Consider the following 72,089-nt stretch of genomic DNA (forward strand, 5'->3'; position numbering starts at 1 on the left):
GAGAGACATATGAAGTGAGGCAAATAAAAGGCGAATTAGAGACTGAAGCAGGTGGTGGCGGAGGCCTTGCTGAGGTAGATAAAGGTAGTCCTCAGCGGGCGGCACGCACCACTAAAGCCCCTTCTGTCAACAGTTGGCACCGCTCAGTGGGAAAAAAAACTCTGCAAGCTCTCCTCAATGTTGTAGGACTGCTGGATGAGAAAAGAGAGAGATAGAGCGAGAGGAAGAGAGGCAGGGAGGGAGAGAGAGGTTGGCGTCTGAGTGTGGGTGTGGATGGAACAAGCTGGCGAAAGAGTTGATCAACCTGCTTGCTTGCGTTTTTTTTTTTTGGAGGCTCCGGCTTTATTGCTGCGAAGCACTTGGAAGGAAATATAGCAAGCTGTGAATATCGAGTTTAATTGGTTGCTTGATTAATTAGTCACCGAAGGAAGGCGCGAGCACTGATAACAATTCCGCATAATGTGAAATCCTTGTAGTAAATTCACTCGAAGGTTTGAAATGCCCCCTGCCTGACTGAATAGATTTGCAAGCTTTCACATCACTTTTGGATAAGAAAGTGTTTGCTTCAGTAACCCACTCGCATGTTTTGGAAGCTTGAGCATGGGATTGAACTCTTTCTGTCACTAGTTCCCACAGTGAACAGTGAGTGTTTTTGGTAAATTACAGGGAATTTATTACGCAGTAATGATTGGAAATAACTAAGTGATATTCAAGTAAAATAGATGTAATAACTGGTTATGGCATTAGAATGGCTGGTAATTATACAAGTAAAAAAAGGTGCTTTTACCAGTTTGCATTAGACTCTTAGACTTTTTTGAAAACTTAGAAAGGTGCTGGAGGCAAATGATAAACTAGGTCAAAAGGAAATGAAAAGAAACACACTGTCTCCAGGTTTTCATTATTTATTTATATATTTTAGAAAAGACCAGCACTGACCATGTACAATATTCACAAAGGTATACAAACATACTCCACACCAACTCAACACAAATAACAGAAAACAACAAAAACCCCAGAATGGGCTTAGCCGGTAAAAAGCACTTTTAAAAAAAAAAACTTGTATATTACTCAGTAATTACCAGTCATTCTAACACTATAACTATTTATTACATATATTTTACTTGGATATTACTTAGTTATTTCCAGTAATTGATGGCCTGTAATTTAAAGGGTTACCAGAAACACTCACTGTTCACTATGGGAACTAGTTGTAATTAAACCCTGCAATCCCCAACTTTTTGCAGTTTACATCTAAAGAATGAAGCCAGGTGGGTGTAGCAGTAGCTGTAGCCTAGTGGTAGCTTTTAATTCCCTGGCTGATACCTGTCCCAGTTCATCCCTCCATAAAGAGGGCTGATGGCAGCCTCGTACAGGCAGGAGAAAGCATTCCCCAGCTGCTGAGGACTGAGGGAGTGTTCTTGTGCCACGGCAGAGCTGGACAAAATACCCAAGCATCTGCTCCTACCTGCCCAGCGGGCACTGCCAGATTAGGAAACCCGGAGAGGTCTCTGATTATCTGGACCCCCGTCTACAGCAGAGGCCCCGGCTGGCAGGGACCCACAAGGCAGTGTCGCCATCCTGAAATTGAATTGGGGAGGATTTAATGGGTTTAAAGGCTTTGGCTCTCGGTGTGATGGAATCAGATAGGGGTGAAAACGCCGGGAAGTCCTGACAGACAGAGAGCAAGACAGAGGAACGCAGAGAGAGAGAGAAAGAGTTGGACACAGTTAAGGCAGGCAGATGGAAAGTGGGCAATCTTCCCGATAAGGTAAAAGTCCTCCGAGGTTAGTGTCTCTGTTGGGTTCAGTTCTGATGTATCCGTCATGCCTCACATACACCAAAAACATGAAGCGGAATTCAATAAGATCCCTATCTTCCCCCAGTGTGTCATTGCTAGAGAGTTGTGTTATTATTGCCCTCAGGAGGAAATGATGTAAACAATGATTACATTCATGAACCATGGAAATAATGGAAGATAATGAAACATCTCCTGTACTGTTGATGGGGATACACAGTAGAAAGTAGAGCATGAAACTATTCATACTGTTTCTATTATCACTGATGCCGAGGCAATAAGAAGCTCCAGTGACTCTGAACACTGTTGACAGCAAATAAAAGTTACAATGCTGCTGAAAATTCTATTAACTTGGACATACATATAATGGAATCTCTGCAATCTTTAACGGTGCATTTCAACATTAGACCAACTAATATTAAGCACCGAATGATTTTCTCTTTTTCTCTAGTGCAACTCTGCGTCACTTATGTTCTCTCTTGAGCTGAATTTAATCGCCGCACAACATGAATAATTGCTGTCCTTGAATAAGCATTTTTGCTATTTTGCTTCTGACTCAGAGAAAACGAATAGGTAATCCGCATGAAAACCTGTGCCCCGCGGTGAAAAGGAAAATGAGTGATAGCTAATTTGCAAAACGGTGATGGCGCTTGTGTAACAAATTACCTCGAGGGCAAGAGTGATGGAGGCATTGTCTTCAAATTAAGGGAGAAAAAAAATAAATCCCGGAGTTTGAAATGTAATGGAAGGAAAACGCTGGTGGATGGCAGGTAGAGCCTCAGATGAGATGTGCTCTTCCGTTTCTCTCCTGATCCTCATGAGACAGAGGAATCAATCCGCACGGGGCAAACGTTCACGGAAAAAGTGTTGAGAAAGTTCAGTGTGACTCCATGACGCAGACTTCCGAGTGCGTTCGTATTTCAGATGGCGGCACTTGTCACTCGCTGTGGCCTGACCTGAAAAGGGAAGCGCCGTGTCAGCGGTACTGCGCCGCAGACGGACCGACTCGTGATCTGCTTTGACATCTACTGTACGTGTCTCTTTGATGTTGCTCTCTCTCCTCATTCCTCATTCCTCATTCCCCTCTCCAAAGAATCTGCAGGATGGAACCGAGAAAAAGCTCATCAAAAACACAAATGTCATGCTTTTGAGTCAGAATTCTACAACTGTGTGTATATTAGAGCGCACATCTGCGATTGCACAAACCCCGTTTTCACTCTGCACAGGGAACAATGGCCAACAATGTCTGTTCTTGTAGAGGAGTGTTTGTATATGTCCCAAAGTGTTGTCAAGCCGAGTCTATATATAGTTTGAGGAGGAAATGGAGGAGGACAAATGTACCCGATTGTGCTGTACAGTTGTTTCCGACGAAGTGCAGAGCTAAGAGATCAATGCATCCAGATAGCGATGCCAGCGATAAGAGGCTGCTGAAAGATGGATATGTGGGCAGAAACAAGAGCCATTCTGGAAATGGAAATGGAAGAGGGGCCCCGGGCTTTTAGTGGCTTTGGTTGCGGGCCATCGGACTGCCAGGTACAAAGTGACAGCACATCTACCTACTCTACCGTTCCCACTGTGCGGGCCCGTGGGCTCGTAATGACACCTTTCAGAATAGAGCTTCTCTCGCTCCCCCAACCCGAGGGTCGTGACCGCTCGCGTTGTCACGGTCGCCAAACAATCCCCCCCCCCCCCCCCCGAAATGTCAGTCCGCCGGGAGGGACTGCCCGCCTTCAGCTGCCCCTCCGAACCAGCTGGCCTGGGGCATGGCTCGAAGATATGGCTCAGAGGGAGAGACGGAGGGAGGGAGGGAGGAAGGAGGATGGAGGAAAAGACAGAGTATATCTTCATCAGTTCACTCTTACAGAAGAGAAATAAATGGGGTAAACTTCATAAAATTCGTTAGAACTTCATACAAAAAACTGAAATCCGACTTAAGACTTAATCTGCAGGCGGACACACACTGAAAAGGTTCTGAAGACGTCTCTCATCAGCATTCCAGGGACGAATGCCATGAAATGTAGGTGGAAACTCATTGTGATGACAGGAAGGAAGCGAGAGAAGAGGCAGCGAGACATGTAGAGGTATCTCGCCCAGAAAACAACAGATGTTCAGCTTACTTACGGCTCTCAGCGATTCAAATGAAGTGGGACTTAACCGAGCGTTCCAATTTTTTTTGCTTACTGGCAGAGGGGACGAGACAAAAACGGCGTAAACGTAAGGCGACGGCATCCAGTTGGAGAGTGTGGGAAATGAGTGTACTCGCACCGCCAGCCCCGCAGCTTAGAGGAGGAGAAGATCACGCTGCGTTGTTGGAGAAAACATCAAAGGCAAGCGGCTCAAATAGTTTCTGTGGCACACGGGGTGACCCAGCAGCACTCCGCTTCCTCCATATGCTCGCATGCAAACACATACGCACAAACTCACCCACACACATACACACTCCCGCGCTGCACGGGTCTACTCGTCCTCAAACACCCTCCTCCTCCTTTTCACTACTATCTCTTATTTGCTGTCTAAGAACTGGGATTTCATTTGCTTCTGAACCGTCCGAGTGGATGGGTCGCAGTCTCCCGGTTGGAAATCTGTCACGGTTGTCTTGACCCCTTGACCTCTAACCCCTTCGAAACCGGGTCACGCCGTCCCGCCGGCACCGCCACCCCCTTACAGTGCCTCTCAGTGTGGCATGTGTGGAAAAGCACAGCCGTGTGTCTGTTGCTAAAGTTAGAGTAGAAGAAGTCAAGCCACACAGGGGGGAGAGGAGACCACTCTGATGCTTTCACACTTCAAGAGTCTTGAGATTTTGTCATTAGCTTATTTGAGGTCATATAGTGACAGAACAGTGGTATGTCTAACCAATACGATCAAGTCATACATATGTTTATATTACATGAGGATCAAGGAATAAAAATGCAAATTCAGACTTTGGGAGGGATTAAATGTTTGATTGACAAGAACAGCTCACAATGTCATGTTGCATATGGATGTGAGCTCAGATGCCCTTGTGTTAAAATGATAAGAAATGAAAGGCTGAGAAATGTGAAAAGATGTCTTTCATTTTTTCATACATTTGAAGGCCAGTGCATCATCTTTGTGTTTCATTGATCAGAGAAACATAATACATAATGCATCAAATTCAAACCCTGTGTAAGAGTGTACTTGACACCAGTCTGATGCATGACTTCCCTGAAAAACTGCACGACCAAACCTGTCACACCGCTATTCGTCAGAACAAAAAATGTGTTTGTGTTTTAAGGCACGCAGAACTATTACAGAATAGCCATTACACAACCAACCAGAGAGCTGTTAAGACCGCTCTTCTCTCCTGTCACGTTGAGGGTTTTTTTTTTTCTCCAAATACTCTCCTTGAACTAACAAACTGAAGCGAGTTAAGAGAACAACCTTTTGTATGCTGGGGTAAATCCAGGACAGGATTTGCTTAGTGAGACCAATCATTTCGAGAGGCCCTTCAGACTCAAAGGAGACTGTCCAGGAACAAAAAAAACACAGACTGCAGCTGGTACTCCTCATTACAGCACTGTTAGGTGACCATTTATCTCAAAGTTTCCATGTTTGATGTCCTCTAAAATCAAGATTATAGTACATTAATACAGTATCTTAAGTGGCCTTATTGGACTATACTGAGTCTATATATACTATTTTCAACAGTGAGGTTAAACAAGATATTTTGACTTCCAAATGAACTGCCTGATCAAAACACACTCACCTCTTGGGGCGTACATAAAATATTACACATATTGCACACACACGCAAACTCACACACACAAAATAGAAAAAGCCATTACCATCAAGGCTGTTCTCTCAATGCCGTTTTAAATACAAAGTTGCAGAAACGATAAAAAACCAAAACATTGTTCCAATTAAAAACAGCCGCCGGCCAGTCTTCCTCTCTCTATCGGCTGACAATTCATTACAGAGAACAAAGCGCATGACAAACATGGAAAAAAAAAAAGAAATCATTTTGCTGCGATGATTCCCTTTGAAAATGCGGTGCGACTGTGCGCCGGACGGGACGGACAGCACGGTAACCTGCTGCTGCCAGTGTTCTGGGTCTAATAGTGTTTGACCAAAAGCAAGGGAGGCCTCTCCATGGAACCACCGATGGGAATTAATTAGCAGGGAGCGACGGTGCCGAGGAGCCGAGGCGCTGTATTCTCCTCCACTTTTTTTTTTTTTCCATCCTCTCACACAAGATACGGCTCTGCTGCCCGGCACAGCAGTCGCATTTTAAACTACTTTGTAGTTCCGGGCTGGCGGCAAAGTCCGAATCTAGGTGGTAAAGTTTGTGAATAAGCAAAAAGTAGTTTTATCACTTCATAAAGCATGTGGCCAACTGTTATCTGTTGCTCCAGAAGAGGCGATTGGAGAAAGTTTGTGTTTTTTTCTCTCTCCATTCACTGCCATTGTATTGAGGAACAGGTCTGAAAATCACACTTCTAGCACATAAATGCGAACAAAGCAGATTTTGACAATATATGAAAAAACTAGTCATTCTGCTGAATTGTTTTTAAGTGAATCGCTGTCTTTATGTTATTAAACCTTTCAGTTTTAACAGGTGTAACACCGAAATCTGGAGGAAACCGTATGCTGATGGATCGAAGAAAATAAGATGTTTATCGGTAATTGTAAATAGGCGAAAAAAGGTGGGAGACAGGACTTTGACAATGTATAAAACCGAGTCTCTCACTTTTTTTCCTTGATTGAAATGTTGATTTGTCACTATCCATCTTCCTCAACTGTAAACCACCAGTGAACCTGGTTTTTACTTGTGCTGTGGCGTGGATTGTTGACTTGTTCGCCCTCGACCTGCCACTGAGGACACACATCCTCTCCGACCGGCCAAACAAATGTTGAGTGTTTGTTCTCGCCCCGGGAGCAAACACGCACGCATTCGTCAGCGGCGTCAATCCGTCACTAAACTGTCACGGCACGACAGCTTTTAGCGGCACGGGCGGCCCGTTTGCCCCGGCCGGACTGTTTGTGATTCCATTTCGACCCGCGACTCACTCGTCGCCGATGTAGAAGACAAATGAAACTGGAGAGTTGTAAATAAACATATCCATTGTTCTGAAGCTTTGGTGAATAGCTATAATTAGCCAGGAGGAGGTGAACCAGAAGCCAGAGGAGGCCAATCAATGCTGATCCTTCTGGGCAGTGAGCAGGAGAGGCTTCCTCTAACTCTCCAATCCTTGGTTAATCAGGGAGAGTGCTCATGCCATTTCCAACTAGTAGAGTTGAAACTAATTCGAATATGTGTGTGCATGTGTGTGTGTGTGTGTGCGTGTGTGCATTTGCAGCCTGGCCTCCTGAAATTTCATGAAATAGGCACAATGTCTTGAAATGCAAATGCGCGCCCCGTGAACGACAACTGAGAAAAATACATTTCCCCACCATGAAAGGATTCTGTGGAGGAGACACAATAGAAACAGGCAGGAGTTTGACACTGAACAAGCCCAGTGGGGAAGTAAAGGTGTGGAGGTTGGGGTGGTGGATGGGTGTTTACACCTACCTGCCTTGAACTGTGGCGACCCGGGTTCATGTCCCAGCTCAGACAAAGATGTTTTATACTATGAGTGAAGTTTTACATTTTACGGAAAACCTTACCCTAACCATAACCAAATTGTTTTAGTTGCCTAAACCTAACCCTAACCTGAACCCTAACCAAAGCTGTCAAACATGCTTTAACATAACCTCACTTTTTCACATGACGAACACGAGAAAACTGCATGTCCAATTTGTGCTATTGCCACATAATCATACAATTCGTGTCCACAACACGTATTCTGCTTTTCCGACTTTGTGCTCATTTTTGCATGTGAGTGTTTTTGTGTCTATTTGAGTGTGTGAGTCAGGCAGTATTAGTCACTTCTAAAATGCCCCATGGTCTGGAATTGAACTCTCCCCATATGAGATTTAAAATATGGCCGATCTTTTACTGCATGCTTTTAGCTGCGGTCGTTTAATTTCTTTTGCCTCCATTAAAGATGATCAATACTTTATGGATTGCCATTTTGCTCCATTTCACGAGAGGTTCCCGCACATGAGGACATTTGGAACGCAGTCATCGCTGGGTGAATGTGTGCGTATCCCAAAATGAACGCGTTTAAACCATTTGCACATTCATCAGCAGCTCCGATTTTATTTCCAGAAATGCCCACAGGCCCACGGTCACAGTTTGCCTCCCCACGGTTACTGACAGACTGTGTTTTAAATGTTTCATAATGCGAATTACAGGGATTTTTGAATAACAGGGATATTATTTATAGGGCTAAGATGGAGATCAGTCCATATTGAAAGCCGCAGTGTGTACAGGTCTGGCTTTAAGCAGTGCCACTGGCACACAAGTATGACTCTTGATCTCAGCGTCAGCCCCAAGCTTAGTCTTAAGTAATATCTTTACTCCAAGATATGTTGCGATTCGTGGAATGCCGCTAAGCCCCTTTTTTTTCCCCAGCCTTTACAAAACAAACACATCTGCAAGTCTGGAGCTGAGACTGTGATCGGTCGAAAGGGCGCGCTCACATAAGAATATCCTCTTTCAGTGTCAAACACCATTACCGAAAATCCTCATTTGGTTGCGGCGTGCTTGATGCTTCCCAGAAGAAAGCGAGGCGGTAATGAAAAAAAAAAAGGGCTTCACCGAGTGATCGTGGAAAACGATATCTGCACGCCGCCGCTGAAAGTAAATCGACTGCCAGGCAGAAATCTGTTTGAACTTGGAATAAGCCAAGAGACAAAAGCTGCAGAGAGATCAAGCATATAAATCAAAGTTGTGGCACTTCAAACATCCGCCTGCACGGACAAGTGAATCATAAACGGTGGCACTTAATGACTTGCTTTGCTCACATTTGATATTTGGCTGCTGTTGTGTTTTTTTTTTTTTTTGGCAAAGAGACAAAAACCCTATCGATCTTCAGTATGTGACAATACCATCCTCTCATCTCTCTGCTCCGAGGATAGGAATAATATTTTATTCATGCTGGGCTGTGAATATAAAATGCATTCTTATGTAGTTAAAAATGATATTCAGGAGATCACGGGTCACTGTTGCATCAGAGCCTCTCGCTGTGCCTTGTTCAATATATCACCCCATCATCGTTTCTCCAAATGCTAAATTTAGCCCAGAGCTCAAAGGTTTCTCTAGGCATCCGCCATTGAGAGGAATAAGGAGGCTTTTTTTTTTTTTTTTTTTTGTCGATAGAGAGCTTGTCACAAAGCATCATCAAAGGATGTGCACTTCCTTCTGTGACTTTGAAATCTCTCCAGGTCTTATTAGCGGGGCATGAGCAGATAAGACTCCATAGTGTCTTCTCTGGCAATTCTTCTCAACTACAGCTCCCTGAAAAACTTAACAGCTTTTTTTGACTTTCAAATGACTCTGCTGTGCTGCTCTTCTCTCACCCTCTCTCTTCCCACTTTGGAAACCTTGCCAGCGAGTGCGAGAAAGCGAAAGAGAGATACGTAAGGGAACACTCGCGACAGTTATAAATCAAAGTTAAGCCCCGGGTGGTGAATGGTAATCACGTCGAAACAAAGCGGGGGTCAGACGTCGGCGGGTACGGTGACACCGGATCGATAGGGCGCCTCCTCGTTATCGGCCTTTAGAGAGACAAGAGAGAAAGAAGATAAGGAAATGGTGGCAGGGAGACACAGCGGCAAAGAAGAAGAAAAGGGGAGAAGAGTGAAAGCGTGGAATTAAAGCTGAGTAGACGGGAGGAGGAGAGAGCAGTGCAGTGCAGGAGACCGAGCAGTTGCCCAGAGAGAGAGAGGGAGAGAGAGAGAAAGAGAGAGAGAGAGAGAGTGGGAGAGCAGTGAGTTCAGACCTCAGTTTCCTGACAACGGTAATTACTTCCCTGGCTTAACTCATGGCCTGAATCTCCTTCACAGCCAACTAATACTCACCACTTGGGTACGGTACTGTATGTTCCTGCGATGGCAGATTGCCTGTAAAGAGTTTGCGCTTTACTCTTCCTCGATCCTGGGGCTAACCGGGGGAGTCGGGGGGTGGGTGGGTGGGTGGTGGGGGGCACACTTCTTAAAGACGACCGGACAGCAAATTTAATCCCCAGAGGGTGAGAGAAGCTTAGGATGAAACTGCCATATCTCACCCTCCAATGAGAGAGGATTTTGAGCCCGTGTGGCCCCCGGTGTCTTCTCGGCCAATCGCGGCCCCGAGGCGGAGGATCAAATTCACACGGGAGAGAGAGAGAGAGAGAGCAGCCGTGGGGAAACGGTGCACGATAACGGGCGCAGTGTGAAAGAGTGGCTCTTCGTGGGCCTTTGTGGGGTTTTTTATGTGTTATTTAGATACTTCCTAGCCTTCTCATGATGAAAATGGATCATGATCAAGATGAAATGGAATGTGTAGTTTGGTTTGAATGGTAATGGCTAGATGAATGGGAGTTATGGACAAGTGCAACACAGATGTCTCATTTAAAATAAATAAATAAATCTTTTTATGAAATCATGACCTAAATATCTTTCTGAAGCTGTTTTAATATGACTTTTTACTGTGCCATCTTATCATATTGTGCACATTTTGTGCTCACTTGAGTCGATGTTGAACTTGGCCACTTACATTAAATCCTTGCTGGGCATGGATGCGTAATGACTTTCATCTGTTATGCATTAGCAGTGGCTAGGTTTTGCTGATGCTTGCGAGACAATTGCCAATGAACTAAATCAGATATCCCCGTTTCACTGGGTTCTTAGAAGGCTCTGAGGCCAAATGGCCATCTCAATATCCTGTGAAAAAAAAATCACTAACAGAAATGATCTTTTCCTTGGTCCCTGCACTGCCTGCAGTCCCTGGATCTACCCCGCTCATTTGCACCAACAAGTCATGCAAGTTGTAAACACAAATGGTATAAGGTCAGCTGAGCTTGTTGAGCTGTGGTAGACAAACAAGCTGTTTCAAGCAGTAATAACATTGCACTACTGTGATTCCACATGCCACCACATGCATCATAGCAAAACAAACTGTGTAGCACATACAGTATGTTCCCTTGGATCGTAATCCTTTGTTTGTATCTTTTGTTGTTGTTTGTATCCTTTGTTGGCATCCTTTGGGTTTTAAAGTGTAGAACCCCCCCAGCGCGCGCACACACACACACACACACACACACACACACACACACACCCACACACAGTACTTAGAGCAGCAGGAGCCCTCGTCAACTCCAGGGTGAGCTTCAGCTGTACATCTTCTGTTTGCTCTCAGCGCGCTCTAGTGTCCACAGCACAGCACAGCAAGCATTACTGAGATACAGTCTAAGGATGTAAAATAATGATTTTATTGATCATTATTGTTTATGATCATTGTATATTATTGTATATTGTCCCAATGCCCTGAGTTCTCACCCATGCTGCAACCTACTGCATGCCATGTTGCCTACCTACACTCTCAGAAAAAAATGGTATTTGTACCTTTTGTTACTGGGGTTGTACCTTTAAGTGGGGCACTAAAGTCTGGTAAACTCATATATATCATACTTACTGTAAGTCTCAATTCTCTCTCTCAGATCAGACCAGGTTGTTTGTAATACTAATGATAAGATAACACAAACACAAACAAAGCAAAGTTCATTATAATCATCTTTTGAGGCTGCTCTGTTCTTTACGGCTGGACACAGGAGGACTTTGTTCTTGTCTGGTGGTATCTGGGTCACTTCCCTGAGTGGAGAGCTGCTATCTCTGTTGATTTCCACCAGTGCAAACTTTAAGGAAGAATATAGTTTCCAGTTTGCACATTTTTCAATGGTTCAATGGTTCAATGGTTCAATGGTTCCCGTCTTGGAGCAAGACATCCTGTGTTGTGCAGAGACAAGTGAAATGTCTTTCAACCTGCAGAAAGAAGAAATCTTTTTTTCTGAAGATTGAAAAGCTTGAAATGTCTGAGAACAGAGGTAAAAAAAAAAATGTCTTAAAAATCATCTTAGCTTGACATACTGTACTTTGCAGTGCTGTCTTGCCATAGTTAGGGAAAGTGGATGACCCAGTGCAGCAGGTAGGCTTTGGGTTGAAGATGAACACCGGAGGCCTTATTAGTAGGCAGATGACCCAGTTTGCACTGGCCTCAATAGACCTTCCACCTGTTTCCACTCACACAACCTCTCTATCCACCGCTGTCCCCTCCTTTTTTCTGTTTGTCTATTCGATACTTTCTTTCTTTTCCTCCCACTCGCCTCTCTGTCTCTCCATAGCTGTCCCAGAAACCCACAGACAGTGATGGGTAGCTGTGCATACTTCACACAGTGATGTCAAAGGTACACTTTACAGCTAACTGTCAAACTCTTACTTCTCAGCTCCCATGCTACAGGTGGGAGTCAGTGTATGTGTGCTGGGTTTGGAAACCTTCAGTGGATGCCAGTTTGCCGCTATATTTCCAGCCGTACCGGGCCAAACTCATACAGTTCAGCTCCATTTAGAGGAAAATTAGTAGTTTCGTTCTGCCTCTGCCAGGTCAAGTTAGGTAACCGTTTGCCCTTTATTCTTTAATGTTCACACCAGGCATGTTTGGATTGGCTTGTTTGAACTCTGGAGCGTTTACTTATTTAGTTTGATTTGTTTGATCGGGTAAGATGATGGCATTTGAACTCGGGTGACACCAAATAACCGCACTGAGATGCCTGAAAATGCAGGTCTCTTCTGAGTGAACTGCAGTGCAGTTTGTTAGGAGTGAGAACATAATCTGAACCAAATATAGAAAACGACCCCAAAATGACTGGTTTTATGGGTAGAAGGAGAAGGAGAAGGAGGTTTGTCATCTGATAGCCAGCAGTTCCTTAGGCTTGGAAAGACTAACATAACAAAACGAACCAAGGGCAAACCGCAGTCTGGACTGATGCTCATATTCAGCTATTTTTTCAGGTGTTCTTAAGTGGTATGAACACCAGAGAAGGTGAAATACAGCAAAGGGATTGGAATCAGATTTGTTTTGACTCCCCGCTGCCAAAATCTCTAACCTCAAGTGATAACAAGTTACCGAAACTCCATCCAATAAACGAGCTACTTGTAAGTCCATGTGGCTTTTGTTTACAAGCCCTGGTTCACTTATAATTTGGCAGTGTGAACCTAAACAAACCCAACACAAAAGTGCAACAAAGTAACATTTTCCACTATGCTTCAGACCAAAGAAAACAAACTGTAGGTGTGATCGCACCTTTAATGCTTGTAGTGCCAACACATATTGACCCATGTAAATCCTATTCACACTGACCACTCTGGCAGACTGTAGCTCTGCACAGTTCCTGTAACTGAAGTGAGCAGAGGAAGCAAGAGGCCAGAACACTGAAGCCCACAGTCCAGCTTGGTGTGGCAGAGTAAAACAGCTTCAATATGTCTCCTGCCAGGGAAGTGTTACCACCAGAAGGTGTTATTTACCATGCAGCTGGGCACTGCAGCCCACGCAGGGCCAACTCTGCAGATGTGTTCTGCAAAACACTGCCAGTCATTCAATACCCTGCCATTGTGATAATATGGGACATGGGGAGAGGTGTGATTATCGCACACTGAGGGCATAGCGTGCCTGCAAGACCGAGGCTTTCAGAAGAATGACGCTCACACCAAGGGAGAGATCCTATTACTGCATTTTTTGTAATCAAAATTGCCTGGATATTGAATACTACTGTAGCTGCTTCCATTGTTTGGATGCATGGGAGAACCTACAATACTCACACAAGGAATAAAACATGTAAAAAAGCTCAGAATCAATTCTAATTAACGTAATTAATAAAACTTGAGTGACTGATTGATGGGATTTATTTTGAGATTTAGAAATGCATGAAACATACAGACATTGTGTAGTGGTTCAGTCCACACATGCCTCTGCTGGCTAATGGAAAAATCCCATCACCACAATATTGTCCTCAGTATTTTTCCTATGTTTTCCAATGCCTTCATCCTGTGTTAGTTAAGCTTCAATAACAATACACTAGAGACAGTGTATTTTTACCACTCACCTTAAAACATGATTGAAATTGCAGTCATAAACAATCTGTATTAGACCATGTTGCATTCATTCATTATTCATTTTTTTTTTCAGAATTATGAATAATTTTGTAATGATAAATAATCAACAGCACTTTCTGCAACTCAATTCCCCTGAAACATCATCACTCGGCGTTCTGCAAAATTGCACATGAGAACAAAACGGTCATGTGCCTCCTGGCTGACTAAACTTATCTCTGTAATTTGGACTGATTTTAGGAATGTGCCACTGATAGCAATGTGCTTCCACTATCCTAGTTTTACTGACCTAGTTTAGACAGCTGTGGGAGTCAGTGTGTAAAAGGCAATTCTGCTCAATTTAATAATTCATACATACTATCTGCATCATTTAGCTCAGCCCAGTGTATATTTCTCAACACTAAACAAGCTACCAGAAAATCAAGACTCTAATCTGATTGCTAAAGGACAATACATAGGAATCTGATTTTATGAATTCATGGAATGTTTGCCTTAACTTTTACAGCTATTAATACTATTAATTCTTAATTACAATGTGTGTCATGGGAGACAGTAATGAATGTTCAATAATACAGAGTGAACTGCCTTAAAGCATAGGAATATTAAATACTGAAATTCAGTTGTATTCCTCATTAAAGAGCCTCAAAACACCAGCTGTATCCTGATGCAAAGAACCTTCATACTTAGCATTCTAGTGGCATTTACAATCAATACAATTGACTTCACTATAAAATCAATGACTAATTAAAAAACAGCAATAATATTTATGAGCACATTGACAAGGGCTGAAGTAAAGAACCATATTTGGATGCCGAGGCATCTACAGAAATGTCATACTCATAATGATGGAACTGAGAATGAAAGACAGATGGATGAACTCAGATACAGCTGCTGATTTGGAGTCACTCATACAAACTAATCTGGGGTCAATTCTCCTACTAATGGTGAGGATAGGGGAGGGGGTGAGGTAACCGATCATTAGCTGACACCCCAGGATAACTTCACTTTTGTTGAATGATCCATAGAAGTATTATATTATATGTATGTGGTACAACTTCTTACTTGAATGATTGATGTGGTGATTCCAAAGTTTCTGACTCTTTGCCTTATCTTACCCAGTATAAGTTATATGAGGATAGGGTAAGGCTGGTGTTTTTTAATGCCGGCCTTATCCTTTAAGGAAAAAAGGCTTTAATTATTGAATCTGAAAGAACAGCTCATTATTGTTTATATTGGTAATTGTTTGCCTTATGATAATCAACAGACTGGAGGTCACAGCCTACCCACTTTATTTTCACTACATCACTGACTGTAACACCAGTCGTCCCCTAGAGGGCAGCCTCTACTCAAATCAGCCCTCATCCCCATTCTCCCGACAACCAAACAGAGGCAGCCTCACCCCGCTGCCCTAGGACATCATTACACACTCAATAAAGCAATAGTCAGTCATTTTCTTTGCCTAATTGATCCCACTGCTGCCCAACAATGCGTGGTGTGACATTTTTCATTGCAGCAATGGCGGTGGCGGCGGCGGCAGCAGCAGCAGCGCCTCAGAGAAAGACATGCTATTTGCAATAATCCTGCTGTTGTGTTCCTGCCCTGACCGGCCATCTGTGGCCAGCATGGAGTACACTTGTTGGTCAACGGTCGAGGTCAGGGGCTCAGCGGTGCGCCCTCCTCGCAGCCGTCTGCCCGGCTGTAATCACACTGCCCCGGTCGTTACCGGGGCTTGTGAAACACTCGTCTGGGAGACAAGGACACACCATTCTGTTGCCCAATCCCACACTGTTTGGGAACAGATATGGAAATTGACAAAATCGTAAACAAACACAGGAGAGGCCTGATAAGATAGTGTTTATGTTTACTATGCAAGGAGAGCACAGTCTCTTTCTCTCTCTCTCTCTCACACACACACACACTCACAGTCACTCAAACACATACACACACGCACAAAATGTCTTGACATAATTGTGACATTAATGAATGCATCCAATTGTAAAACACTTAAAACCACTCAACCAATCAACAGTCTTTTGAGTCATTTATTAAAAACAAGAATATCTGTGGTAAATGTGCAGGAATATTCATGATCCATCAAAGAGGAGGCCCACTATGAGTAATAAACAAACCTATATGACTGTTTAAGATGCAAAAATTCAGTAGAGACAGGTGCAAATGCATTAGAAACACACAAAAACACACAGAATCTCCTTTAATTTGACAAACTGATAACGTGTAAAATGGCGTGCAGGCAAGCCGACATCTGCTTTTTTTTTCCTTTTCACAAATCAGCGAGAGAGACAAGTTATCGTGGCGTTGTGTGTGTTCCTCCGCTCTCCCTCTCAGCCAGCCACTCCTTTGCGCTGTCAGCATGGCAGGGTGGAGCCGAGCCGAGCTGCACATGTTTTAAGCATGCTACGAGGCTCCGCTCCCTCCCCGTCTGCCTCTCCTTCCTCTTCACTCTTAATGTGCACCGGGGCTGGACTGAGAAAAGAAAAGAGGAGGAGGGACCCGCCGTGCGTTTACCAATCGCGAGGGTTTCCCCGCCCTCTCTCCATTTCCCTCTCTCTCGCTCCCTCCCCTTTTTGCACCCTCCCTCTGTCTCTAAGCACGCCAACCAAAGAGAGAAAAAAAAAAAAAAAAAAAAAAAAAAGTGCAGGGAAAAAAGTGATAAGCAGCTTCTGGGTTTTGCTTTCAAGCGCACTCCTGCTGAATCGGTATGAGTGTGCGTGTGTGTGTGTGTGCGGGGCGTTCACTCTCTCTCCTGCCACAGTAGCAACACATTACAGCAGCGTCGGCCCCCGAACAAAAGGCTAAACGCAGCAGAGCCACAGGAGGGGGAACTCAGGGATAAGAAGCAGGCCGAGCGGCCCAGCGTGACTGCACTTCTCAGGGAGGAACTCAACCTGCCGTTTAGCCCTCCTGGCCCCCGGAGCGGAGACGGGACGGGACACTACACCGGCCCCAGCTGCCTGCCTGTCTGTCTCTCTGTCTGTCTCAGCTGGGGAACACACCCTGTTGCTGACAGCCTCTCTTTCACTTTTTCTTTCATCCACACCCCTCCACCTCTGCCTGTCATCCTGCACCTGTCCCTGTCCACCTGCGCCTCACTCTCTCTTTGTCTCCATCGTCTTCCGAGATGTCGGACGACGACTGCCGCTCGCCCATCGGCCTGGACTGCTGCAGCTGCTGCCTGGACCTGGCCAACGGCTGCGACGACTCCATGTCGGGCGGCCCGGGCCGGGGCCACGGGTCGGGCCTCGGCGCCGGGGGCCCGCCGGCGAGCCCCACCAGCCCCAGCGTCAGCCACTTCCGCCAGCTCCGCGACCAGCTGATGTACCAGAACCTGAACACGGACAAGCTGAACAACATCATGAGGCAGGACTCCCTGGACTCGGTGGTGAGGGACCCCTGCTTCCTGCTCAACGAGGGCATCTGCAACAGCAACATCGACCAGACCATGCTGTCCATCCTGCTCTTCTTTCACAGGTACGGCTATGCTGCTTGCTGGTCTGATACGGGGCGGGGTTCAGTTCACTGTGTCCAACTCTATTAGGCTGCTAATGACTGCTCTCTCATTAGTAAATGAAGTGGTGTTTGTATTTTGTACTGGTTCAATTGAAAGTTAATTGACTTCCAGCTCTCTTTGGGCCATTCAACACCCACTTTCTGACTTCTGGGTCTGCAAGTATCAAGAGTGCTGGATAAGGAACAGGTTTACCTTTTAGTTTCAGTGAATCAGATGGTTAAAAGGGATTGGGTCAGTTGTCCATAGTCAGCACTTCTACTTTAAGAAGACTGACACACTCATGGATTAAGTATAGGCTTAGATTTGAGAGTTCATTATGACTGTGTTCAAGAAACTAGTTGAAGTTCAGGCTTTGGAAAAGTGCCTCATTGTTAGGATGTAATTACTAGGTAAATACAATGAGCTCCACAAGAAATTGCAGGGCAATATATTGAGATTTAAGTGCAGATTATCAAATTGACTTTGGGTGTATTTTCATCCAAGTCTGATTCCCTAAAACAAAGCTGGCAGTCTGTGTTTTAATCTCATAGTTGTGTCATTTCACATCCAAAGTAGTAGAAATATGGAGCCAAAACATCAAACAATGTTAAAATACCTACGGCACTCATAGTATCTTGGTACATCTACATCTTCCATGTCCACATATTGCTCATATTATATCTGATATATTACATTAAATGACATTGACAGTGACTTCCTTCCAACTTTCTTAGCTTTCATGACCTCATGTGCATACATTTGCATACACTGTGTGTATCATTTCCCACGATTGATGCTGTGTCATTTAAAGCCAAGTGTTAATGTTTCTGAGGGTTTTTCTTTAGCTTTGAGAAAAATATGTTTGCTTTCAACAACTGTGCCCAGATTCAGCTGCAAAATAGGACTGACCATCGAACTAAAGAGAACTTTACTTCAAAACAACAAAAGTTTGCATGGAGCAAAAAACACAAAAAAACAAAAACAAAACAGCTAACCTATAAAGTCCGCCTAACAAACATGAGGTTATTCTAAAACACCAGTTTGTTGTCATATTGGTTCAATTAAAATTATTTTTTATTGCTAGAGGTCAATTAAAACTGGCCTCACGCCTTCCCTGTTCCTGCCAAATAGTGTTTATAAAGATGTTTGTTTGGCAGCTCGCTGACATATGTTTGTGAGGATTAGGATGTCCTGCTACATAGTTACTGCCAGTTGGCTAGTTTGTTTGGCAGGTTCTTTTTCGATGACTTCAGCCTCAAATGAACAGTTACCGTCTTTTCAGTCAGCCTTGACCGTCGCTGAACTCCTGAACCCCAGCCAGCAGTTACTGTACAATGCTCACTTTGAGAAGCAATAATTACATATGGTCCGTCTAGTTATCGGAGCAGTAAAATGTGGAGAAACGGCAATAGGCGCTACCCCAGACAACGCAACCCTGTTATCATCTTAAAGGCCACCTTTGAATGTCGTATACTCGGAAGTCGCCGGCGTTCCTGCCAGTTAAGCGGAGATATGGGTTAAAGGTTCACGACATACATGTCGGACGTGTGTCACATGATAACGTAAACCTGATCGTTCGGTAATAAAAGAGGGTTTTTCCATTTCTGGTTTCGTTGGTGTAAGGAAGGCATCGTGATATCATCCTTCACCTTCCCCCCAGCTCTTATCCTTCTGAATCCCGTCTAAGGACTGTTACCTTGAAGTCCCTGCGCATTCAAACCCACACACCGGCTTTTCCACCCTATTGACTCCCAACGATGCTTTTGTTTACCTTTATTTTCCCCGTATTCCCAACCCTGCGTATTCATAACATCCAACAAGCAAGTTCTTGTTCCATCAACATTTCATGGTCAAGTGGAAAGAAACAATCTGAGGAAAATGATCTGTATCTTAGATGGAGCTGGTTGCCATGCACTCCCAGGCAAACAGTTGGATAAAATACTTATGTGGAACTTTAAATCACATAACTCAGGCAAAAACAGTCAGACAAAATATCTGCAGTCAAGCCTATCCTGATAAAAATGTACCTGGAATGGACATTAGGTACATGTTATCACAGATTCAGTTATTTGCAGTTCAGTAAAAACGATAACCTACTGTATCTTAATGTTCTCTGGCCAGAAAGCTTATCGATATTTTTTATCAAACGTCTCCACCAGCCAAGCTTCCACAGAATATCCAAACATCCAAGTTAAACTTTAACATGCTTTATCGTGAGGAGGCCTCCTCGCTACGTAGCTATGGCTGTTTAGGCCTATTTTTATCACTTAGAGATGATAACTAGATGCTGCATGAGTACATTCAGCACAATAAGGCAATAAAACCATCTACTGTATACTGTAAAACAACTGAGCAGGCTTATGGCAGCAATGATTAGACTTCAGCTGTGATTAACTGATTTCATGCTTTTTGGCTGTGAAAACTTATCAAGTTGTGCAGCCTGTAGGAAAAAATAACACTTATTTTATATTAATTATTTTTTAGTTTTTAGACATACAGCAGGATTAGCTTCTGGCTGGGTAATGCTTCACATGTAGGCTATTTAGTGACTTTCCATAGATTTCCATGGTATTTTTTCCATCTGTACTTACATAACGGCTCACTTAATGCTCATTAATTTGACAACACTTGCACCGGCGATATTCTTGCTGTGGAGCTCCATGATTTGCTGAGGGAACACTCTGTACTTGATTTATTTATGATAGGCAGGGTGTGTCGGTGTGATAGGATGTAGAACAACGGGTCAAGAAACTTTGGCCCGTGCGCTGCAGCTCAGGCTTTAGCTGGTCCTCCCTTCTGACACGGAGAGCTAATGAACTCCATGAACAAATAATGCTTTTCCAACTGACCGGGTTTTATTTCTGTGCAGCTCTTCTGATGTGTCCCGGGACTATACGATACGCTCGGACGAATTACTATTCGCCGCATTCAGTATTTATGGTATTTGAATAATGCAAAGCGAGGAGAGCTTGGTTAAAGTGTTGTACAAGTGGTTTGTTGTTCTACAATCCAGACTTGCTCATGCACTAATGTCACAGCTATGGTTTTGCAGCTTCATACATTCCTTCAGGCCCTGATGCCTCAATCAATTAGCCAAGGGGACATTAGACTTTCATAGGGTGGCCCAACCTTATATTGGAAAGCATCAATATCAATGAAAATATCAATTGTACATCATAAAAAAATGATTTAATATTGATATCTTGATGTCTTTATTTAGTTATGAGAGAAATCAGGACACTAATGTACAGTGTAGATGATTAAATTACACACAGAGCACTGCTGTACCGCCAGGAGAGAATCAGGTTATACGTGCCAGCATTTTGACATTTCTGGCTGAGAGGCGTTGTGTTCACCCTTGTCATTGCCCAGTGTGACCCTGCATCTGTCTGTGCCAGCTCGACTGTTTGCCTGACAAACAGAGTGTTTTAGCCAGAACAGTTTGTCCCTGCACCTCCCCTTCTCAAGAGGGAATCACGGACGCGGATCATGTGGCTTCCGTTGGAAAGGCTTTCTCGCAGGATTAAAACATCGATTTCGAACGTGGACTCTGATAGTGCTTGCACGTGCGCGAGTACATGCGCTCGATGCACGCACCCACACACAAACACACACATACCTTTGCACATACGTACACACAAAGTTTTAATCCTGTCAGCTGAAGCAAGAAAGCTGCCCTATTGAACTGAGGCATGCAGAAGTTCATACATTTTTCAAATACTTTGCGTCAGGAGGGCCAAGATTTCGGATGAAAGCCTGGCTGAGGTTTATGCAGTGACCTCACCCTGGGTGGCCAATCCACAAAGCAGCCATCTTTCCCATTTACCATTTGTTAACAGAATGAAATGTTCAGTACAGCCTGGAGAAGCATACCAGGACATCTCTTGGACTTGTTGAGTATCTGTGTGAGGCAGCGGCAGTGGCGGCGGCCAGCAAACTTGTTACGTAAAATGCTTCAAGGGGTCACAGCGGCGTGCTGAGTGGAGAATTTCAGCTCTTAAGTCTTGTTTTGGCGTTTGAGGGAGAGCCAGAGAGCCTTGAGGGGGGGAAATGATCTGTGATTTCCACTGGATAAAAAACCGGAGGAAATGGGCTGAGTACACTTTGAGGCTTAGAGAAAGAGAGCCGCGCTTGGCTGGAATGAGAGAGATACTCTTCCACACCTTCACCCCAGGCAGGCAGGCAGTGCTTAGCAGCCACTAAACACCATCACAGGCCGGGGTGGAGAGTGGGGTGAAGAGCCTGCAGAGATGACACAAACATGTATCGCAGGGCTTCGGGCCTGCGACCAGTCAGTAAGCGGTTGAAGCACAAAAGGGAAAGAACTTCAAAACCAGTGGAGGCAGAAGTATCACAAAGTGTGGAAGGCTTCATTTCTCTGCAGTGTCCTCTAATGCGACCACAGGACAGAGCTGAAGAGGGGCCTAAAGGGCATGCAGGGTGCACAGCATCTTTCTCAGCTACTGGATGTACTGGATGTGTCAGAAATGCACAAAAGAGGTGCTAACTAGTAAATCTTCAAAGAGACAAAATGCAAGATGCTCTCAAAATGTAGTTTCATTGTATCTGTAAGTAACGCAAAGATGGGGCGACTTTCATTCTCCTGGCTATAACCTATAGCCGCAAAAAAGAGGAAGAAAGAGAGAAGTTGCACGGCGGGATGTAAGGATGATATCACTTTCATTTCTTCTTTTGTTTCGACACAAAGGGGGGAAGAAGTTTCCGACCTGGTCGAGACAGACATTCTGAGGTTTTTTAGGGTCAAGCAACAGGGCCTGTACGTCAATAAGGCACTAAGACCACCAGAGGAGAGGATTGGAAGCAGACTCCGAGGTGCTGCTTTGCAAGATTAGATGCACAAGAAGGATTTTGAGCTTCAACCTCTGACCTGCTTTGATTTTCTGGCTTGAGATGATTACGCATCGCCTTGTGATACGTGCAACTTCTGCCTCGTTACGGCCGGAAAAGTTCCTCACTTTGCGCTAAAATGACAACTTGGCCGTTTGGCTTTGGTCCAGCTGACTACTGAACATGACCTGGCTCTCCCACAGCGGAGTGCGGACAGGATCCAGATGTGTCAGCGGCCCCCACTGGGGTTTAAAGGCCCAATCTGTAATCCTAATGTCAACAAAATGCCCCACCACAAAAAGTCCAAGAGTGAAGGCCTATTTTTAGTGATGCACTGTGGAAGTAATGGAAAGCCTATTTTCCATCTGCGAGTCTGCCAAAAGTTCATACATACATACATATAAAACCATCCTTGACATTACCAAAAACCATGAATGATAGTGGATAATAACACTGCTCAACAACACCACAGAATAAGAAATAGGAATCCACTTCCTGGACATGGCTATACTAAAGTGTCGAGTACAGTTAATTTACATGCTCGTCAGACCTGAAAACAGGAATGCTCCTATCAGGCAGAGTAGCAGTGGCTGGATAGAGGGAGAGTCCAGGCTGCACACTCTTTGAAGGCATAAGATTTGCATAGATGACTCCGGTTACAAAGGTGATACATGTGAACTCAGTGGCACCTTGTTGCATTCCTGTCTCTAGACATCTAGACTCTCTAGACTAACCCTAACCCTAACCCTAACCCTAACATTTTGCATATAAAGAGCACAATTTAGGACTGTTAGTCAGTCTGCGTGCCTTAAAAATCTTTCAAGGTTATCTGTCCTCAGATCAGCACTCCTTTCTTTTTAATGTTTTTATGGAAGAATGGGAGCGAGAGAGGATAACTGAGCCGAATTTGAACTGAGTTTCAAATTCCCAACGCCTCCCACTGCTACAAAGAAATTCCTCAGAGAAAACACTGTTAGAAAGTAAAATAAGGTAAAGTATAGGGAGAGACTATGTGGATACGACACACTACAGTATGGGGGAGGCCTAACATGCTGAGTTCACAGAGTTTTTATACCATTCTGCTCATTGCTCTCCTTGTTTCTCTCCGTTTTGCCACATGAAAGGCTCATACATGTCAAAAACAGCCTTGTTGACGACAGAACCTGCATCCAATTACAATGTTCTGTTTCTTTTTCGGGACTCAGATGTTGTTTTCTTGTTCATAATGAAACTAAACGCAGTGTGGCTTGGTGTCCCCTCTAAAAAAAAAAAAAAAGAAAGAAAGAAAAAAAGAAAGAAAAACAAGGGTCCCACAGATGTTTTAAGCAGAGTTACATAACTTCATGGGTTGCAGGTGACATGGGAGACGGATGTAAACAAAAGTCGGGGATTAGCGGAGAGAAGACGAAGGGAAGGAAGTCGGCGAGGAGGAACAGAAGCCGGGGGGGTGGGGGGAAAATCCCGAACAAACAAAAGCGGCGACGGCAAGGTCCGGGCAATGTCACGGAAGAGGGAGAGGGAGAGAGTGAGAGAGACAGACAAACAACCAGAGAGGGGGCCAGGATGAAGACAAAACATAGACAGAGCTGCTAAAAATAGAGTGAAGTGGAGACTTGGAGGACTTCTAAGATATATAGGTTGCCTGATATCAGACAGAATTGTCAACTCGTTACACTCCATTTCCATCTTCAGTCCGACATTGCCTCCACTCTAACCGATTTCCGTGGGGGAGGGGGGTTGGATTTTCCCTAACCAATCACTAGAGACCAACGTATCCACCTGAATCTAACGTCATTTTAAGTCGACACTGAGTACGATGTCGGGCGATATTGAGAAGACATGCCGTCTATGCCGTCTAAGCAGCGTCTATCTTGTCTATAGCGGTCACCATTGTTGTTATTACTCCTCCTTGGTTCCGGGGCACAGCTTGACAGCGGCGTTAATCCTGCCCGTGGCGCTGATTGGCTAATCCTTAGTCCCCCCCGGCGCTCATTGGACCGATCATTTTTCAACCGAGAAACCGCTGTTTCATTTCACGATGCCAGACCAGAATCAGTCAACTCGGTGGAGTGGGCGGATTCAAAGGTCTGGACCCAGGCAAATATATAGGTAGAGTGCTAGAGATAGAGAGAGCTTTGTAGTAAAAGTTACGACTTAGGAAGTCATTGTTTTCCCACTTTGGGCCGGAGGAAGTGCGAAGCCATGAAATGTGTTTGTTTTATGGCTGTTTTTTACAGGTTTCCTCAATAACTTTTAGACCAATTCTGCGTTCAAAAAGAGAGACGCTCAGGGAAAGCGAGTTTGATTTACAATATCAAGACACCATTAGACTTTCTAGCACATGTAGGTCTAATGAGTGTTGTGTTTCTGTATTTTAGGAGTGTCTGCACCACAGATTAGCCCCGTACTAGATGGTATCACTCAGGGACCGATATATAGAGGGGGGTACAATAATGGCTTTTTAATGGACCTCTTGAGTTACTGCCTTGTTGTGGCTGGGTGAATAGGCTGCTCTTGGTGCTGTGCCAGAAGATGCCTGGAACCACTGGTAAATGGTGTGTGTGTGTGTGTGTGTGTGTGTGTGTGTGTGTGTGTGTGTAGCGTGTGTGTGAGCCTTCTTTGGGCACTTGCTCTACTGGGTGCACCAGGCACTGTCTGTAAAGTGGTAATCAAGTCGTTGTTGCTCTTTGTGGGGAAGGCACGCAATGAATCACACACACATTTATAGCCCCACCCCCCAACACACACACACACACAGACAAAATAGCTCATTGAAAATTCCATCATCATCATCATCAAGTGCAGCAGACAGACAACAGTGTGTGTGTGTTAGGTCACAGATCCACCCAGTTGGCAGGCACACACCCTGCACAAAGCTAACCACCTGTGTACAACCGCTTTAATGGTACCAACACTGCTGTGGTTACACATTCAATTACCATTGGGAACATAGTTAAAAAAAAAAAAGGGTGCGCTATGCCGCAAAATTAGATAAACATACCTTTATATGGACATGCTGAAAGATGCTTTGCATGTCTGTGCGATGACGGGTGATGCATATCAGGTCAGGCTAATATTATCTCTACTGTCATTTTGTCTGTACACTTGATCCCTGCAAAAAAAACAACAAAAAAACAGTTGAATTTAAGGGTGTTTCTCTCTGAATGTCAAAAAAAAAAAATGAACCGACCCAGTCCAACACTCCCATTGGGGGTATTCTATAAAACTCTCACTTACTGAGCTGTCAGGTAGCGCCCTGAAACATCTAAAATAAAAAAGGTGGAGTCTAAAATATGATAAGTTGTGCCTGGAGTCTTAAAAGGCTTTTTGATTTGGGGATAAGTCAGAAAGATGAATGCCGTGTTGACCTTGGCACCGATGATTGGCGCCGGTCATTTCAAAGGAAAGCCCGGAGTAATCTTTTAATCAAGCGATTCTGTACTCCTCAGTGACAGATGCAAGGGTCAGGAGTGAGTAATCGGTGTGTGTGCGCCCGCGAGCCTTAAGACACACGCCTTGGACACACACGGACGCAAACGCAAACGCACCGACCCACAACACCGCGCTGCTGTTGACACGTCACCATGGCAGAATCCAGCTGAGCTCTTTTGTCCCGACTGACAGGCAGCACAGATATGTACGAGAGGTGGATTACAAATCGACTAGCAACGCGCCAAAGTTGCCGCCCATGCCAAATTTTCACGATTGGGAAATACTTTGAGGAAAAATTACGACAAAGGATTCATGCCCCAATCTTCGAAACACACTTGGGACCACCTAATTATGTAAAATGAGCTTAAAATGGAAACAAAAAAAACGATCATTTAAGGTTTTTAAATGTTTTTCACAGCCAACATCTAAATTTGTAGTGTGAACGTTTTACAGTGACTGATGTGGAGCTGCCCCTATGAATGCCACTGACACTAAAATATACTCACTCTTAAGATAACAGATGCTGAAAAGCTCACTCAATTTCAGCTTAATCACAAGTGAAATAGAATCACTTTAAAAATGCTCAAGCAACACAAAAATAGGCATTTTGTAGAACATCACTGGCATGCTGCGGTGTGTTACATTATAAACCATAAATATCCGAGGACAAGGTTATGGACTGTTTGTGTTGTGGACATGGAGGGAGACTAGTGCAGAATAACGCAGCGGTTTCTGTTGAAAACAATTTGTACCCAAGCCCATAAGGCTCAACTTTGCCACACTTAACATGACTGGGGTAGGAATTCCTGAATCGGATCCATGAAAAATAAAATCAAATAAATAAATAAAAGGACTCCACCCCAGTGCAGACACCTTTTAAAACAGTTTTTGGAAACTGCGAATTGGACAATGTAAAAAAAAATATATATAAGCCCTCTTGACAAATGATTCCACAAATACTTCAAAAGAGGGAGGCAGAACCACCCATCCATTAAAATCCTTTCTTCTCTCACGCTTCATGTTTGTGCCACTCTCTCTGTCCTTCTCCCTTTCATTTGCTCTCCATCTGTCTTTCCCCCCTCTCTCTCTCTCTCTCTCCATCTCTCCATCTCCGTTGTTCTAGTTGGCAGCGGTTGGGCTTATATAAGTCACAGTGAAGGCGGGGGTTGGAGTGGCCATGGCTACTGCCTACTGCCTTATCTGTTTGGACCACGGCTGTGGCGCCTATTTAGATAATAAGACTGCCTGTCAACACTTGCCATCGCACACTTGCACACACGCCATTACGCATACACACACACACACACACACACACACACACACACACCCCAGTACCTGACTACGGGGCTGTTGTTGTGAACTCAGAGGAGCGATGAGTAATAGTAATACAAATAGTCGTTATGTTGTAATTACACTCTTTAAATAGCCATTAGACAGTGATACAGGTTGCGTAACGCTAGACATTGGGCACGGCTTTCTCCTCGGTCTTTTTACAGAACATGACTGCACCAGACAGCACACTAAAACCTCAGACAGACAATGGAAAATGTCTGTATTGTAATGTCTACCGTAGAAATCTGTGGTCTACATGCAGGGATGGAAGCTGAGAAAATTGGGCATCACCCTGGTGGGGTTATTAGGCTTCCAATCAGCGTGCCACCCAGGCCGAGCGGTGCAAGCCGCAGGCGAGCGGGCGAGTGAAATTCAAATTCCTGTCTCCATGTGTCCTATTTTCATTAGCATGGGATTCCCACTCATTCGCTTTTTCTACTTGTGCACGAAAGGGGGGAAAGCCTGGTATCCCACCCTGCGAGCGAGGGCCAAGTTAAAGTTTGGCTCGGCAGATCTGGAGTGGAAACTTCACTCCCCCTGCATGAAAAACCTCCTTCTCCAGATCCCTGGGAAGCACGTAATTCTTCTAAAAAATTTTTTATCAGCTTGAAACCTGCCTGTCCTTGAGTGACTCTTTATGGATCCAAACTGAAAGCCAGTTTTCATATCAAAAAAGCGGGGGTGAAATTCCTACGGTAAATCCTGCATTTGTGCCTGGCAGCGCCCCTTAAAAGGACCGGCATCCCCCCAGACTGCAGCTCTGATTCACTCCGATGCTTATTCTGTCTGTTTTTCTGGAAGCCGGTTTCATAATCCCAAGTGCCGCTATCCCAGCAGTGAGTCAGTTTTTTCTTCCCTCTTTAGTCTGCCACACAATGTAGCCAGACAGAGCCTTTGTGGAGTGGGCTTGAGCCAGGCCTATCATTAGCCTATCTCATCCTCCCTGGGCACTATTCACACACAGGTCGGGTACATGCTGTACCCTGAGTGCACGCACACACACACACACACACACACACACACACACACACAGGGAAGAGAGGAGCGGCACTCAAATGCGCATCGGGACTCATCTTTTGTCGGCTGAATGCACGCAAAACATGCACACCCACTCTCGCGCAAATCCGTGCACGCTCACAGCCTCTCACACACACACACACACACACACACACACACACACACTAGCAGAGTATCTTTACCCCTGCAGGGCACGGAGCTAGCATTCGGCACACTTTAGCTACGGCGTTGCCACAGCTCATTACTGAGAAGTGAAGAGTCGCTGTGAGAAGAAGAAATCATTACTCCTCCCTATTTCTGCATGTCATGAAGTCATGTTTTCCAACACACAGGAAAGGTTGCAGCGACAGAAGGACCAATGACAGGCTTGATTTTATAAGTTGCTGGACGCCTGCAGTTAGGCAACAGAGTGTGTTTTTCTTTCCGAGCCGCACTTCTGTATTCTCTAGTAAACAATTTTGAGCTCCGGAGCTGGATGTGTAATTTAAGTGCCCAAACTTTCCCAAACATGAGTCTGCTGTCATGCAATGGGCAGAGATGGGAAGAGCAGCGTAAAGGAACACAATTCTGGTTGGAGAATATGTTGTGCGTACACTTCACAAGCAGTGTCAAACTCAGTTAGCCACCATATTTTATTTTGGCCCATTAAACTATTCATTGATGGAAGTACTTGACAGTTAATGTAGCTAAATGTGTAATCACACTTATACTGGAGGCTCCTACATCTGCTTCCCATCATATTATAGACTTAATTTAATCTATTTGTATGGTGTTTTAACATTAACCACAATAAAACACTTTCTGAAGTGTTTATCTCGTGTTGAAAGAAATGTCACCCCAACAAGACCCAACCCAGGACTGGGAACTTTCACTGCCATCTGTTATTGCATCATCAAAGTGGGCCTTTTCACAATATTGAGAGAAAAAAAAAACAAAAAAAAACCAGAGTGAGACTTCACAGCTTCTCAAGCTGGGAAAGCGGGTGGAGAACAGTTGGGCAACCTGCTCGAGACTTAGCGCAATGCAATCGTTTCATCAGACGTACTGAAATATGCACTGCAGTGCTGTGTGCACTCGCTGAACTCGCACTTCACCCAAAGTGACACCTCGCCTCATATAGGTGACCCTGTGTGCAGATGTGCTGCTGTCACCGCTCCCAAAGTCGAGGACACAAATGACTCTGTGAAGGCAAAAGTACAACTTGGCAGAGCCTATGTGTAATATAACTGCCACTATAAATTACAGTTTACACTATGTGTGGTTTAAAAAAAAAAAAGGCAAATGACTGGCAAAACCCCATGTGCTCTTACCATAATCAAACTCTCACTTCACTGTAATGAATATGGTTTCCTGTTTGTTACCGGTGCTTCCAAGTTTCCTAACTCTCATTTGCTGCAAGTCTTCTTGCACTTTGGGAGAGAGCATCTGTGAGAAAGAAGGAAAGGAGGAAAGAAGGAAAGAAGGAAAGAAAGAAAGAAAGAAAGAAAGAAACAGAAAGAGAAATGCAAGGTCACTTCATTCAGTGAGCAGACGCCTCTAAAAGCACCATATTTTTATTCCACGATGGCGATGCAGTGGGTTGGATCCTGTCAACAACACAGTGCTGATTTGTGCTGATTGCGACCGTTTCATTGCGTGTAAGTGCGGCTCTTCAAATGAAGTCGGTTTTTTTTACTGACTGCACCTTCAGAAGAAAGGCGAGGCGTGCCAGACCCAGGTCCAGTTTGGGCCCATTAGCAGGCAGCCACGGTGGAATGAAAAGGTGGATTTGTTCTGCCAAAGCTCTTTTTTTCCCCCTCTCTCTCTCTCTCTCTCTGGATGCCTTTCTGGCAGATGAGAGCAAGTGAGAGAGAAAGGAGAAAAGAGAACGCGCGCGCCAAGTTTCACTGAGTCAGTGATTGTTTCTGGCCATTCCCCAGCAGAGAGAGAGAGAGAGAGAGAGAGAGAGGGGAAGAGAGAGAGGGAGTAGCACTAACTCAAATGAGCGAGAATAACAAGATGCATCCTGTCCAAGACTTCACTTCTGGCTTTTTTGTCCTTCTGTTTACCAGAAGCAGGCGCACCTTGGGGTGGGGAGGGCCAGTGGTATCTGATGGGGTTATTATGCCATCTTACTGGGCCATAAACAAGAGCCATTAACACCAGCGACATTAAACGACCTCCCTCTGCATTCCTTCCAGTGTGGAGTCATGGAGAGGAATGAGTCACACATCATCATTTTGTTTGCATGCTGCGGTGTTTAAACAGTCCGGGATTAGGGTATAAACAGCTGGACCCTCTGAAACACGTCGATGCTGCTGCTGGAACAAAGTTATGGCGCTGGGATGCGGAGCTCCGGACCTGCCAAGAAAGTCCGGGACACTCGAGGACACAGGAATGCTGAAGAACTCTGTCGCCCCTCCCTTCTTCCATCCATCTCTCCCACCTCGCTCTCTCTCTCTGACTCTGTCTCTCAAAGGCTTGTGCACATATACACTCGCATCCACACACACACACACACACACACACACACACACACACACACACACACACACACACACGCACGCACAGGGATTCCATACAGGCTTGCCATCCCACGGCTCTGACACAAGGTCTTTCAGGAGGCCTTTCCTCCATACAAAGACCTATTTATCGCCAACCTGAATGCAAGGTGTCATATGAGGGGAAAGTGGAGCAGTGCACCGGACTGGCAGAGAGAGAGGGAGAGAGAGAGAGAAAGAGAGAGAGAGAGAGAGAGGGGAACTTATGTAACGCTGGAGGTCACGGCCCCTTCATTACTCATGGTACCCGTGGGCGGACCGTGTGGAAGTCAGCTGGGGTCAGGAGGTTCTTGCTTCAGTAGTCTTCTTTGCTGTGGATTAGCCCTAGCCACACTGGAAGAACTGACAGTTGACCTCCTCTTCACCTATAAAGTAACAGCTCAGGGTTCAGCGAAGGTCACCCTCAACAAGCCAGAGAAGTGAACTGCGAAGAAAAACCACGCAACTGGATACAACTTAAGCCTCAAATAGTCGTCGTTTTCAATGCAGCCGCACACCGTTCAGTTTAATCCTTTCCTATACGATACTCCACTGTGCAGAAAAGCTATGGCTCGCATCCACAGGAATTCAACAGGAAATCACAGTCATCTGTATGTGCTTCGCTCTCCTCTCTCTCTCTCTCTCTCTCTCTCTCCCGCTCCTACACGATTCCATCTCTCGGCCCCGCACACACACACACACACACACTCGCTTGCTCAACCCCGACCCTAATGTTTTTACCGACGCGTCGCCCTCGGGCTTGTTTAGCATAATTTTAAGTGGCGCTCCTCTGTAGGCTGCTCTGCCGTGCCGGGGCGAGGCGCGTGGGAGCAAAACGGCTGAGGCCGCGCGCACACAGAATAAATACTGTGATGAAACTTTGCTTTCTTTTTGAGCGCTGTCATGAACTGTCAGGATTCCCGGGCCAGAATGTAAAGTTGAAACGACTGCCGTAGCTTGTTTGTCGGTGAGGATCAGCGTAGTGCAGCGGAAATAAATTGCACGACCGGACGCAACAAAGACGAATCTAACCTAGCAAGGCCAATTTACAGCAAATTAGAGGATGTAAGTCCAACTTAAGGTGGTATTTATGGCTTAGGTTTTAGCTTCAAAAGCATACTTTGCTACGCACTTTACATCAACGATTATCCGATTACAAAACAGCAGCAAGTCATGAATTTACATTTTGGAATCTCTTGGAATAAGCGCAACCTACAATAACATAATTTCCACCACTGCACTTTGATCCCGTGTTAGATTCCACAGAACAAGCAACACTGTCATCTCTAGCCAATGTGTGCATGAAGGCGAATCCAGCTTGCAGTTTAACATGAGGGTGATGAGGGATCGTTCCGGGTCGGAGCCGCTCGCAGGTGAGTGGGCTGAGACTTCAAACATGAACGATCTCTGTAATGGCTGACTGCTCCCTCTTCAATCCCAGACGCCGACCTGTTCTCACCGCGAGTTACATAACAAACAGACAGACACAACAGTGCGCAGATGTTGGCATAACACAGACAATCCCGCCGTGCGCTTTTTGTCAGCGGAATCGTCCGTCTGAATTCGAGCGAGCACGTTGTTATCTGATTGACGGGGTGTTATGAGCGAGGGCGTATTTCCAGCGTTCTTTTCATGCATGGGACGACTCCCTAGCGCTCGGGAGGAAAAGGATGCTATTGTAGCTCCTATCAATGGGAGATTCAGAGGAACACCCCGATAAAGAACAAGTCCCTAGCTGTTTTTCTACGGCAGCCAGCAAGGGGCGGATAAAAAAAGACTTGTATTCTTGCGCTCTTCAGAGAACCAAGATGCTTCCTCCTATTCATATTGAAATAAGCCTTCCAAGCAGCAGATATCAGATTCAGACATGATAGCGCAAGTCCCGTGAGTGCTGTTTTTGTTTTTTGCAATATTAAGTGGCAACAATATCTGGGTCACCACAGCGAAAACAATGTCTTGAGGGACCTGAGTCTCTCATTTCGCTTCTCAAGTTGCCGTCTTAACTGATTTACATGTGCATGTTATCGAAACAGAGATCATTACATATGTTGCTTTGGAAACATGCAACGTTTTAGGAGATAGTGGGTGGTGGGATATGGGCCTCCTGAAGAGGAATGCCACCCAGCTTTATCAGTTTATCATTCAATATGTATAAAATATAGAGGATAAGGTGTTATCATTTTGTCAACCAAGGACTTAAGTTACCTAGGTTCCATTAATAAGTAGTGCAACTAGTATTATTTTGTGCTATCAATCATTTTATAAGAGTAGGTGCCATTTAAAAATTTGTTTTGTTGATTTTGGATCAAAACTCTTCACTGCTAAGTCTAAGGCTTAGCATGGCATCTCGATGACATCACAGGTTCATGTCCTGGTTCGCTGGTGTCTGGGAGAGAGTGTTCCAAAAAAGTCTCGGTGCTGTCCTACACCAGAAGAACAGCACACATGAGTTAATAAGCTTGAGAGGTGTCGCAGGTCACCGCCGCTGCCCTGAAGAGCGGCGCGCCGGGCACATGCTGTCATCCAGACACACGGCACATGCAGCAGGACAGATTAAAGACTTACATTCTGTTTATCATCTTAATCCCATGATAAGAGGCTAACAAGTTCTGCCGATCTCAGCGTTATTACCCCCTGCACAATGTCACACCAAACAAGGATGTGTGAAACTGTAAACACAGATGGCGGTTTGGGTTGATCTAGCAATCATATTATATAATTCTCTTTTTAAAAGTTACAATCCACTTCTTAACAGTAGTGCACGTGCCAAATTTCCCATCAGCATCCTGCATATTCTCATGAACTAAAAAAAGAACAACTTTCCGTCTTTTGACTGAAGCTGAAACATGAAAATCACCAAAACTGGAGTTGCAAGGTTTTCACATGACATTAGATTTGTTGCTGATTGAGTAAACATTTAGCAGAAAGTGGATGGTTGTGGTGCGTTTAGTGCTGAAGGCAGGCCTAGTCCTGTAAACAAAACAGATAAATTAAGGTTAACCAAACAAACTTCGTCTTCGTCTTCCCTCTCCCCTCCCTCCCTCCCTCCCTCCCTCCCTCTCATCTCAAGGTAACCATGTTTTTCGACAGTTTACCTAAAGAACTGGGAGTACAGCCAAAGCCTCCTATCAGAGGAAACACTGCCTAACAACAGCTGTGAAAGCCCTCTCCTCCCTCCCTCCCTCCCTCCTTCCCCTCCTTCCCCTCCTCATCTTTTCTCTTCCTCATTTTTGCATTTCCCTGTTTTGGGTGTTCGGTAGCGCTGCGCTCGGTCTCCGGCACAAAGCGAGGGGTTGTCCTCGGGGCTGCGGAACACACAGAGATATCTGGTGAACTGTGCCGTGACGAAAGGCGATACGGCGCGTTCTTGTTGTGGCGATACTTTGTGTGCGGGGTGGGGTGGGGGGGTGGGGTGTGGATTCTGCATCTCAGTCTCTCTCGCCGTGTTATTCTGCAGTTCATACAAGCAGATAAGCATTGAGAGAAGAGCTTTGAGAATGTGGGGATCCATGCTGCCATGTCTAGCCGTCACCACTAATGGAAAGATTATTATTATTATGATGCAGTCAGCCAATTACGTAATGTCCTTTTAGCTCAACAAGAGGAAATATTGCCTGAAAATGTGGTTAGCTGTATCTCCGCGAAAAGGAAATATGCATATCTTGCAGCGCTTCCACGACTTCCATGTTAGGTTGATATCTGCCTAAACATAGACAATATATATGTTCATCTATTTATTTATTTATTTGTGCCTCTGCGTGTGTGTGTGTGTGTGTGTGTGTGTGTACCTCCTAGTCACACAAAAGCCCATCCCTTCCAACAGCCGTCCAACATCCTAACAGAGCAAATAAAACAACACCAACAAGTTGCTGCACGGTGTGTATAAGCGAGCGTGTGTGTGTGTATGTGTGTGTGTGTGTGATTGCACAGTTGGTGCCATTATGTTTTCAGCACCTTGAAAGCTGGTAGATGTTCTATTCTCTTTGCAGTTTTTCTTGTTTTTTCTTGTTTTTCTTCTGTTTCACAACAGCGTGATAGCAGGGCAGGACGGGGCAGCTTTGAGAACACCCCACAGACACGGTACACTGCAAAGTCAACACGAGCATCTAGGATCGTTGTGCACAAGGGCTGATGTTGTTTTACCCTGACCCCCCCCCTCCACCCTCCTACCGTGTTGCCATGTACAGTACAGCAGCGCGCTCTTTCCCCGTGTCAATAGAACACACGCATGGCGCAATAAGCCCACCTGTGCCACAAATAGGTTAGCTTGTACCAGACGAGATAGGGCTGCGGCGAGACAGGTCAGAGACAGGATAATTACCTCAGGGCAGAATCAGGGTGAGGCGGTGCTCGAGCCTGCCAGTCGGATAAGATTTACCGCTCACAGACGGTGTAAACGGATAGGAACAACAAAAAGCTGTGGGGAGAGGCGGAGACGCATCAGGGAGGGAGAGGGGAGAAAGTGAGAGAGAGAAGACAAACGAGACGCACACAGACAGCAGGACGGGGGATTGTGCACAAGGTGGCGGACGAGAGGCGAAGTTTGACCGTCACCGGCGAGACACGCGAAAATATTTCCCATGCTAATAAAAGAGCGCCTCCGAACGCAAAGGGGCACACATGCTATTATGAGTATTGTCAGGGGCGGCTGTGTTTTATAAGCCGGCAGCCTTCCCTCGCAGGCGCCACGCTGTGCTCCTTCCTTTGCGGTGGGACCATAATTGCAGCCTTGCCAAAAGAAAAATACCACACTCATTAAAGCCAGTGTGAAGAAGACAATCACTTACTGCATGTAGGCTGGAGAACAAAGATAAATGTGCTTTTAGTGTCAGTTGGAATGGTTGAAAAAACGTTGATTTGTCATACAATGAGTGTGTGTGCATGTGTTTGTGACTTCATGCGTGCGTGTGTGTGTGTGTGTGTGTCTGTCTAGGTCAGGAGGCATTCAGCGGGTGTGAGAACCTGTGAAATACCCGATTTTGTTTCAGTTCTGCAAATTCCAAAATAGTTCCTCAACATCGGGCCTCAATAGCTGTTTTTAGTGACGCTTTCATTTATGGATCCTCGCTGGATTTACAGTAACAACAAAGCCGGTTCGATCACGTGGGTTAGATGCTTCATCTGAAGGCTTAAAATTAACTACGTTTGCAATTTACGGCAAGTGAAATATCCACAGGGAAAAACTGTACATGACAAGCAATTTTACATTCAAGAATAGGATGATTTGACCTCCTGAAAGTCTTGTCTCCTCTACATAATATGATTCATCTGCACTCCCAGCAAAATGGTAAGGATCTCAGATATTGCCACATACTATTATAGCACATGCAGATAGACACTAAGATGGATGGATGGCAGACATACAAATACATCTACAGACACCGCACACACACACACACACACATCATCAACATGTGACATCATTCTGTCACAACGCAGTCAGATGTAATCGATAGGCTGGGCACATTTCTCCTATTCCACGCTGCGGCACGCTGTTCTATTATTGCAGGGCTGAAGCCAAAGAAAACCCTGGATCAGCACACTGATATGGAACGCAGCTCCTTAGCGTTTAGCCTCCCTGACCCCTCCCCAGTCTCTCCATCTCTTTCTCTCCCTCTCTCTCTCTCTTATTTCTTCTCTGGAGGGTTTCGATCGCTTTCGTGGGAACACATCTGCATGCTCGATACTGTATATAAGCTGCCTTCATTAACTAGTGAAGGCTTTTTACACTGTCTCCCGCTGCTATCTGTTTCTCCCTCGCCTTTTGTTGCGCTGGCAGGGCGCCAAGGCGCTGCCATGTCGGTGGGAACCTCCTCCATCGACGCCTGAACTCTGTGATCCGGGCAGCAGATAAGGTGACAGCTTGCTGGCTCCCGAGCGCTGCCTACGTGGGCAAATCTAGGTCTCATCTCCAAAACAATCTATCGCTCTTACGCACATCTCCCAGCCAACAGGCCAGATCTGATTAGGGATGTTTTTTTTCACCTTTCATACCCACAGATCTCACGCGTTACCATCATCTTCTCAAATCGCTTTTGCTTTCTTTTGTTCTTTTATCGTACACTTTCAGAAAAGTTTTGTCATTTTGACTGATGCCCGAAGATGACATTCGGGGGAACGAGTTTGCCTTTTCTCCCAGAATTCAATTCTTAGCAGTGTAAATCCCCAGGTCTTCAGGAATATCTCCTTTCAAATGTGAATTTAATCCCAGTGGGGAGAAGAGCTCGGTCCTACTGTAGGTGTCAGGTTGGTTAAAAAAAAAAAATTTCCTCCATCTATTCAGCGGCTTAAGAATGTGAGGGATTGCCTGCCAGACGCTGTAAATCTACACGTCCAGACAGAGAGAGGAACAGAGAAAGGGAGAATGTATTGTGTGTACGTATTTGTGCGTGTGTGTGTCTGAGCCTTGTCTGCATACATCAGCTGCTTTATTTACGTGTGCATTTACATGATCATTTCTGCATCCGTGTGCATGAGTGTTTGCACGTCAGTTTTTGTCCTTTTTGCATGCGTACATGATTGTGAATCGCTCTTTGTTGTTGGCGTCCATGCTCCAGTGAACGTCTATGCTTGCATGGGACTGTGTACCTTCGCTTGCTTTCTTGCTTGTATGAGTGTGTGTGTGTGTGTGTGTGTGTGTGTGTGTGTGTGTGCACGCACGTAACAGAGATACGAGAGTGTTCTATGGTTTCATAAGTGAACTTTGGACCCTGTGGGTACACACTGGAGACAGGCCAATTTAGCCTACATTGTTTACCTGAGCCTTTATACAATGAGTGGAATGGCAGATCATGTTTACTCACTCTTCCATGCTGCTTGGAGACCAGGAAAGCCACATCTCAGAGGGACAGTTTGTCTATCGCACTTTGACCGACCGCAAGTTCAAGAGTCGCTTCAAGTGGAAGTATTTCCTGTTTGCTTCTCGGAAGAGAGCTCGGCGTTGAAGATCCATTTTTTTCTTTTTCTTTTTTTTTTTTTGTTGTCAGACAAAATTAACGGGAATGTTTTGTTTGAGGTGAAATTGAAGCTGCATAAAAGAAATACCCCAATGGCAATCTGCCACTGTAAGATGTATTTATGTTTCAAAACAGCAAGCAAGGAATATTCCCTATGAAACTTGTCCCCGCCTCACAAACACGTTTGCAATTATGCAAACCAGTCACTCAAAGCGCGAGGTAGTGAAGTCATTAGTGTGATTGTCAGCAGCCAGCAGTAACTCACATTCAGCTCAGACATTTGCATTCATCTCAAAGCGGGATGCTCGTGCTGGGAGAAGGTGTTTTCAAGGATCTCACTACAAAAACACAAGCTATCCTCTTATGTTTTGTCACAGCTCAAAGTAGCGTGAAAGCCGCGTCGAGGGAAGTGACATCTACAATCTCTGTGTATATGCCGCATTCTATATCATGATGCTTTTATTTTTCTTTTTGATTTTACATGGGAAACAGGATAACAAGGTGTTACTTCCAAACACCTTTGTTAGATTTGTGCTTTAGAGTGCAACAATGTCATGAAGCACGTCCTGAAATCACGCCAGCATCCGTTCCCTGCTCCCAGGCCCCCGCTGCACGTCTACCAATGGACTGAAACCAAGAAGAAGAAAAAACAAAAGCCCCGAATGACCAATCAGTGGAGCTTAAAAGACGTGCGTCTGTGTCTGAAGGGTTTGGCCGCAGCTTTTTTGAAAGCAGGATAGGCTGGGGTTCCTGTAAACTCCCAAACAACCTCCCTGCCGTGTTTAGCCCGGCACAGCCCGGTTTGCTTGGATCACGCTGCAGCTTTTGATGGTGATCCTTCCCCCCAGTCTGAGTCACATCCTGAAATAGTGCTCTCTCGGTACAATATTAATCCCGCTGCACTGATATCAGTCACGGGCAAAAAATAGACTTGAATATGGTTCCACATATTTCAGCCTTAGCCCAAAATCTCAGACGTTTGGATCGCCTCCAAAAATGGGAAGAGAACATCAACATGAAGTGAAACCTTGTGAACCTTTCAAAATATTTGAATCGTACTCAACTATTATTTTATTGGCTGTGACAGAGCCAAAACCACAGTCAGTGGAGATATGAGCTGGGGAGAGGAGGTGAAAAGGGCAACCATTGGTGTGTGCGTGCATTCTACTTTTCTGCGTGTGCGCGTGTGTGTGTGTGTGTGTGTGCAGGTGTGTCTGATCACTTCCATGTGCTCACACACTCCTTTTGGCATTGCATAACCTCTGCATGTAGCCCATGAACGTGTAATGAAGCAGTATATGAGGAAACAGAGCTGATCGAGGCAGAAGTGACAAGTGTGTGTGTGTGTGTGTGTGTGTGTGTGTGTAGCTATGACTAAGCATATACATATGGTATGCTCAGGGTGTGAAACTTCTTTTCAACACTGGGCAGTGGATTTGGAATTTCACCAGCCAATTCATTCTTTTTTAGCAACCAAATGAGTTTTTATAAAAGAACAGAGGCTGAGCACAGATTGCTCAACCTCTATTCTCACTGGCCACAGACTGGCCATGTCAAATTTATTTATAGGCCACATTCCATACAATGGAACCACTTACTACCTGGATGACTGAAATGAACCTACACAGACATTCCATACAATGATGCAACTTCAAGTGCTTTACAAACATGACAAAAGAAAAACACATCAAAGAGTTAAAGTATAAATATGCATAAAACAGAATATTAGAAAGTAATGTATGGTTAGAAGAACTTACATGCTGCAACAAAACAGCATGTTTTTAATTTTCTCTTAAAACCACCATTTCAAGCCTGTGCGTGCATGTGCATTAATACCTCACTTAATCCATACAGCCATGTGTGCATCTCCATTGTTGAATCAGACTTATATAAGCTGTCCACTCTGTGACAGATACACCATACTAGGGAGCGCTGGCAGGCCAACAGGAGGCCCTGCAGCCTGTTGTATAGCCACAGGTCAGGTCAATTACACTTGACTTTTAGCAGCCACGCATGAAGAACAGATCAAGGGCTGAGGTGAGAACAAAACACCATAAACCGACCAATTATGAAACGTTCTCGCTCCGCTTGAGGTGGATACGTTCATCTGGACGGGCGTATAGGGTAAAGCACAGCTGGAGAGACAAGTACACTGCTAATGGAGCGTTTCAGAGGCACAGGATCACGCTATGCTGTGAGTCACCCTAAGAAGTAAAACACTTTATCCTGGCAAGTGTAGGAACGGGTAGATCAAGACATCGGTTGCTACAAGTCACACTACAGACAAAACATCCTTATGGCTTCAATTACATTTTCAAAATATTCACTACAATGTTATTACTTTTTTATTAAAGTGCGGTGTAATTAACACTGCAATAAGTCCTCATTACCTTCACTGATTTTAGCAGTGAGAATCATGATGTAATATTTGTGTTTACGGCCCACCGTGTTTCTGTTTACGGTTTGCGTGCGGGTGGCCGACATCTGGATATACGTTTCGGTCTCTCTCCTTAAGAAGATGTGGCCACCTTAATTGCACTTTCTCATTAAGGCTTCTCTGAGCTTTCTTCCATTAAAAACGGCAACATGTTTCCCTTTAACAGTCCGTGGAACGGGGGGCCCGCACATCTGGAGCGGCCTGTGTCCGTCTCGGCCTGTCCCGTGTCGGTGGGGGATCCTCACCACGCAGACAGGCTGAGGAAATATAGCATACACCACGCTCTCCCAGGCTCCAGCTCTGTTTGCATGTGATCCACTGTACCGCTGCAGGACTGCATAGATCTTCTCCCCCTGTGGCTTTCGCAGCTCAAAAGTTGAATGGTTTTAATCCACGATGCCATTCGGACCGGAGAGTTATACGCGGTGCTGAATATACATGAGGACCGTTCCCCAGCTGCACTTTGAGTTATATCAGGTTCCCCTTTGAGACACATAAAAAAGAAGCTTTTCCCTGTGAATGGTTCTAATACAACTGTATGGCTTGGCTGGATTTATGTGCATATTTACATATGAACACAACAATGCTTGATGTCCGTCTGCACAGATGCAGTGTCCGCAGCAATAAATCACTCCTCAATAGTGTTTTCCTGTAAAGCAAAGTCTTGTGGGAGAGGAGAACAGTTGCCTCAAGTTCAAACATAAACAGCGGGTGAGATCCCCAGAGCCGTTACAGTGCTGATGTGGATAATTGTACATTCAGTACTAAGGAGATTTGGGATAGGACATTTTTTTCATACTGTGTGACCATTTAGCTTTTAATATGGCAAACTAGTATTCCTATTCCCATTCCCATTCCATTTCCTATTCCAAACTATATATAATATTGATACAAATGCTAACCTGTAGGTTCATACGCACATGTATAGACATTTTACCATGTATCCACTTTTTGCCCCCAAATAAATACATTTAAATGAAACTAACATTCTATATAAACACTGCTCCTTTACAGTAGCTATCAAGCAATGTGATTTCAACAGGACAGGCCACTGTATCTGGAACGGATTTGCACATGAATTCACACATGGCTCAGACCGCAGGGCACTTCTGTGCCAAAACCACAAAACTGTTCTATTTAATTGAATACAATACTATTATTTCACAAACCACATTGCTGCTGCTTCTGAAAACATTACATTATCTAACCTCTATCTGTATACGTCTCAGTCCAATTTCATAAACGAAATTGCATTAGATAAAACCCCCAGCAGATCAATATTATGATATTCTGTCATCATCGTTTAGGTTCACGGCGTTCCTGCTTGTGAGTCAGAGCATGTTATGTATGGAAGGAGGGGAGCTGATTCAATTTGGATTTGGGCCTGAGTAATTGCCGTGGTCTTGTTGAAGGAGAATAATATGATTTGTACGACTTGTCGAGATCATCAGCAGAGCCCCGTGCCCTGGGTTGATTCAGCATTGTGGCAAGACTGCCCCAGGCTAATATCAGCAACTTATTAGAAACCACAGCCAGGGGATCATTTCTATCTTTCAGTTAGAGGCAATTTTTAGCAGGTTTGTTACATGATTTGTAGGATTCAATTGTATGTCATAGCTTTTTACGGCTGAAAAACCTAAGTCTTTTTTTAAAAACCAGAGCCGCTTGTCCAGTTGGCAACATTTCACCATTGTAACTCACTATGATTCATGGCTTTGGAGATTGAGAGGGATTGACACATGGCACAAAGTGAATATGAATAACACAATAGGCTTTAAGAAACAAATATATGACTGTCCATCCTTATTTTCATCAAAGCTACGCATCGATATCGCCTTGAGCTGTCCATGTATAACAGACTTCAAGAATGACCGCCAATGACTTGTCTCTCATTATCCGTGGGAACTTAGTCGTTGCTCCATCGTCACCCCGCAGGTGACAGAGGATCAGCTTTAGCGCTCAGCGGAGCAGTCCGCTGGAGTCTGTGGGAACCGTCCAGTGTTTGGACGACGCTCGTGGCGAGAGTTAGCGGGGTGTCCGTCATCCAGTCCGATCCGGATTGTGCCGATGAGGCCGGGCGCACATCAGCATGCGCGTATGCGAGCATGCATACAGACACACGGGCAAACACAAACACCCGCGAGCACACAAACACACGCCAGGGGACGGCTCGCCAGGGCCCGACACCCTCCGGTCTCGTCCCAGTTGCCGGTGACTCGGGTCACACAGCTGCAGCACTCAGCCAGACGGCAGGCGGCGGGGAAAGAGATGAAGAAAGGAGGGAGAGGGAGGAAGGGAGGGTTGGACGGATGGTTGGCGTGAGGGAGATTTAGAGAAGGGAAGGGGGAGATGAGATGTGAGCCAGAGAGAAGGAGATGGAGCAGGTCAGGGAAAGGAGGAGGATGGTAGTGAGGAAGGAAGGAGGAGAGGGCTTTAGTCAGTTGCTTGCATCTGCTAAGACAGGAATAGGTAATCATGTGGCATGCAGGGCCGAGAGTCTGCAGGTTTTCGTTCCAACTGAAGACTACACCAGATGATTTCACTGACTGACACTAACCCTCAACCAGAGAGGAGGAACTGATCAGTCAAATCACCTGGTCTAGATGATTGCCCATCCCTGTACTGAGAGATGACAACTGGATTAGGTGCATACAAAACAAAATATGAAATGCAATTTAGAATTTAGTTAATCCACCATTTCTGGGTCATAGTATGGGAAAATCCAGAGAATCATCATCCTAAATTCACATTTATAGCAAGCATTTCTGAATCTAGCAATATAGAAACAAAATATTATGGTACTCTGTGGTGCAAGACTTTAGCTCCTTCTGTCCTACATTCAGTTCTATGCTATGGTTAGATCACATAGTCACATATTGCCTACTTTCTCCCTGTCTTCCATCTTTACTGCTACCATCTAATCTGGCAAAAAAGCTGTTAATTAAAGCTGCCATGTGTAGCATTTTTAAATATCAATATATAGTTGTCAAATTAATTGTGATACATTGGTATAATTACTGTAAATAAGTGAGATCATGAGATTGCTAGTCCCTGTCTCTCACTAATAATATTGGTAGTGCTAGTCAAAATGAAGACCACGTTTCCCATAAACCCTGTTGCCACCTGTCACAGAGAGGATGTTTTCTCTTTCACTTTACTGCAGGGGATAAACATGTTGGAAGTGATTTTTCCATCTGCGTTTCACTCCCTCCACCATCTGTCATCATGAGAAACTCTGAAAGCTTTAGCTCTGTTTATACTGAAGAACAGCGCCCTCTCCCTGTTTTGTGCCATAAAGAAATCTCCCTTTGTGCCATAAAGCAAATTTCCCACAAAATCCGACATGGCACACAATATAAATGCTGTGTAGAGGCCGATAGAGGCTCTCATTTGCTTATGGTAATTACACTAAAGTCTGAAAACGAATGTGGTAATAATTCATTTATGTTAAAATGCTACACATAGTATATTTAAGCTCAACAGATGACACATTTAGTCAAGCAATAAATATTGAAACTACAAACTGGGAGCAAATAGCTTTGTAAAAACCCATTGGTTAGCCTTGTGATAATTCCCTGTGCTTCAGCTTCACAGCACATGCGGTAGATTTCTCAGTGTCGCAACAGTCTTGTGAAGGATTTCAGTGCTGTATGTACCCATTAGCCTGATGTCAGCATTTCACAGCTAAAGGGGACTCCTTCTCAGAGTAGGCACACACACACACACGCACAAACACACACGCACGCACACAAACACAGACAGCTGAGGTATACACTAAAGGAACATGGGGAGATGAATACAGACAGATGGCTTTGACCTCAGTAACATTTTGTTCTGGGACGTGACTCAACAGTGTATTTATCACTGGTGCCACGCGAAGTGACGGCCGCGGCCACTCAGCAAGATTTGGAACCACTTCTTTCAGTCTAACTACTCAGACTGTGCACCAAGCATATGCAATGCGTTTCATTTATTACAATCCAAAAGCTGATTCTTTTGTTTTTCTACCCCGCATTTTCAGTTCTGACATATTTCTTTTAGATGAAAGTGGAATTGATTTTCAGTGGTGTGTGTCGAAGTTCAGCAGAACAGGAAAAACAACCAGCAGCACAGCAGCAGACCAACAGATCTTTGACAAAGGTCTGTGGTAAACTAGCTGACCCGTAACAAGTCAAAGGGCTCAGACATTGCTAATAATATAGTTCATTGCTATTTAACACTGCATGGCTGATTGAATCCACAACCTTTGACCTTTTCTGGGGCATCCATGGAGCTATTAGCGAGACCACTTTACTGCATCCAAAATACCCCGAGAGTCTAATCCCTTATCTTTCAGAACAGACAGTCGTATGTGTGTGTGTGTGTGTGTGTGTGTGTGTGTGTGTGTACGTGCGTTTTCATGCCCTCATGTGTTTGCACTAAAACACAGATGGGACTCATCTTTAGGAGAGGATCACAGCTCCTATGGGCGTCTGGAGTGGGTTTTTGCATTTGGCCTAACAAGGGCTCACAATGCAGCGGTACTCCCTTAACGCTCCCCACTGAGTCTCTGTCCTATTTCAGTATTTTCACAGTAAATCAAGCGAGGGCTTTCTCCCTGTTAGAACCCAAGGTAAACCTTAAGATTATAGCCTACAGCTGCCTGACTAAAGCTGACTCACAGCCTGCTGCCGGATGCCAAGTCCCCAGGCTTGTTAGCGGCAATATATATAGCGCTATTTGCTGGTATTCGTTGTGATGTAAAGTGATATTAGTTTCAGTGTAGTGTAAATGAACTGTATGTTCAGTTGCTTGAAAATGGGAGCGCTGTTGCTTGCTGGGTCCCTGAGACAACTGGAGGGGACGGCGCTATAACGAGACAATGGGCCACTGTGTTGTCTCTCAATGTGAACTCCAATGAAGCCTAGTGGAGAGCAGATCAAGTGAATGACCATCTCTGAGGTTGTTGTGTAACGGGGTACCGGCCAGTGTGTGAGTGTGTGTGTGTGTGTGTGTGTGTGTGTGTGTTTCCCCTTCCTGGTGGTGACGAACGACTTAAGGGTTAGGATATCGTTGTGACAGATGTTTTGTAACTAACAAGGCTCTCCGTCAAGATACTTATCAGTCAATCGCAAATCACACACAAATATAAAAAAGTACACACACACACACACACGGTGGTGTGTCTCCTGATGTTGTAACAATTGTGCAAGTAGGGGAGAACGGGGTAAAATAAGCCACTTTTTACATTTTGTGGTACTACGGCAATATAAATGTGGATTTATTTCCAACAATAATTGGTATGTATACCTGAGGTTGTTGGGCATTCGTGGAAAATATAACATTTCTGTAGCTAATACAGTTTTAGAAGTGCAAAAAAAGTTGGTATTTTGCACTGCTTACCCCAGGTCTAGTGGCACATTTTACCCCTTAAACTCAACAATTTACCAACACTGCTTCACATAGGCCCACAGTTTATGTCTTCATGTTGTATATGTTGTTTAAAGCCTTAAACTAATATAAATGTATCAAACATATCTAATTCCATTTAGATACACGAATCATGACATCTTTACCATGATGAAATCACCTGACAGCAAAAATCTAATTTTTTGGCCTGGCTCTCCATTTGCTCTCCTCCATCACATATTCAGGGAAATTAATGACTCTTCCTAAATCTATGATCACGTACTTCATTGTGTGTATGGTTGCCTAGAAATAAGGGGTGGCTCATCTTACCCGCCGGCTCAATTTACCCCTTTCTCCCCTTCTGCGTGTTTGCGCGTGTGTATGTGTGTGTTCCCAGGTGTTGTACAGAGAGTGTGGGTCACGGTGTGTGTGTCAGATCGTAATTACTTTGTCTGAAGACACATAATTACATGGCACTGCTTGTGTGGGTGAAGAACCAAAATAACCGGTGTTGTCTCATTTCATTTCTCTCATGGCTCCAGTTGTAAAATGCATCAATTACCTACTGTACGCCCATCAGGCCATGCGTGTTAATTTGAAATGGAGAGCGCTTTGGATGGTTGCGTAATTACATCTTTTGCCTCACAATCTTTCATGGCGCATTTTCCAGCTTTTGGAGAAGGTTATCCTCTCAGCAGCCACAGCAGATGAGTGTCACACTTAACAGAGAGTCCACACCTTACCCAGAGTTAAAATAAAGGGCATATTGTGTATCAGCAGTTGAAACTCGGCGTGTTTCCATGCTTAATCCAAGGGTGAGACCACACCTACAGTTTGTTTTCTTTGGTCTGAACCAGAATGGATAAGTTGACTTTGTAGCATTTTATGAGTTCATGCTGCCTAATTACAAGTGAACCAGGTCCCAGGTAAATAACTTGAGTGCTGATTGTGATCAGCGATTGTCAGGGATCGAGCGAATCAAAATGGCACCACCGCAAGGATATTTATGATGGTGTTTGTTGACTTAGAGTCTGTGTGGTGATAATTCACTTGAGGCACAAGCTCTCATTGAAAACAACAGGGCAGTGAGATTTACAGTTTGCAAACATCACAAATATGAACCACTATTTTGACCAATTTAACCTGATTTTCCCTGATTAGTATTGTTCTGCCAGTGTTGTTCTCCATGGCCACTACTTGTAGGTTAGTACATAATGCTTTTGACATCTGAATTGGGCTTCTGTGTGAGTGCTCACCCTGAATTATGGCACTGCAAGATCAAATCCTGTATAGTGCTCAATGCTGATGCCAAAATATTACAAACCAAATCATCTGCATGCCTAGGGTGAAGATTAAAGAACAGTAGAGAATACTTATGCGAATAAAAAGGCAACATGCAGAAACTGGTTAAACACAACGTTCCGTGCCAAACACACTCTGCTGTGTATCACTTTCTGTAAATACAATATCAAATATAATTTTGCCAAGAAAAGGGATTAGATAGAAGACGGAGATGTGAGATATTTACCCGGACCTGCCAAACTAGACAGCAGCTTGCCATCAATCATTGTGAGGAAGGCTTAGTTTTGCCGTTACACCTCTACCTCTAATTATACCCGATGACACAGGAGGCTTATTGAAACCCGGCATACCCACTTAATCAGAACTTAAACGTGTTCAGAGGATAATGAACACCAGACGCTTAACCTGAAATATTATATAATGCACCACTTAGCCAGTTTTATCTGCCTCAACTTGATTTTACAGTCAAAACATAACTCGCTATTTAGATCATAGAAATGCTCCCTGTTTATGTAGCATTTCTGGGTAGAAAGTCAAAATTTTCAAGTACTGTCTCATTCTAGAAGGACACATAGGAAGTATCCTTTTAAGGTATCTTGTTTTGGTCAATTTTGAAGTAAGAATACAGTGGTTCCTTAGTAGGACATCCCATAACACCTTGCAACATCAGTTTGATCATACTGGCTATTGGCGGAGTGTAACGCTAACCACAGTCACATGACGTCTGTCTCAAACTATTTATTTCTCTGCTATCTACAGTCAAACAAGGTCGCTTATTAGGACGGTTCCTAGATAGGTATCAAGGAAGTAGGAAGCTACAGTACCTGAGGCAATGAGACAATTCCTCTATGATGAAAGGCTCAAATACCAAAGTGACCTTTCCATAAAATCCAGAAGCACTCAACATGCTGAAACTATGTATAATATCAAAATAACCTGTGACACTTGTTGTTGTTTGACTGCCTTTAGTGTCTTGGGAAAGTCTGGCGTAAGATAAGATCATAATGTGGAGTCTCAGTTTCTTTCACATCATGGAACAGTGGTGCAGCTGTGTGTTTTATTACACACATCGACACTGTTTGAATGAGCTATGGAGATAGACATGATGAGATAGGCATGGTGATCCCTTCAGGTACAGTTAGAGATCTTTTGCTTGAGTTGTCTGCCATGGAGTTCCCAGTAATGTAAAGATGAAACACTGGCACGGTTTCATGTTGTCATTTTCGTTAGGAATCTAGAGCTATTTGTGATGCATTGAATTGGAAATGCATCACACGCGTGCCAGTCTGCGCATGGCACTTGCCCTTACGGCTGCATGTCCAGAGGTATCGCAAGTGCTCAATTGTCTCTTTGTTCCTTTGAGAGCACGCTGCTGAGGGCAAACGACAGCACAGCAGCGAGCAAAGAGTCAAAGGGTTCCTGCCTCTTGAGCGTCCCCTTCATTCGGGAGCCAGGATGGGACAGCGTCGGTCGCGTCCCGCCGAAGTCGCCCCCGCCGGGGCCAAGCCGCCCTCGCCCCGAACGGTGTGCGCCCGGCGCCTGGCCGAGCCGCCCCAGAGACCCTGCTGTCACTACCAGCACTTCAGCTATCCCGAGAGAGCCGTGAGCTACTCGCCCCCTTACTCACCGAGTCTGTTCAAGAGGCCGGACCGTCGGTAAGTGGCGGGGAGGCGGAGGAGGAGGAGGAGGCCGGTCGGGGAGCGCGTCCTTCCTGTGTGTATGTGTGTGTGAGAGAGGAAATTTGACATGACGGTGACAGGTGACAGTGACTGATGTGCAGGTGGAAGACGGTTCATGGGAAAGCTGAAACACGCGGAGACAAACGGCAGAGGCAGCGCCTCTGTGTTTTTCGTTCTGAGTGCTTTATGACACTAAATAATGCAGGGTTGCGGGATATTTAAGTCAGAAGGCGCAGGGAAAAGGCTTTTCTCTCGGATTACAATGCCACTCAAAGGGAATGCGTGTTAAACTTTAAGCTCTTTGAAAGCTCTGCTGGAGATTGTTACCGTAATTGTTGCTCACAAAGGTCGGACATGTCAGATAGTTAAAAAAGAACCACAACTGAGGAGGATTTCTCTAAAATGTCCCTACATTTTGTTGCAACATTTTCTCCCTGTCAGCTCCATATCCAGTTTAAATGGATATAGCAGCAAAGTGAAGCATTTGGCGTTTATCTGATTAAAACCTTGATGATCATTTTGTTGTAATTCATTGCTGAGGTATTCACTGATGACACATTGGGTAAACTGAGACGGAGACGTTGCTGTTCACATTGTGTTCAGAGTGCAGAAAGCAGGCAGGGAGAGACGTCTCTACCAGCCTCTGGGCAACAATGTCAAGACTGTCAGCGTCTCCTGCATGTTCTCTATGTGAGGCTTTCCAGCCTTCTTAGTATCTCAGGCAGAATCCAGTGAGTCATTCTAAAGCAATATTAAAGTATATAAATAACATATGTGGCCTGTTCTGTGAATGGTGACAAATGAGCTTGGGCTTTTGCCACAGAACCGTATAGATTTTGTCCGCATCATTTGGACACATGCACACATGCAACAAAACAAATTGATTGCATTTTTGGGGTACATTTTCACATTACATCCCTTTGACAGCCATGCGGCATGCAAAATATCACACAGTATTACATCCCCAGTCCAAGGGCAGAAATTGACAGCCAGGTAAATTGATTGAAAACCCTTCTGAGCAAGACCGAGGCCGCGCGCCTTCTTTGCTATTCACGGCCGAGGAGACTTATAGGTGATGTGATGATAATGATTTTCCCTGGGTGCCCTAGTGTATACCGAGCGCTCAGTATTCATTGCTTGTAGCCGGCGCTCTGTCTTGCCCACACTGACAGCTCCCTCTGAGACGGACGGTCTGTGGCAGTACAGCCTACGGCGAGCCGGGTGTGTACTCCGGGCCACGCTCCGCCACGCATTCCAAACGCTGAGAGCACGGACGGGACGTACGGGAAGCAAGGAGGAGTGAAACGGTGTCCGAAAAGGATAGAAAATGCATTTTTTCACCGACGTTTCTAAGCCGTGTAAGGCTGTGTAAAGACAGCCTGAAAATGATACTCAAAACAAAGGCCGGGCGCTTGGCGGCATGTCCGCCGTTTGGACGTGCGGCGCAGATGAATCACAGCGTTATAGAATGCGGTTGGCTCTTTTGCAAGGGACATCTGACGGAAAGCGTGGCCCATCGCCTAGCTTTAGAGTGACTCACTGGATTTGGCACGAGCCAAACATGGTCAGCCAGTTGGTATCCTGCAGGAATATTGGAGTACACACAAAATTTCCATTTGAACAAGTTATTTAGTCTATTATTGAGTCCTGAAATCATCATTTTCTTAAAACAAGTGAACAAATTTTCCAATGCAAATCAACTTTCTGAAGAATCAAGTGTTATTTTCTTCAATAGTAGTGCAGTGATCTGCCTTATCCTTATTGTTTCAAGACAGTCATTGCTAGAAAATTCTTGAAACAAGTGCAACTGCATTGGAAACAAGTGGAATTATCTCATCCCCTTGGCAGAATTTTTATCTTGGTTTTAAAAAAATAAGATTTGAAGGCTGAATATGAGAGTAAATGACTTGTTAAGATGGACGTACAGTAAACTGTAGATAAAGAACACGAAACAGGAAAGTCATAAGCATCTCAGCAACCAGCCACACACCAGGACGGTTCCCCCACTGTCTGCAATTTGTGTCTGTGCACCTCGGTCGAGCCACCGGCAATCAGTCTGACCCCCCCCACCCCCCACCCTCCCGCACGGAGATGGGGGGCTATCATAGTGGGGCCGAGGTAATTCACCGGCCCCTCATCACCGCAACGGGGCCCGATATTAAACCTGGCAGCTGTACCGTCACAGCACGGAACCTGAGACAACAGGCACTATGGGCCCTAATGCCCAGTCAATGTGCTTTCTGCTTAGTCTTGTTAGGCTGACCAAAACTCAGCCTTTCCACCCTAATTGTTTTGTTACGTAAGAGAGCTCTTTTCTCTCTGGCTAAAACGTGGCAGACCGAGCCCAAGTGCCATGCAGGGATCAAAGAGTTAACAGCCTCCAGGTTATGTATCACTATTTCAAATGCAGTCCACTTTACCTGTGACACCGTTCAGCTAGCTTTGGTTATGGAACGTCAACAGTGCATCTTTGTAAGAGGTATTTTGGCTTAATGTTCTACAGGTCCTTGGGTTTTAAAGAGAAAATGATACTGCAACAGCAATTCACTGGTAGAATGTTAATTGGCTTGTTATCACTAATGAGTCAGAGAAGTGGAACACCAAAAGGCAACATGATATGACAGCTGAGCAGCACTACAGGCAATGACTCTATTAACCTGGGCACATCAAGCAAAACAACAAGGGCTATTGCGCAATAACAGCCACAGTCAGTGTTCAGCGGAAGATGCCGTGCAGGGGAGAGAAAAAACAAAACAAAAGATAAGAGACAGGTGATGATTTTGTAACTGAACTTTTCACTCTGTGTCTTCTGTGTTTTCGGCTTGTACCGCAACTTGTTTATTATCATGTGACGCAAGCTCTGTATTGCTGTGCCATGTACAGTACCATGTAAATTGGAGAGATTATCTCAAGTACAAGAGGTCATAAACCAGGGCAGTGTCGCAGCATTCCAGCTAGGCTGACGTATGATGATATGGGCAGTGAGTAGACATACTGTCAGGTGTTGATCCTGAATAGAACCGCATTATTGAGACAGAACAAAATCATGTGTTGGTGGCCTAAATACCTTTGACTGTGACTAAGTTTGCTCCACAAATTGCAAAATAGTTAGTACCCCATATTAAATGTTAAGTAAGTAAGTAAACAAATAAATGCATTTTTGGGATGTGTCCTTCAGTCTGATTTCCCGATATGTTTTCCCAATTTACGGGAAAAACATCCGGAATTTTTTTAAAACCAGGCAAGAGGGTCGTAAAGCAGCACGGAAAATTCCTTCATTAACATTGTGTCCTGAACCATAAACCATGTGATCAATATTGCCCCTCGTGGACCGGTGCATTCTACATTGTCGCCACTAGAGACCGATAGAGTTCTGAAGTAGACAGGAAGGGAAATTTACCGGGAGAGACGGTGGAAAAGTACCTTTGGACGGGAAAACCGGAGTGGGGGATGGTGCAAGACGTTCTGTTATTGCATGTGCAGTTAGGCCTACTGCAATAACAAAGTGAAAGGAACAAACTTTCATTACAATGTAAGCAATCATTGCATAGTATGTGTCAGAGCATGAAGAGCATGGACTGTCACAGTAGATTATTTTTCATTCGTGAATGTTTACACTAGTCAAATGAAGGAACTCGTAATTAAGAAATAAGAATAATGCGTTTTGGATATTAGAATAAAACGATATTGTCCTTTACAAAATCACTGAAATGAGCTCAGTGATTCAGCTGGATTTTAGATGATAATAGACAAAACACCTGGTGCAATGTATGTTGTTATACAACTTTTCCGGTGGCCAATTTGAGTTTCTTCCTATATGAAAAATGGTTGGCTTCTTCATATAGACCCAGTATCGTTACCTTGGTTTTTATTGTGTTTGTTGAGCTTGTTTGTTCGGTGAGGAGTTTGGAGAAGTCGGTCTGCGGGTCAACTGAGCGAAGGAGGAGAGTTCAGAAGCGGGGCAGACACAATGCTGCTTTCACGTGCTCCTCCTAAGCTCGTACTTTCCGAAACTGTCAAGTGTTTTTGCTGAGAAGTAATAACAACATGAAATCTGTAACAACAGTAGTTATTTTTTATGGCCCTTTTTTTGATTTTATAAATGAATTGACACAGAGCTACTTTGCACTGCAAAGAATGAAGTGTAGAAAATGCATGTCAGGCATGAAGTTACTGTATCCATCAATTTTACCATGTTTATCACGTTGTTGATATGGCTTCCATGCTCTCACATTCTGACTTTCCCAGTCGTATTTACTTACCTTTACAGAGGTAAATAATAAACGTGGGTAAACTATGAACTCCAGTCGGTGTTCATCATAAGGAGAACAACCACAAATCTAAATAAAAATCAGTCATACTTTCAAACATCCCCATTTCATAAAACGTATATCAGTTTGATATTACACGTTCAAGTTCAAGTTTATGTGTCATATGCATAGTCTATACTTAGTACAAACGTGTACATGTACATATTTGTGGACCTTCTCAACAATAATATATTAAACAGATAGTAAAATAAAATAGCAAAAAGTAGACAGTGAACATAGAGACACTAAAATAAAGTAACAACATTCGAGCAAAAAATATTTACAATAAAAGCAAAAGGAAAATATCAAAGTATAATACAAACTAAGTTGTGCAACTTCAAGGTTTGTGCAAATGTAAAACAGAGGTAAAGTGGCAAAATCCTATAAGGTGTGGAATTGTCTAGGATAGAAATAGATAATAATATAAGTTAGGTAAAAAAAAAAAATACTATAATGCATGATTTTATAATATGAAATGATGTAATAAAAATTATGTCCGGCTAAAAATGCCGATAAACTGTATTCGGCAAATGAAAAGGTGTATAAACTGAGTTTAGATGAGTTTACTTTCCACTACTTTCTTGTGTTTACCACATTATTGGTTCGTTGATATGCGCTCGAGTCGTATGTGCACAATTTCCGACGTCCCGTGAACGCACCACAAAGTATTGCCCCGCGAATTCATTTGACTAATATATGCGCGCGTCAAATGACGTCAGAATACCAGCCACTCATATACCGGCCGGTGGCAGAAAATAGCATCAGTCGCTTGTAATACCCAACGAAGCTCACATCACCGACACTGCACTGCGCTCAGCCAGCAGCACGGCAGCGAGTTAGTGCATCGTGATTTAAGCTGAATACAAATCCGGATTTTAATTTTAGGTTACCAACCAGTCGCAAACGTGGCGAAAAGTATTATCCAAACGAGTCTGGTACTCAACATGAGCACGGAGATGTTCGCCAAAACCCCCATGGAAGTGGCCGTCTACCAGTTGCATAACTTCTCCATCTCTTTCTTCTCCTCGCTACTCGGGGGAGACGTGGTTTCGGTCAAACTTGACAACAGGTAATTATTCGATGCAATAACCCCATGCTTAAATACATTGTTTTCGTTAATAACGCGTAAGAGAATTGTTATAAATCGACTCAAGCGTATAGGCCTAGTATCAAACTGACGCAGGCCTCCACATAATATATTCTTTTTGCGAGACTATTATGTTCACAACGGTTCAAAATAAATGCGCCGATGTACAGTTTTTAATGTAAACCTTTTAAATACGCAGAAACACTGTCTGTGGAAGTGGCTGCTTCCCTGCTGCTGTTTGTTTGGACTTTGCACTGTCTGCTACTCTCTTCAATGTAACCATATGAGCCACTGCCCTGTTACCCTGTAACCCATATCTAAACGTGATCTACATTCTAAAGCATGCGACGCGCTATGTTGGACTCATAAGAAATAAACTAGGTAACAGGGGAGTGAACAGTTTCCCTTTCATTTCTGCGGGCTTTCATGGTTAAACAGTCAAGTGAATTCAGGAGGCTCCTACGTGTTTCTTGTGTTGTTGGATAGGCTGGGAATGAGTTGCTATTAAGCCTGGAGCGTTCCACAGTATGGAAGACAGCAAGTGTGCCTGTGAGATGTTTTGATCACTTAACTTATGGCCTCTCTCCTTCTCTTCTGCAGTGCCTCTGGTGCTAGCGTTGTGGCCATCGACAACAAGATTGAACAGGCGATGGTAAGCTGAGATCACACACCAACTCGCTGCACCACCCACACACCAGACACAGATATGAATAGGGTTTAAACTGCTTGCACTCATGTTTTCTGAAGCATTCAACGTGCATTCAACTCCTAATTTGACAACTTCTACAATGCACATCTCTTTGATCTATGTTTACATATACATTTTAGACAATTAGCTGATGCTCTTATCAAGAGTGACTTGCAGTGAGTGAACACCAGGTTCAGCGTCTTGCTCATGGACACTTGGCTGGTAATGGACCCACGTTGGCTATTGCCAGGATCAAATCTGCAACTTTTTTCCTATGATCTCTGGTCCATCTAACCACTAGATTTCCTTATGAAAGCACCAAATTTGCACATTAGTATAAAGAGATCAGTCCTAACCCACTGACCTCCCAAGCAGAAGGCCATTCCTCCTCTGCAGCCTGCTTGCAGAGTTGACCTATAGGAGACCAGGCCTTGACAAATGAACAGGGAAGTGCCTGTCATGTGTACGCAGCACAGGCTGCTGCATGCTTAATACACGTGACAAAGTAGAGCTCTCTGTACTGCCGGAGATGACAGCAGGAAGCCCGAAAGAGAGAGAGAGACAGAGACAGATAACAGTCAAACATGCAACTTGTTTGTTTACTGACACATGCCAATTAAAGCAATCCACACCAGTATTTACAGAATCCACAATTATGCAAACTGATCAGCCTGCAAGTCTCTGCACGTCTCTGTATGCTTTGTTTTTTTCCTAAATGGACCCCTCTCTCTTTCCTATGGCAGGATCTGGTCAAGAACCACCTGATGTATGCGGTGCGCGAGGAGGTGGAGATCCTCAAAGAGCAGATCAAAGAGCTGGCAGAGAAGAACAACCAGCTAGAGAGGGAGAACAACCTCCTGAAGAACCTGGCCAGCCCCGAGCAGCTGGAGAAGTTCCAGTCTCGCATCCCGGCGGACGCGCTCTCACCGCTGGACAACCAGCCCGCCCAGGTGACCCAGGACCACCAGCAGCAGCCCTGCACCCTCAGCGCTGGCTCTGCCGTATAAGTGGCTCTGCCTTGGGGCGGGCAGAGCCACTGCCTCTTCACAGTAATGGACCTCCTTGTTTTTTTGACGTACGCGTTAAGAAATCGTCACCGCCGCCACCGAGAACCCCTTCTCCGAACGAAGGAGACGACGGGGGAGAAGCGTCGGGGCTGTAAAATGATCGATGAGACACATGACAACTGTTGACATTGAAAAAGCACAACGCAGAATTAAAGACGCTCCGACCCGGTGCGGCCTCGCGGGCCCTGTCCTCTTTGACACCGTTAAAAACTCTTTTGTTGTAGTCTCTCTTTCGTAGACAAAAGCGCTAAGAGAGAGGGCTGACTGTGCACCGACGAGCGCTTGCTTTCAGACAGAGGGGGGAGCCTTCCCTGCCTAGCCGTACCCTCCTAACAAGCCCCCTTTGCTCCAGAGAGAGGGGGGGTGAGGAGGTGTGATAGGGCTGGCCCTGCAGGTGCTAACTTGGAATGGGGGGGGGGCTGCCTCTCCCCCACCCAGAGGAGACCCATCCGAGACGGTCCTCCATGTCTCAACACAAAGAGCCCCATCATGTGGATTTGTCTGATCTCAACATACAAGCTCCGTGGATTCACAACTATACACTTCAGCCACGCAATGAGGACTTTTCCTGTACCCACAGTGTATTGCTCATATGTTAATGTACATTTAAGCATAACAAGAATAATCAACAGGACAAGCTAAGGCAACAGAGGTGGAGGTTAACGCAGTATAGCCTTATAAGAGCTGGTGCAGCAGACTCTGATCAGTCTGCTGCCATGATTCGTTAAAATGCAACGCTTGTATTGTCTGCAGTTGGGGCTTGCTGCTTATGGGGGAAAATAGAATCCTGCTATATCTTCTGTTTTTGTTTGTGATTCTGAACAAAAATCAGCTGTTTGTAAAATAGGAGCCTTGTACATTGTTCTGTAAAGATGATTTTGTTTTTATACCGGGAGGGGACGGACATATCTGCCCCTCCCTCGTCCGCCTAGCTCTTCACAGTAAAGGATGACTATGATGTACATACAGTGGAAAGGTCCCGAGGTTAGCGTAGTGGAGACGGTGTAGCGAGCGGACGCTTGCATTTCTTGCTGCAGATGCACTCCTGACTTTAGCAGCGTCACACAGTATCTGGTCTCCTGTTTTGAAAAAATGTTCCAATGCCAACTTGAAAACAATGGCATGACAACAGTGCCTGTCCGTAGTAAGAGAAGAACACATTTCCACACCGAGCTCTGTTGTTGTTTCCTAGCTACCAAAGACTTCGCCTTATACTCTCAAAACAACAGGAGCCAAGCAAACCAGGACCATGTGCAAAACTTCACAGGGAGAAGTCTTGTTAGCTAGTGCTAAAGTTTCTATTTGTTTTGTAAAGATAACGGTATTGTTGCTGTACTGTATCCATGAAACAGGTGTTCACTATGGTGTATGGATACAACTGCACATTTGCAATAAACCTTATGTTTACATAATACTTTACGCTGACACCCTGTCTTTTTTTCCATCCACATAGCTGGAATAGCTTGCATGTTACAGACATAAGGATGCTGTTAAAGATAAGTAATTTCATTCATTCAAATTAGAACATGGGGAAATGGGAACATGTGATACCTATGGACACCCATTACAGAAAGGCGGGAAAGTAAAATTTATTACACAACAATATTACTGAAATAACTGGCCTTTTCAAAACCTTAAGTAACAGTATATAGTGTTTTTGAAGGTTTGAGTAATGAGTATCGGGTAATAATTATTTGGGGAATCATGACTGAAACATCTTATTTTCCTGTTAGATATTTTGGTATTCGCATTTTATTATGCATTTGTTAGACGCTGACAGTCGATTCTCCTGATGCCTTATGCAACAACAGAATGTAGTTGAAGGGGAATACCACTGACATCAGACCCAGTATTTATTTCCACATCCTCTAAGTCACTTGCGGTTGTAATTTTGAGCTTACATATACAGTTCAGGTGTGTTTTCATTGGAAACCCAGTCAGGCAGATGGATGAGTCGGCTGTGACGGCACCCAGGATGATTTTCATTTTCTGGTGCTGGAACAATAATACGAGGACGAAATCCCTCTCGTGTGAGTTTCAGAGCAAACAAACACAGTCTGCCTTCACAAAATCAACCTTATTCTCTGAAACTGGAACCCCCAAACTCCAGGCTGAGCATCACCACTGTGTATATCTTGATTTGTTTCCAGTTAAGGATATTTGTCAAATTCACCATCATATTCAGTTTTTAGGAAGAAGAATCTCTGCGTCCGACTTATTGAGACTTCTAAGAACAAGCTGCAACACTAGTACACACGCCGTTTTTTCTAAAAGTCCAAATCAGGGTGACCGCTAATGACAGTGAAGTAATAATAGCTAGGTTGCCAGCGGAGTGGAATCTGCAAGAGAGGAAAAACAGTTTGTCCTCGTAGCGTTTTCCCCTCAGACGGATTGGCAGCCAGTCAGCGAAGCCTGTGTGTAACTGGAGATGTTGTGGCTTCCCTGGTGTGCAGAGCAGGCCCGGATCCATCCGTCGCTGAGAGCTGGGAGCTGAGAGTTTAGAGTTGGCCTTTGGAAAGCCCAGGAACCGCCACGGATCGAATAGCAAAAGAGTAAACACAGCGTCTCCCCCTTTTGTTTCCCCCCGATACAGGAAACGTTTCTCCTGCTGTTTGTGTCTTGACAGCTGATTCTCTGTGAAACCGATGGGCCTGATCGATGTACCTGCTCTGAAATGGCTTCCGTATTGCATTAGTGTCAGCTGGGATGGGCAGTGTGCTGAGTGAGGAGGACAGTTGTCTAATGAATCAAATATAGGAGAGGGACAGGCCTTTACTGGCTCTCTTGCAGTCTTTTTTATACATCCCGTCTAGATGCATGAGCACAAAGCACCCAATTGGTAGTTCTATAATACTTCAGCTAATGGCTAATGCGACCATTTCTTAACCAGCTGCCTCTCCAACACAGTGGAACATTCAGCTGGCTGTACAGCGAGTGTGCACATGCCACAGACTCCTGAGGTTCACATAAAATCTGGAGACAATTAGACATTAGTATTTTGTTTTTGCGCTCGTTCTGTCATTCTATTTCTGGGCTGGTTTGGTAACGCTATGTTCCAGATACACTTTTGCGCATGCGGTTTATTCTGAAACCAATCAACCATAAATCTCTACTCATTGTTCACCCCGTGAATTCGGGCCAAACTTTGAGGACATCTTATCTTCTCATTGATGAAACCGCATTTTCCGTTTAGGTTCTTAGATCCACTGGAGTTTTTCTTAGTTGATCTTTTCAATTTGCTTTGAAAGTTTTCTGTTTCGAAGTCAAAAATCTGATTTAGAGCAGAGCTGAAGGTTAGAGTTCCTGCACTATTATGAAATGCGAAGTTGGTACACTTAATGCTTCACCAATGCACCGATGATTCATACTTGGGCTTGTTACTCTTAGTTCACTGACACTAATGAGGAAAAGCATCTGTTTGACAGTGACTCAAGCATTGAACATGTAAGCCAATGGAACACTTTTCTAACCATTATGTATGAATCTACATAGCCTAATTTACACAATGAGCACGTCTGAATTTTAAAGTTAAATATATCAATCATTGAGCTCATGTCTGGTTTAAAGCATGCTATATGATTTGCAGTATGGGTTCACACTCACACTTGTTAATGACTGAAGAATCACATCCATTTTTGGCTTTCACTGGATTTTCTAAAAAAAAAAACAGTTAACAGTTAATTTCAAACAACTTGCCATGAAGTACAGTTAAACATTAAAAGCGAGGGAAAAGCCTTAGGTGCGGAATTATACTTTCGACTGGAGCTTGCTTAGAGATTTCCTGCATGGATGCTTCAAGCAGGCAGGCAAGGGAGGCTCTTGCGCTGGATTACTGCTGTTATGCAACGAAAAAAACACATCTGTTTCAGATGGAAATTCAGTGGGTGCGCTGGGATAAGCAAGCCCTGCCTAAATGTGGTTAAGTTTGCATGCAAGGAGATCATTTGGCTTGACTGTTTTTCATACAGACATATACAACGTGTGTGTCCCTCTGAGATAGCAGCGTATTCCTTGTGTCAACATTGAAGCCGGAGTTGTATGGAACAAACATGAGTCAAGCTATATGTTGTGGTGCTTTTGTGTACTGGGCGTATGTCGTGATATCAACAAGTAGCAGTTGTGTTTTCCAATAAAAGCGGCTCTAAAAGAGCTGCAAATGTTTGACAGCTGGTTACATAACATGAAAAATGTAAAAATTACTGTTACGTCACAGTAGAAATCTAGTTTAAGGGACACAAGACTTCAAACGTGACTTTATTAACATGTTCATTGACTCCACTTAATATATCTGCTTGCACTGCTATATGACCGCTTTAAAGTGGACATAAATTGTGACCTCTGAAGGAGGCGGGGTCAAGGAACACACAACAATATACAAGGCCATCTAGGGTTTAGATACAGCCTGTCTGAGGCAGAATGATTCACTGCTGCCTTAGTGGCCTATTAACTACTTCTTCTAGCAGGTCTGTGTCTGCTGTGTGTTCACAGAGAGAAAAGGGTCATTTTTTTTTTGTCTTTTATAAGGCAAAAAAAAAAAAAACTGACCGTTTATATAAGCCAAGATTCCTCGAAAATCAAATTCACGATAGATAATGCGATTTTATTCAGACTGTGTCGGCATGATTGTCATACAATCACATGAGATGAGATGTTTTCCAGCCACAGAAATAGAATCTGGTCACGGTTGTCTATCAGTAACGCCTTCGCCCACAAACGACATGATGTTCTATGATGTTCCTCGCCGTGCAAAGTCCAACCACACAGACAGGGAAGTGGTTGCATCACAAACAGATGCTGCTGATGCAGCCTTGGATCATGTACAACCAAGTTAATCCACAGCTAAGCCTTTGTACATCTAACGTAGACGGGTTTACCTCCTTTTACGTTGTACATGCGGTTCCATTTCTGTCCACGTGTTCCATCGACAATCCTGTAGGTCATCAAAATCAGAAAGGATAGCTGTAGTAGACTGGTTGAAAGTGCTTGCAGGATCTAGACTCCTCCAACGGCCATGGCTCTCTATCATGAAGCTCTCCCAGATCAGTTAAAAAGAGAGATTTCCAGCACTGACACCTTTGCAATGCTCTTCTCAAGCAGGCAGCCATGGTTTGTAAACAAAATGATTATGCTTGCAAGCTAGATTGGTGGGAAATTAGCTTTTAAATATCACATTTGTTTTTCATTTGAAATGTCACATTTGCAGAGTATTTTGAGGCATCGTGCCTAGTTGTTAGATCAGTGGCAATGCTAATATCAGTCGAAGGTGGAACTTGGTGAACCCATGTGAACGTCAACTTTGGGTCAAGTGTCTGGACTTTGTCATGTTCCTGGAAACAAGATGCAGCATTGAAAATGTCCCATTACCTCACCTGAGGGGTGGGGGGGTGGGGGTGGGGGTGGGGGGGGGGGTAGTTCTACCATAATCCAAACTGTGAGCTAGACTGTGACTAACTCCTGTGTAGTGATAGCTGGGGTCAGAACCCAAACAACCCCATCCAAAGCCATATTTACATAGTGGTTATTCTGTACATTTTCACTGCACCACAGGTACAGTATGGAATTCTGCAAACAGGGAGGGCTTGTTTTCAGAATTAGTTATATTTTAGAACTTTACACTCTCTCAAAATCTATTCTGTGATGTCATTTTATCACAATCAGCACATGAAATTTATTCAAGATTTGACTTCACTGTCAGCATGGTTGTAATTCAGAGAATCTGCATTCGATCAGACATGAGACATGATTGCAGAAGCAAAACAATGACAATAGCATCTGCAATAACGCAGTCCCTTAGCACAAGATACTACTCTACTCTATTGTGAGTAATCCCTTGCAAAGCTCTTGAGTCCCGGCGGTGTTGGCTGTGTTGGTATCCTTATTGGTCAAAGCCACTTCAGGAATGTGGCCAGCTCAAGACATCTCATTCAAAACAAACAGGGTAAAGACAAAAGGTCAGGAACTTTTGGTTCTGGATTTATTGTAATACCCTCGTTCATGGCACCGCTGCACAGCAAGGGCTTGCACCCCTGTCCTGACATGTGACACGCACAGGGTCAAAGGGGAGACGGTTACATAATCTACACGCTGGAGAAAATAGGTGCAATTTACAATTCCTAAGCTTTATCCTCCGCAACTGTGGTCACCGATCAGCAGATTATGTCTTCCTGGTTGCTCTTAAAGCCCTGTCACATTAATGAGAAGAGAATGATCCTATGCTGATCACTTAAAATGAACACGCAACCACATTTTACTCCCTTAATCTTCTGACTTGGCATTTAGTATTTAAATTTCATCTTTCAAAAGCCAAACATTTTTTGGAATCACCTGTTCTCAAAATGGTCCCAGCATAAAAAGAATCTAAGCATCCGTTTTTTTTTTAATGTTTTGTTTTCACACAATCATCTGAAGTGTTAAAAAAAAGTCATGTTGAGCAATATAACTTTGTTGTTGAGACTCAGATGGCTTGTTCTTCTTAGTCATTTTTCAAAGAGTTTTTTGTGTATCATTGTACACAGAGAAATGTCAGTCTTGCATGCTTTGCATGTGATGGTGCATGTTGTTCAATTTAATTAAGGTTGACAGTTTGTCACGTACCTGTTGAAAGTCATGTTCCCTGCTGCCTACATAAATAAAAAATTGAGAGGTAACAAAAAGTAGATAAAATCATAAAGTAATAAAATGCCACTTGCCCATTGGGTGCATCTCTAAGTAACCCTAACCCTGACCTTATGTCTAACCTTAACCCCAACCTAAACATTAACCCTCGCAACAATTATGAGTATCAGCAGACTTTAGTGACACATTATAGTCACTTGATAGGAAGTTCAGTATCAACACTAGACTGTCCAAATAAAGAGTGAAGCCTTGTGTATGTGTTAGATGTTTGAGGTTGCCTGTGAAAGGAATGGTCAAAGAGCCTTTTTCAGGTCCAGTCCAGTGCAGTAAAGCTAACACTGGGGTGAACATTGACACTGTGCAAACCAAAAAGTTCTACTTCAGAGCATCTGTATCAGCTTGATTACATTTCAACTGCGCTGCTGATAGACATGCATTTATTAGTATTACTTAAATGTTGAGAGAAAGTGTCTTTAGTGCAGGCTAGAGCAATGGTTCCCAAAGTGCCCACCGGGGATTCTTAGGGGGACAAAAGGATAGTTTAATTTCACTATTACTGCTATTTCATCCTCTGTAAATGAGTATAATGACAGAAAATAGAAGAATAACACTTGATCATAGGTCTTCCTCTCTCGTCGTTTAAATATTTTCCAAATCAGAAAACAACAAACTCTTCTGAATAGGTTATGTGGGACAAAATCTTAAAAAACTGGGAGTCTGTGGTTTGATGTAAAAATTTTTTGGGGGTCTTTGAAATGAAAAAGTTTGGGAAGCCACAGTCTCGAGCGCTATCCTGTATTCTTTATGGTGGGACAGGGAATTGGCTGTGCATGTATGAATACAGGATACAGAGTTTTCAAGACCTGTACAGTAGATTTCAAACACAATTTGGAAGATTGCAATCGAAGCTAACAGAACTGTCACATTATGCAGTACAGTGCTGCACTGGTGCAAATACGACTTGAAAGGGAATCTTTCATCTATATTTAGCCCGTAGTGCATCTGACACAAGCTATGAGAATGCAAGAGCGCGCGATAACCAGTGAAAGATGTTGAGGTTTTGTGTGGGAATACTTAAACACGAGGGGCGGGTGTTAAATTCATTCCAGAGCCTCAAAGATTCCAATAAACCGCTGCAAAAACGGCAAAGACAGCGTGGCAGAGTTTACAGTGTAGAAGGACGGCCTAACACTACAGTACGCTTTGTGATGATATTACTCTCTGCCACAAATACAGTTGCTTGAGCAGTTACCACAATTATCTGGTGTTGGGTGTTGGGTGGATTATGCAACCGTCTCTCCTCCATTGTGGTGTGTTTGTGTGACTGTGCCCTTTGTGTGGTAAACATCCCTCATCCTCTGTTCCAGTTTTGGCCCCTGTGAAGAGAACTGTCACTGGGTCTCAGGAAGTTTCAGATGTAAACAGACCAGGAAATGAACTCCAGACAACCTTGGGAATAGATTTGTGTTATAAAGGACTGGTACAGGGTTTCCCATTGGACCTGTAATACACAAGCATGCAATGAAATGTTGGATATTATTCTTAAAACGTGAAAAGATCATACAAAGTCATAAATCCTAACCTTAGGGGTAGACAGAATATTAGGTTGTGAAATATGACAGTATGAAAAGGGGAATTTGATACATTTTAATGCATAGGCTTAAGTGGGATTGCTTGCGACATGTATATGACATTATACTTTCCTGGCATCTACATAATGGATCTAGATCCTGGATTAGTCTGTTTTTATGCATGCTGCTGGGTGGAGCCGGCTGGGTAGACAAGTCCTGTCAGGGCCGAGTCGAGCATGTCAGAGTAGGAGAACAGATGGATGATGATCACAACCATCACCGCACTCTGATTGCCCCATTCACGATGACACAGCAAGGGAACAACAAGGCACGGCAGCGAGAAACATGACCGGGGGAGAGTTTATATCCGGGAAATTTTATGCAAATAAAGCCAGATAGATAGAAAGGTTTACGAACACAACCGATCAAGGATTGATGTCGTTTCATGTGCCCAAACAAGTCTTGGAATTGAAGAGTGCAATTAAATCACTCTCCGCTTTAGATAACTGTTAACATCCATGGCTAAATTTGAGTGGCGAATGTAAAGGCAGCCAGGAAACATCACTTTTGTCACGTTACTTTGTACATTTTGTGTGGTAACAATGTGCCACAATGCCTCTACTTTTATTTTTCTCTCATTTTGTTTCATTTTTGTTTGCACAAAGTTTAAAAAATAGTAGGAAAAATGTAAAATCATACAAAACACAATCTAATTCCACTTGATCTAACTGAGATTGGCTGATTAACAATGATCGGCAACACGCGTGGCGGCACAAGCCACAATGTCTGTTTTTGGGTGACGCAAAAGTTAAACTTTTAATAAAGATTAACTTTTTACTAGTGGCCCCCCCCCTTGCCAGATACTGTACAGTGTGATGAATAATCGCTTGGGGCATTTCTGAGAAACTGAAGGTTATAAATAGTGAGTGAGGTTAGTGAGTTCCTTTTCCTGAGTGGGCAGAGATACAGAGGCCCAGTCAATACAGTGCAGGACGTCTCAGGCTTTGTCTATTTAAGGAGACACAATGGGTGCTGTCCATTAAATACCAGAAATGAGCAGGTGAACATTAATCAATAGGCCTTGTCATAGTCACACTCCTTTCTCCCCACTGAACAGGGTGTGGATAAACAGAATTTGTATCACTTACATGAACACGATTTCAACTTTTTCCATTTTTACTCAACCTCACAAGAAACTGTTTGTCTCAGATCGAGAGACAAGAAAGCATTGTGCAATTGGATGAAATAACAGGGGGAGTGTGGGAGAACAAATCATCAATAGTCTTTGTCACAGTCAGACGTTTTCCTTGTGGCTTACAGTTCCAACATTCGTGGAATCCAGTCGAACATGGTGTGAGTGAGCAGAATATGTAACAGGCACTCGGTGATTTCCGTTTTGCTGCGTGAATCTTTGCTAATTCACCGAGAAAGAAGCTCCCGGGGCGTGCGCTCTCACTCTGTCCAACGAGCTACAGGTGCTGCACCTCCTTTTTCCCATGGGTGGACCGTGTTCTGAAAGATCCTGTCATGTTGCGTACAAGTGGACGCCTTGCGATACATTTCCACATTGATTTCTCATAAATTGACTTGGAAATGGAAAGAAGAACTGCCTTACTCAGCAGAAGTTCCCTTCCCATTTCTCAACCCCCTTCTTGCTCAAATATGTTTCCAAATTCTATTTCACTAATGTAATGACTATTTAAATGCCTGAGACAGACAAGACAGCTGTGATAGGAAATAGTTTCTTAACAGGCTGATGATGATAGACAGTATCAACAACACATATTTTACTTTCCCCTCTGTCTGTCTGTCTCTCTCTCTCTCTCTCTCTCCCCAAGCGTGTCTGACAGGTAGACGTCCCAGGGGTGAATGGGAGGTAATGCGCCTGTCAAACAGTTATGTGTTGCCAAGCGGTTACATAAGGTGCAGCCCAACACCTTTCTTCACTAACAAAATTGGAGTGAAAAGACCATAGGCGCTGATCCAGTTTAATCTGATCCTAGGGCATATTTGAACCAGACAGAGGCCTTGCTCTTCTTTTTTTCCGTCCCTACAGCACACACACGTCTGTCAGACACAACTGAATTGGGAAGATTCAAATATTTGTCTTCAGGTGCAAACGAAGGCGAGCCAAGCAAATAGTTTAGGAAAATGTAACTTCTACGTCTGCATGTGTAGCATCTATAGTATGTGTCTATGCTTAAGACATCTATTTTACTTTAATGAATGAAAACATATGACCGTGCAAATCAATGAAAAGTCTAAGTCTAAGTCTAAGTATAGTTTGCCCCAAAATTGAAGAAAAATATTTTCTTCAAAAAAAACAAAACATTATTTTCCTGTCCATCTTCATGATGGACAGAACGTTTTCAGCCCTCTGGCCTTCGTCAGTGTCTAATAGTAGCTAATCATTTTCCTCTATATAAAGGGAAACTCCAAAGTTCCATATAGGCCAAAGTTTTTCATATAAGCAAAAACACCTTTCAACATACCGCATACCATTTAAACATACAGGCTCTAATCCGACCCCATATTTTAAGCTGAGGTAGAATAATAAATCACCATTTGTTTACAACCTGCCACAGAGTTTGCTTTGAATCATATAATTGCATGCCTGGTGAAAAAGGAAGGGAAAGAACAGCGTGAGGTGCAGGGTGAGAGTTTGAGGCATCCTCTAACGTTGACTGCAGTTTCTCCCACACCTGTCCTCTCCTGAGCTCCTTTTGGACGGCAGAACAGCATGTTCTCTGGAGGGAGTTTATAGCCTTCCTTTTCCGGGGTTGTGAACTTTACAAGAGTTGCTTTACAGCCGTTCAGCCCCCCCCCCCTCCCCCCAGCCCCGCACAGCTATTGTGGATCAGAAAAGGTTGTTGTGAGCTAAAGCTTCATGTTGCTATATTGGCAGCTACCTACATGGGATGATGTTTTTTTTTTTCACATTACAAGCCAGGCCACCCCTGTTTGTTTATCTTGCTTTATCCAACTGTTGAATTCCAGCGTTTATTGACTTCAGATGCTGTTTCTCCGACCGTAGGCCCCACACACCTACACCTGGCAACAACCGGGACGTGCTCAAATTATACCTGCGTGTGTTATTAGTAACAAACACTCAGAAGTAAGTGTTTTCTTAAATGAATAGACAGCATTTGTAATGTTTTTCTTGATTTTCAAGACCTGTCAGGACTCATCCCTTTATCTTAGGACATAAATCAGTTATGAAAAAAAGAAGCAAAGGCAACTGCTAATTAAAGGTTAGGCCTAGCTGTGTTATGCAAGTCAGTGTGTTACTCAGCCGTCAAATATATGAAACAAAACTTTCATAACCTCTGAGCCCCTAATTCTATAATCCACTGTTGGAGGAGTTTTCATTTGCTTTAGGCTCGGACCCTCCAGGTAAAACATACTTAAGGGAATATGCCTCAGTGGGAAAGCAAAATGTAAATGGAATCATAACACACAATACAGTTTGCGTGACTTGCATGACATCTCATTTAAACTTTTCAATTTTTCCCCTGGTTTGTCGCATTTGGATTTACTTTTGGGCATTTAGCTGCCATCGTTTCAACCTAAGACTTTGAAAATAAGAAGCACATGGTTTGTCAATTATGATTTGTAATCAATCATGGACTCAGATATGCTGACAGCTTTCCTATATGTCTCCCCTGAAGCCGGACGGCAAGCCGTAACTGTATCTCTGTACCCTTCAGCTACTTTTGTCACTATAAGCAGTGGCACGTACTTCACTTTTCAATCATGAGTGTGAATGTTTAACATTCAGTCCCAGGAGTCAAGTCCCGACATACAGGGAGACAATTAAAAGTGACTTCTGTCAGTGAGATAAACTGAGATAAATGAGCTTGGTTTAATGTATGTGCCATTAATTAAATTTTCATCTAATTTGGAATTCATTATAGATATGACATTCAGTGTGTATTTTGGGAGAGAAGTGTCACCGCCTGTTCATTTGTATTATAAGATTTAAAAAATAGTGGAAATGTGAAAAGAACATAAAAAAGAAATGAATAACAGATTGTGTCACTTTATTTATTTAAATGTATTGGATTATAACATTTTATTCAATAACAGCTTGCAGGCATCTATTATTAGCACAATTAGTGTGTATGACAATGTGATGTTCATGGATATAACACCATAAAAAAAAAAAAAAAGGTAAAATTTTAGAATTTTAGAATTTTAGATTTTACAAACTAAAACACCCATAAAGTGTAAATATAAAAACTTCAGCATTTCCATTTAGCTTGCACGACTCCTGCCACCTGCCTTGTAATAGAGACACTGTAACACTGTCAGGGAAGTTCAGGCAGGAGGTCAGAAGTGAAATGTGTTGCAGCAGAGCGGTTTGTGCTTTCGTGTTTATTACATAACACGCTTTCGTACCAGCCGCACACATTAATACACTCGCAAACACACACACACACACACACACAATGCACCTTAACTTACCTTAACCCATCCCGTGCACGAGAATTTTAGAACATGTAAACACAAGTCAAATGTGATGACAAAGTGATGCAATTACACAATGATAATTTACTGTCACTAACAACCCCAGCCGGGAAATTGTTATTACTACATTATTACAGCATTGGATCAGGTGACAACCCTGGAGCCTTTTGGATGCCATGGTTCACACCATAAACATAAAAAACAGTGTTATTGTGAAAACATAAGCACATCTTGTGTGTAATTATACAGTCTTTGCTTCATTTCTTCTTTTTTTCTTTTACAGATATACACAATACGATACAGATGATACAATAGACAAAACACAATTTTCAATTAATACATGTTCGGGTTCATGCTTCTTGAGTTGAGTGACAGCCAACCATAATAACAATAATAAACAAACAATATTACCACAAAAGAAGAACGAAAGAAGAGAAAGCACATGAGGACTGATAAAGCCCATATGAGGTTTTCTCCAACTGGCATCATTTACCAGAAGTCATCCAATGTTAAGTCTGCTTATAATATTCAGTCTGCCTCATAAAAGACACTTTTCCTGTTCAGAGTGGTCAAGAATGTCCAAATACCTACACAAAACTCATTCAGACACTTGCAAATTGCATGGCAAGTACTGGAATGAGTGTACACTACTGGAAAGACTAAAAATCATCAGTGTTAGCTTGAGAGTGTAAAAATCGACAGTGTTATATAACTCCACACCCATCAGAGTTAATTTAACAATTGAATGTAGTTTTATGTATTCGCCCCAGAGCCACATCAGCTTTATGAGTGAACAAACAACTCTCCAGTCAACACTTGTCAACTGACAAATCACTTGTCACCGAAGAATCAACACTTACTTATTAACGCTGGAACATTTGCTGCGAATGCTTTAAAAAAAGAAAAAAAAAAAGAAAAAGAAATTTGTATTGTGGTTACAAAAATGCCAGTGGAATGATTTATCACCAATATGTACGGCGTGTGATTCAGGTGCAATACTCACAACATGTATAATCAGCAAAACACCTTCTGTGCTACTAGTATAAACAATGAGACAATGAGTTTGACCTGTTTGATCGGTGTGCCGTCTGTCCTCAAGCGGACGGTGCGCTTCGAGGCCGCGAGGTGTCGATTTGCAGAGGAGACGCATCAACAAACAACATTCCCAGCTGTTGGGTTGCGGGGGGGAACCTGACAAGCCTGAGAGAAATAAGGCCAGACAGATAAGCCGACCTCGGGCCTCCTGCGGCTACAAACCATTAGCGGCAGCCGAGAGCGGGGGACATACATAGCCCGGGTACGATATGCTCGACGGGTTTCTAGGGAGGGAGAGAGGGATCGAGAAGTACATATTGTACATACTCCGAATGTTGAGCGGCACAGCCCGGCGGCGTTAGAGGAGGAAATGCCAGTGGGTCTAAGGTGAGTTGAACCCGAAGCCACGGAGAGGGAATACGTTCCAAAATGTCAGAGTGTGACTGGATGTGTTTTTTCTGGATGAACGCACCGAATCAGCAACAGTGTCGGTGTATTTCTGCATCGATACAGCGTCCTCGCCTATTTTTGCAGTGCCTTGGTCATCCCTTAGTGAAGTCCCTGCAAGAACATCGCGTTCTAATCCAGCGGAGCTCCTTGGCATCAGCGGGGCCACGGTCGCAGCAGATAAGGTTAGAGAGTAAACATAACTTGGCCCGCGTTCAGGAGGCGTTATGGCTTTGGCGTGGAAAAAAAGGGAGCGCGCACACATACACACACACGCACACACGCACACACGCACACACACATGCACACATTAAAGCCAAACTGGATGCAAGTGTGTTTATACACATGCATTCAACTCAAACACAAATACCCCCCACTATCACATACCAGTTCCACCACACGCAAATCAAACACACACACACACATGCAAATAGGCAATGAGACCCAAACACACAAACAAACACATCTCCCCTTGTGTATATGCACACACACACACACACACACACACACACACACACACACACACACAGAGGGAGTCTTATGTAACGGCTGTCCATGCAGAGAGACCTGCTGTATGGAACTGTGTTTGGATGGACCGAAGGAGAACGCAAGGAATGGGAAAGCAGAGTGGGACCATCAGTTGCCATGGCAACTGTGGTGGGCTACAGGCTTCATTCAAGAGGCCCGGGAGTAGGACCTTTTCTCAAATATATCTGAAAACACAGCAGAAGAGTGGAGCCTAGTTTCTCAGAAGTGTAGCAGCACGACTTTCAATTAGTTCCAGTATGTTTCCATATGTTTTTGGACATTAGTTGTCCAGTTTTGGACATTAGCTCCTTGGCTTTTCAGTTGATGAAGTTTAAATTTCTGTATTTTTTGATAGGTACAGGTCATGGTTTTTTTTTCTTACTGTATGAAAAGACAAATCTACTACATCACACAACCAAGGTTCACAGAATGTTCTATTTATTCCAAACAAATCGCTGATGTAAAACGCATCACCTTTTGTGCGCCAGAGGATTTTTCCAGGGAAAGACCTACCAGACAGCGGGTGTTTGGAACAGCAAATGGAAAAGCTTTCATGAACTGGATATAGGTTGAAACACTATTGTGTTATAGCAATAAGTGACAGAGAGAACCAATATGAAAATGTCACAGATCATCACTTTAATTAAGCTTTTACAGCCGATGCTTCTGTTACCTGTGCTTCCCGGCTCTTCATGTGTTAACTTGTTTCGCAGTAAGGTGTGAGGTATGGCGGGATGCACTTCAAAGAAGATTTGTCTCATGAAACTGTGAGAAAAAACCCCCAAGAACAAACATTCTATACTGTCTGTTTAGGCACACATGACACACATACAAAGAGATAGTGCACGCGAATAGCACATACTGTATATGTATGCACACAGTGGGTTACGCAAGTCAGTGTGTTTGGTTTCGTAAAAGCATTAGATTATCCCCCCCGCAGCACATTCGGCAGAGCTTTAGATCGAATCAAGCTGTTCAGAGCTGTGACAAGGTGTGTGACTCCTTCTTGTTCTCTCACTGAAATGTGTCACGCTGCCTGTCAATGCAAACGCCTCTGTAAGCAGCTATTACACACGCTGAGCGCAGGCTGAATGTCACAGTGTTGCAGCAAACCATTTGCAGTGACAAGCAAGTACTTAAACTTGTAATGTCTTGTCACGGCGCTATTAAGTGGTAGCGGGAGTTTCAGTCTGCAGCGGCGGATTTCTCCTTTCTGTCGTTCCTCCGCCTTCAAACTTTCGCCTTAAACAAAACATTTGAATATCGAGCAAATAAAATTGTATCTGTATCTTGAATCTTGAGTCCCCTGGCAAAAGTGCATTTTATACAAATGTACAACCGAAAAATATTAATTAAAACTGACACAATAAAAATCTGTAATCCCTGGCACGTTACTGGGCATTTTCCAGCTACCGGTTACACCTGACCTTGGTTCTCGCCGTGTCTGTTATTGTGCCGGAGTTAATGTAAAGGACAAGTCCATAGTGACAGGTCACAACTGTCTCTATATTTAAACTCTGTGTCCCCAAGGGCAGGAAAAGGGCCATTTGCAGCAGACATCACATGAGTCACGCTCACACACAAACCCACACACACACACACACACACACACAAACACAGACTCATGAACCAACACACGCTGCACACAGAGTGAAGACATACAAGTGCAAACAAACATGCACAAATACATGCAGACGGGCACATGCATGTTCATACGTACACATACACACTTACACCTGTTATCTTACATAGTTTCTCTAGCTTACATAGTTTATCCTACATAGTTTCTCTCCCTAGCTCACTAATAACCCACTTTTACACCCCCCCCCCTCCCTGTACACACTTTCAGAAAAAGGTGAGTTACATATTCAGAGTTTGTGTTGCAGCCTCATAAATGAAGCCCTAAAGATAACCTTGGGCCTTGCTAATGAATTGCGGTATTCCAGCCAGGGGCAAAAAAAAAAAAAAAAAGGTGACAGCTGAGTGTGAAAATATGATATATGATATCTACTGCATGGGAGCACTGTACATACTGTACCGGGTGGATATAGATGCCCTCTTTGTGTAAGGTGAGGC

At 44.0% G+C, this 72,089-nt stretch overlaps 1 protein-coding gene across 2 annotated transcripts; it reads left to right on the top strand.

Moving 5' to 3' along the window:
• The first annotated feature begins 16,499 nt into the window (after positions 1-16,499).
• LOC139655996 (TSC22 domain family protein 3-like) lies at positions 16,500-56,764 on the top strand. Of its 2 annotated transcripts, none has more exons than XM_071533452.1 (3): positions 16,500-17,269; positions 54,196-54,247; positions 55,027-56,764. In XM_071533452.1, exons 1-3 carry the CDS (start codon positions 16,920-16,922, stop codon positions 55,288-55,290), a joined length of 666 nt encoding a protein of 221 aa, XP_071389553.1. In that variant the 5' UTR covers positions 16,500-16,919; the 3' UTR covers positions 55,291-56,764. The 2 variants fall into 2 exon arrangements, with proteins under 2 accessions (XP_071389553.1, XP_071389554.1); XM_071533453.1 differs by lacking the exon at positions 16,500-17,269 and adding an exon at positions 53,254-53,577.
• Positions 56,765-72,089: the final 15,325 nt, after the last annotated feature.

This window comes from Centroberyx affinis, unplaced genomic scaffold (assembly GCF_046629955.1).
Source record: "Centroberyx affinis isolate AG114_WGS23_722 - 3 ecotype Tasmania unplaced genomic scaffold, CSIRO-AGI_Caff_v1 ptg002365l_1, whole genome shotgun sequence".
In the NCBI taxonomy this organism is placed as follows: Eukaryota; Metazoa; Chordata; class Actinopteri; order Beryciformes; family Berycidae; genus Centroberyx; species Centroberyx affinis.

Bases quoted from the DNA above. Each gene is read 5' to 3' on its own strand.
- LOC139655996 (XM_071533452.1), top strand. From the start codon at position 16,920: ATGTCGGACGACGACTGCCGCTCGCCCATCGGCCTGGACTGCTGCAGC. The intron at 17,270-54,195 runs GTACGGCTATGC...TCTCTTCTGCAG, and splicing joins ATCCTGCTCTTCTTTCACAG to TGCCTCTGGTGCTAGCGTTG. The intron at 54,248-55,026 runs GTAAGCTGAGAT...TTCCTATGGCAG, and splicing joins ACAAGATTGAACAGGCGATG to GATCTGGTCAAGAACCACCT.